Here is a 72,089-nt window from a genome sequence, read left to right as displayed (position 1 = left end):
AAGGCCTAGGAATGGGAACAAAGCGGCCGTGGCCTTAGGTACAGCCTCAGCATTTGCCTGGTGTGAAAATGGGAAACCACGGAAAACCATCTTCAGGGCTGCCGGCAGTGGGGTTCAAAACCCACTATCTCCCGGATGCCAGCTCACAGCTGCGCGCTCCTAACCGCACGGCCAACTCGCGCGGTATTTTTACCCTTCGGTTTATTGACTTGGCTTGTATAACCTAAAACTTAGGCTAAGTTGGATAATATTTTAAACACCTACATCACTATTTTCACCTGTGTGCAATTATGTTATTTATTTCATTAATATTATGATAATTATTATAATTGAGCATTGTTAACTTATAAGACCCCAACAGACAAGCATTGGTTTTGTGTAGAGTTACACATTTGTTAAATTCACGTTGTTTCCTTTCATGATGTACACGCCTATTCTTTGTTACATTATAGAGTATTTAGATATAGCCTAAATTTCTTTACCAATTAAGCTCTTCAATAAAGACATACATAACTGTCCCATGCCAAGATATATTGGTAGAATTAGAGCTGTCCAAATGGTTCATAACCCCTTTGATTTATTATCTTGACATGGATCACCCAAAACATAGGTTAGGTTTGGAGAATACTTTAATAATCAGCATTATTTAATGCACTGTTTATTACTTTCATATTCCAAGATGTAATTGAAGCATTTAAATAAAGCATCATACATTAAAATTTAAAGTTTTACCACTAGAACAGCTGACATGGAAAAGTGATTTGAAAATTCAAACAAATTCATCTTACGTTAAAATCTTCAAAAAAATAAACTGTAGACTTTTCCGATATATCACCAGCATTTCTCCAGCTCGCCAAAATCCATTTCTTCCTAGTTTTAGCGTCTTTGGAACGTTTATAAACAATTTGTTTGGTATGGTATGCGATGTGCTATTGCACATCGGAACTCTACACCATTTATAAGTTTTCTGCCTCACTGTCTGCGCAGGATTCATTTGAAGTCTAAAATATACCACTCAGATTATTATCCAATGTACAAACCTCGAATTTAACCATACTAGACACTAACGTAAAGTAGAAATACGCGAAGTGTATCCTGCTTCTCACAGCACACTATGTGTTATTTCGTCTGCTAATTCAGTCAACCTGTACGATGACGTCAGGCCAATGAGATCGCGTACTTGCGTGACGTGACATTTTCGTAGATTTTTATCATGTTTGGAGTTATTATTTGTACATTCTGATCACATTTTTGAATTCTGCATGCAATTTTGAATCAGATTAGCATATTTTTTAATTAAAACCCCGGATCATGCATGTTCCCTATTCCTTGAGAATTTGTTATGGCCCACATATGACGAGTGTGTAGGTTGATGATGCCATCTCTCGCAAAAGGTTGCTTCATCATTGAAGGGTACAGACGAGAGAAATGCCAGAATGGTGGTATCCTGTTGCAAGAAAACAGCGACAAAACCTTTCCGGTGGAGGAATATCCACTAGTGATAATCCCTGCACACGTTGCAAGTGATAGAGATAGTAACAATTGTCATGTACGATAGTCAGTGCTGTCGTTTGGCTTACAATATGCCGGTGGGCCACTGGCCTAGAGCTTGCAATGGAGTTGTGCTCAACGTCGTGTAGAACTTATTCATGGTGTACGAACATACGGCGGTCGCCCTTCGTGTTCGCCGCGTCCAGCGAGTGCGAATTGTGAAGCACATGTGGGTTTTAACCTTTCTACGACCGGATGCCCTTCTTGACGTGGAGGGATGTATTACTATTACGTGTATCTGTGGTCTTTGGTACTTTGGTGTGAATATGAAGTATTGGAACAAACACAAACACCCTGTCCCCAAGTGTGAATAATTAACCAGACGTGATTAAAATGCCGAACCCGGACGTGAATCGAACCCGGGACCCTCAGAGCCGGAGGCTCAAACACTGATGATTTAGCGAAAGAGTCAAAGATTTAGTTTGTAGTCATTTATATATTTTTATTGAAATAGTGGTTCGGAGATATCCGCACATATTTTCATGCTTTCACATCAAATATTTTATAGTGGATGAATAGAGAGGGAGTTGACCGTGTAATGCCGGTGTTAAGGTGCTCGGTAAAGGAGAGTATGTTTGAAAATACTTCCAGAGAAAGTTCTGGTACCTCAGTATCTCAATAAAGTAATAGTTGGACGAGTGTATTAACCGATTCTGCCACACCGGAGACAAACCCGCAGCCCTTTGATAAACTGACTGTTTTTGGAAGGATCTTTTGGTTAAGGACTGAAATACTATGAAACCACTTGACGATTCCCAGAGTTCTCCTTATAAGCCATGGTCAGAAACAGACTACATTTTGGAAACTTAGTAACTTAATGCTTTAGAGGTTAGCTTCTCTTATCATTGAAAGATGAAGGAATCGAAAATGTGACCGGCTTCGATACTCGGAACCGAGCCCTTGCTCTCTGAATGGATGCGTTAACCGATTCCACTAGGACGGTGAAAACAAGTGAGCGACACGTTCAGCTCTTTGATGTTACTTGGCGTATTATTATTATTATTATTATTATTATTATTATTATTATTATTATTATTATTATCGCCTCCGTAGCATAACGGTTAGTGTTATAAGCTGCCGTCCTCGGGGGCTCGTGTTCGATCCCAGTACTGCCAGAAATTTAAAACTGGCAGGAAAGCTGGTATGTGGTTGATATAGTACATGCAGCTCACCTCCATTGGGGGTGTGTCTGAAAGGAGCCGCACCACCTCGGGATAAGGACACGAGTTTACTTTTATTATTATTATTATTATTATTATTATTATTGTACCGGGCGGTACACCTCCGCTCCGCTAATTCAAACATTGCGCCAGTTGAAACTCCTCTACTGGAGGAAGCCTGAACTTTAACTACAGTGTTAATTCTCTAGTTTCTCAGAAGATGTCCCTACTTGTAAATTTTGAAGTGTTCTGAACGGTGTCGTTTTCGATGTATTTTTGTTTTGCCTGTAGTAAGAAGTGTGAACATTCTCTTCTAGATGGCACTACTGAAGGACTACAATTATGCACCCTAGTGCGAAGTGAAAGAACTGTGTTTTTGGAGAAATTTTGTGTTCATAAGTTTGTTCTTTGTTAAATTTCTTTCAGTCATTGTTTAGGTTGGCTGTATAACCCTTCACTTTCCGCCAGTTTTGAATTCGACCAATGAGTAATTTCTGTAATTGATTTTCCACCAATCCTGGTTTTCTTCTTCACTTCTGACATGTAATCTTTTGGTCGTCCAATAAAAGGCTTGTGGGCGGGTGTTCTCATTCCTGAAAGGTCTCGAATGTTCCGCGAGGGTATATAAACTGCTGATTTTCGGGTCTCTGCGCCACTTCAGTAACATCTATCAGTGTGTAAATTATGTAGCAGGGGGCGGGAAGCGCCTCTTTCGTCGGGCAGCAGTTCTTCAATAAGGTAATGGCCTTTTAATAACTTATTTTCTTGCTAGCTCAGCAGTCTAACTCTCGGGGCAGGTTCGAAGCCTTTACCATGTAACTTTCCTCTAAAATGCAAAAGACTCTTGATTTAAATTCTGCCTCTGTAACTACATATGGGGATAGAGAGTGCTTAATCCTCTCGAGCTCCCACTCATATTGCTTTGAGGTGAACTTATTTTCACTACCATTTCTTCCCTTCTAATGTAATGTAAATCGTTTTCTTATATAAGTCACCTCTTTAGTATGGGATTAGCCCTTGCATTAGCGGCCTAGTGCCAAGTAGGTTTTAATAAGGCGTATTTGGAGTGCGGTTTCGCCTCCTCTCAAGTTGGTATTTTGGAGGCCATGTAATTGTCCTGTTTCTTTACTTAATAGGCCTCAGTATAGGTTGGGTATTTTTACCCCTGTTTTCATGTGTTTGGAGGTCAGCTTGAAAGTTGAGTTTGGTGTGGCCTTTGATAGGCTGGAACTTTGAGAGCGGGTTGCTCTTTCGAAAAAGGTTTCTGTGTGCCTCGAGGAGGCTTTACTGTGTAATTGGGAGTAAGTGCCCCCGGGCATGATAGGGGTTTTCTCCCCCTTTTGTTGAATCTTGTATATTCGAGTGAAGTTGGGCTAATTGCTCAAGAATTGTGTGTCTGGGTCTCAGAGCCCAAATCCTGTAACTACCGTAATTGTACATTCTTGATTGGTTGCTAGGCTACTGTGTACCTGTTATATTTGTTATTTATTGATCTTGAAAAGAAAATATAACCTTGTTAAATTTTAAATTAACTTTAATTTCGTAGATTGAGACCTATTCATCCCAGCACCTTCTTTCACCTCTAACTACCACGGATAACTCCGTAACAATTATTATTATTATTATTATTATTATTATTATTATTATTATTATTATTATTATTTTACTGGTTTTATGCGCCACTAACTACTATTACGATTTCCGGAGAAGATGCTGCGGTACCGGAATTTTGTCCTATAGGATTTCTTTTACGTGCCGGTATCTCTACCGACGTGAGGCTGACGTATTTAGGCACCTTAAAATATCACCGAACTGAGGTGGGATCGAACCCCGCCAACTCGGGCTCGGAAGGCCTATAATCTCCCGTCTGAACCACTCAGATCGTTTTTTTTAAGAATGTGCTTTACGTCGCACATGGCGAAGACGGGATAGGAAAGCGGAAAACCATCTTCAGGGCTGCCGACAGTGGAGTTCGAACCCACTATCTCCCGGATGCAAGGTTACAGCTGCGCGCTCCTAACCGCACGGCCAACTCGCCCGGTTTATTATTATTATTATTATTATTATTATTATTATTATTATTATTATTATTATTATTATTATTATTATTATTATTATTATTATAGAGATTTATTTAGCCTGTTGTTAGAGAACGTTTGTTGTTATGCAGGCCGGTCTTAGTTGATTCTTGAGCAGTAAAATCCTTCTCAGTGGCAGACGATTTGGTGGCGTGTCTTATATTGATGTCTGAATACTTGGCCTCATGAATCTAAATAAGAGGCTTTGACGATATGGGATTATATATTCTGGAAATTTATAGCACTCACTACCCACAGTGTTATATAAATGTTAGTTGAATAATACATGTCGTTGTGACTGAATTTGGTGAGAACTGCCCCTGAAATTGATCAACTGATTAAGTTATGAGTAGCAGGATCACGAGGTTCTGGTAACACACTGTTTTCATCCAGGCACAGATTACACGGATACAAATCTCGGCCGTCACTGTGGCTTACTAACAATTACATCTCAAGGTGATGGTTTTTCGTGGTTTCCCATTTTCACACCAGGCAAATGCTCGGGCTGTACCTCAATTGAGGCCACGGCCGCTTCCTTCCAACTCCTAGGCCTTTCCTATCCCATCGTAGCCATAAGACCTATCTGTGTCGGTGCGACGTAAAACAACTAGCAAAGAAAAAACATCTCAAGGACGGGTGGCAGTGAAATCATGATACCTTAACTCAAATACATCAGATGCGAATCTTGGAAATTTTACATACATACATACATACATATCTTTATTACCCACCCTAGAATACACCATCGGCTTTACAGGTAATAAAGACAGACAGAGCGAAACCCAAAAACAAAATAACAAACAAACAAACACTAGGCACTACATCTCTCCTAAAACTACTTAGCTAAATTATTTACCTCTAAATCTACTCAGTGTCCTCCCACACGCACGCGGATAGCCGGCAAACGTGCAGAAAGCACCGCACTACAAATTACCCTATTTCCCTATTCCCCTATTCCTACCAACCACCTAGAAAAAAAATATATATAGTAGACCGGTCTCTGCGTCAGCCCTGGTATGGAATACATGCCCACCAACCCGTTGATCGCAGGGACCAGCCTCGCCACGTGAGAACTGATCTTATTTCTCACCTACACCTGCTGACAATGTATTCCTTACCTACCATGTGTGCCAAGCCAGCTTGGCGGAAACCCGACCCATCACATGGCTTGTCACACACTTCCGCTATATACGTCACACCTTCTCTATTCATTGTCAGCTCACTACCTTCCCTCTTCTTTTTCTTTTCTTGCCGTGCAGACATGCTAAGCCTAGCTTCTTTGGGTTGGGTCAAGCCCCCAACCCCTCCCTCTTCCCTTGATACGCCACCTTCTCCTCTCTCGCACTATTCCTGCCCACTACATCTCACCTTCTTGCACTTAAGACTTAAACATCAACAATTTTTTTTTCACTTACACACAAACAGACAGTTTCCATTCCAAGTCCATCAGTTCACTCAGTCTTCACAATCTACAACACCACACTTGCCTCAAACTGTTAAACTTAATTTTTATACTTCCAACATTTTCTCCTTAACTACAGTCCCCCTTAATCTATCTAAATTACTATTACACACACCATCTTTATCCTCCCTCCTCACACAAATACTTTTTTTTACACCTCATATACACACAAACAAATAGTACTCCATTCCAAGTTCATTAGTTCGCTCAGCCATCTCACTACTTTTTTTTTCATTTTTTTTTTTTTACCTAAGCTTCATTACTACCATCCACGGTAAACTTAAACTATAGAACAGCTTCTTAAATTTACACTACCCTCAAGCCAACTCAACCTCCCCTATTCTCAACTCTTACCTAATTTTCTCAGTCTTTCCCCTGTTACCAACTCTTCTCTTATACACCTCTGCTCTCATATTCCAGAAGTCATTAATCTATCACCTCCTCCCCTCCTACTACTTCCCTATCTACTTCCCAACACCCTGCCCCAGGCGGATCACCTTTTCCACAGGGCAAGGTGCTCACCCCCTTTCCCCTAACACTACAGCCCCCTTTTCTGATATCATCCCCTTCCCGCATCTGCTCAGGGCGGATATCCATTCCTCTGAGCAGAATGCCCTCCCCCTTCCTCCCTCGGCAAGAACCACATTATCTGCACATCCCCTGTTACTCCCTCAATTTCTTTATAAATATAGCTCTGGCCACATTTAAGAATTTCGCTATATTCGTTCCTTTCTCCCACTCTCTACATAACCAAGATGTCATCTTATAACTTTCCCCTATCAAATCCAGCTCCTTCTTACTCAGTAGTTTAATCTTTATCTCCTCCAAAGCTCGGCATTGATTAAAAATATGCAGATCCTCCCACATCCCTCCACATAACACACATCTATCACTATTCTCACTGCCTACCCATCCCCTGTTCCTCGGCACCCCCAAAACCCACCAATACAGACCTCTCTTATCCCTTCTACCCTCAAACTCCGTTTTCGGGTTTATTACTTCCACCAATTTATTTAATACTGATAAAGAGACTCTCTCTCTACATTCCCCTATTAAGCTCTGTCTTTCAATATCTAGTAGTCTTCCCTTTATCCTTTCCCATACCCATTTATTCCTACCACCCCCCCAGGCCTCTCCATATTCCCCCAAACCAACCTGTTGTAACCATTTTTTGCACTTATTCACCCAGTAACCTTCATTCGTCATACCTTTCTGAAACTTAAACGTTTCTTGTACTAATGCCCCGCCCTTCCCTTCCTCCAATCTAATCCAATACTTAAACACCCTCTTAGCTATTTCAACCTCTATCGATTCTTTACAGACTAATCTGGCACCGGCATTGGCTGTACAGTTCGGTAGGTCCATCATAATCTTGCTAAATTTCGCCACCACCTGGTTTAGTTCACCCCTGCCCTCCTCCATTCCCCATACTTCGACCCCAAATAGCATTTTGCCCATTACCAGTGATTTGAACACCGTTTTCTGAATTTTGTATTTAACATTTGGGAATTTCTTCTCTAAAACCCCCACTACCGCAAGAGCTCCTCTACCTTTGAATTTTGCGTTCCTACACTGATTTTTCCAAGAACCATTCTTACTAATTATTACACCTAGATATTCCATTTTTACTCCTGGTCTAATATTTTCCTGGTCTAGCCTCCAAACTTCCTTATTCTTTCTTCCACCCCTTTTCCTACATACCATTATCTGAGTCTTCCTTGCATTTACTTTGAGAGACCACTTCCTAGTATACTCAACTACCTTGTCCAACCCTTTTTGCAATCCCCTTTCCGTCAAAGCCAAAATCAATAGGTCATCCGCAAATAACAACCCCGGAACCTCCATTTTTCCTATCCAAGGGCACTGCCAAGCCTCTCCACCATGACCCTCTAAAATATTATTTATAAATAATATAAATAATATCGGGGATAGTTTACACCCCTGTCTCACCCCACTCTTAGATTCAAAACACTTACTCAACCTTCCATCCTGCAATTTAATCATCACAAACACTTCCTCATAAATTGTCTGTATTGCCACCCTCATTTTTTTTGACATTCCAACCTCCCTTAGTCTCAAAAATAGCGCCTCCCTACTGACCGTATCGAAGGCTTTTTCTAAATCAATCGCTGCTACATATAATTTACGCCCTGCAATCCTCACATACTTTGTAATCAAAGTGTCCAGAATCCAAACATTATCGACTGTGTACCTTCCTTTCCTAAATCCATTTTGGAACTCAGATATCCTACCGTACTGTTCCGCCCATCTTGTTATCCTATTCGCCAAAACCCCTGTGTACACCTTCGACAACGAGTCTAGGAGGGTAATTCCTCTATAGTTGTTAGGATCGCTCCTAGCTCCTTTATTTTTATAAATAGGGCATAATACCCCCTTCCTCCATTCTCTAGGAAATTTCCCCTTTTCCAGCAACCTATTAAAGAACTTCACGATCCCCCTCAACATCGATTCATTTGCCCCAACCTCCTTCCATACACTATTGGGAATATCGTTCACACCTCCTGCAGCCTTGGGTCTAGCATTTTTTAATACTCTAATTACCTCCTGACTTGTTATCTCCCCATCCAAAATTGTAATGCCTACCTCCAATTCACTTCCTATATATGACTTGTCTAATTCTCTACCCAATTTCCCCTCCCCTTCTAAAAGCCTTTTAAAATGCCTAAGCCATTCGTTTTCTCCTATTTTATCCCCCTTCCCCACCGGTTTCGTTCTTCTGATCTTGTTTATTACCTCCCATATCCTCTCAAATTTCTTCTCTCTACAATATCTATTTATTTTATTAGCTTCTGCCTCCTTCCATCCTCTTTTCTTCTCATTCAATATCTCCTTATATTCCCTTCTCAATTTACAATATTCCTTCCTCTTTTCTTGCTCACCTTCCTTCCTAAACTCCGCTAGGGCTCTCATTACAACCTCACGTTTCCTCCTGCATTCTTCATCAAACCATCCATTCATTTTATTCTTTTTTTTCTCTACCCTCCTCCTTACTTTCTTTCCTACCCTCCATACAGGGAGTTCTATTAATTTTACCACGCTATCCATGTCGTTCTCTTCTACCGCCCTTTCAATTCCTACCCTTAATATATCTCCCTCCTCTTTCAAATGTCGTCCCAATTTCTCTTTAGTATTGTCATCCCATAGATACTTCCATCCACCATTCCTATATCTCTCCCTACTTTCCTCCATCTTTCCCTTCTCATCCGCAACCAAAGTTCTCAATTTTATTTTGATAGGCATATGTTCCGTTAACCCACATTCTAACACCTCAAAACTTATTATTCTCCTTAACGCTATCTCTGAGCTTATTCCTATATCCACTGCACTTCCTCCATTTGTTGTAATATACGTCAACTCTCCCACACTATCCCCCTTCATCCATCCATTTAAAATAAATAAATGTTCTATAGCACACAGCTGTAATAACCTTTCTCCATAACTATTTACAACATTATCCTTACTCTTCCTTTGCAGTTCCCCTTCTACTTTTACTTCTTTCCCGTACACCGGTACCCTATTGCTCACTCTCGCATTCCAATCCCCCAATAAGATCATCCCATCTTCTACATATATCCCTTTAATTGTATTTATTTCTTCAATCAATTCGTCAAAAAAATATTTATTAGCATAAACTGAATCGCTCGGATGGTTATACAGCAGTGCCAGACAAATTGCTTCCGTTGCCCCCTTCCCCATTTTTACTCTCAGCCACACTACCCCTTCTACCCCAGTCTGTAATGTCTCCACCCATTCCGCTACCTCATTTCTTATTAAAACTACTATGCCCCCTGGATTTCGGCCTCTCTTCCCTATTTTTTTTCTTAACACGTTAACTACTCTATAACCGTCCCATGTAATTTCAACCCCTTTCCCTAACCACGTCTCTACTAGCGCAATTATCTCAAAATCTTTCACTAGATCCACAATTTCCCTATTTCCTAACTTCCCCATCAATCCCTCAATATTCAACACCCCTATCGCCATCTCTAGTTATTTATTTCCTCCCCCTCCCTCTCTATCCTGCGTTTCACCACTTCCCCCCTTACTTCTCGTAATTCTTCCTTTTGGCTCCACCACGTCACTCTCCCCTTCCTTCCCTTTCTTCTCCCCCCCAATCCTCCCCTTTTCCGTGCCAAAGCCTTTTTTCCCACCCCATAGATCTTTTAAACTTAACGATCTCGCCTTATTCAACGCCTGTTTTCTCTCCAGGTTTCTTTCTGCATTTCTCTTATTCGGGGAGGTTGAGTCACTACCCTGACTGCTTTCCCTTCCCGTCACCTCTTCAATACCTGTATCCACTTCACTTCGGACTAGTGTCCTACTTGTTGATTCACTCCTTCCTGGGTTGTTCTGACTCACCAAGGACTCTGCTGTCTCCGCCACCTGACCGCTGACACCGCAGTCCCGTCTTCTCTCTTCCTTCTCCCTACTGATGTCGCCCTGCTCTCGATTTCTGCAACTCATTTCCTCCTCACATTTCTCCATCCTCAGCAGTTCCTCCTGAGTCCACGATCGCGACCAATTTCTGCCTGAAGTTACCAGACACCTCCCCACAATCTTGGTTCGCAATCCCTGAGCTCTAGCCCGCCAAATATGCCGCTTATAGACATCCAACCGCAACCTGTCTTCTTTCTCTGTCTCAGCTTTCAAATAAATGTTCGATCCTTTTAGATTTCCAGCATTCCTAAGAAGTATATCTGCCATCAGGGTTGAAATTAGCCTTAACTTCACCGGCCTATGACCCTTGTTTCTTCCTACTCTATATATATCATCTATATCAACTTCAGAAAAGTTTATCTTCATTTTGTTCGAAACTATGTCCACCACTTTCAATACTAATTCCACTTTTGATTCTGTTCCTTCCTCAGGTACACCATACACAAACACATTTTTTCTTGCTGATTCGCTCCTCGCTAACCTCACTTCTCTCTTCATTGCTGTCAATTCCTCTTCCAGTACCACCACCTTCTTTTTCAAGCTTCCCAACTCATCTTCTATCTCCACTACCTTACCATTTAGCCCACCAATTTCTTCTTTTATAAAATTTTTTAAGTCCTTCATCTCCTGCTTTTGGTTTGCCTGGTGTTCCTGCATCATTTCCTTTATTTCATCTCCTTTACTCGCTTCCTTCACCACTCTCTTGATCTCTTCAAGTTCCTCCCATCCGAACGGTCCCTGGTTTGGCCCCGGGTTCATTTCTATACCTCCTACCACCAGCATTGTCGCAATCACCGCCGCACACAACATCATCTCCAACCGTCCTTTATAACCACTAATTTCTCTCCCTCTCTCAGGTCCACCTTCCTTCCAACTCCCTCTTGCACCATGCCATCTTCCAATTCTCATCCTGTATTGCTGTAGCGTTATTCCCATATTGCGCACCTCGTCTTACTCACACGTCTGCACTTCCCGATGTCTCGCTCGTGACTGGATCTTGGAAATTTTACATGTTATTTTTGAAGTGCTGTGAGCCTGCTTTCAGGAGATGGGTTCCAATCCCATGGGATCTGGAAATTTATAGCACTCTCTTCCCACAGAGTTATATAAACGTTAGTTGAATAAAACATGTTGTTGTAACTGGGTTTGGTGAGGGTTGCCCCTTGGAAACTTAGTGTGCGACGTTAAATCAAGAGGAGAAGAAGAAGAAGAAAAAGGAATGTTTTCTAAGTAGAATGTAACATCCTTGCAGTAGTTTCCGCGGGTTATTATTTCAAGATTTAAAGCCTCATATACATCAAGCTTTATTGTTTTACAGATGTGGGTGCAGATTCGGATTAGGATTACCTTAGCGATCTCATGATACACTTAAGAAAATGGAAATTGCAACACCATGAAGGCATTGGTCGTTTGTGTTGATTTTCAAGATATGGAACGATGTCATGTAGGTATATAAGCGATCAAAGTTTCAGACCCATTGGATTGTTGCTACAGGTCTCCCCACGTGATTGGTCGCGGAGGAATCAACTCCAGTATACGGAGTCTGGTGTAGCGTAGTTGACTTGCAGTCTGTGCAGTGAAGTGTTCCCCGTCAAACATGCCTCGACGACAGAGAAGAGCACGCTATCAACAACTGTGGCCGTTTGAGAGGGCTCGGATAACTGGGCTGTGTGAGGCTGGATTATCGCTAAGGACTGTCGCTGCACGTGTTGGCCGACAGGCATCTACGGTACAACGTGTATGGCAGCAGTGGTCAAATGAAGGTACGCACACTCGTAGACCTGGCACAGGCCCAGCGCGACAGACAACTGTGAGAGAGAATCGCCGCATCATTCGGATGGCCCGGATGGAACCCCATGCAACAGCAGCGCAAATTCGAGCAGCTGTGGCACCCCACGATACACAACAAACAGTAGGTAATCGCCTGCGTGCAGCTGGCTTACGAGCCCGTGTCCCTGCAGAAGGTGTTCCATTGACCCCACAATAGCGACGTGTAAGGCTGGCCTGGTGTCGAGAAAGATCGACGTGGGTCCACGAATGGCATAGGATCGTCTTTAGTGATGAATCGCGCTTCTGTCTTGCCCGCAGTGATCGCCGTAATCGTGTGCGCCGACGTTCCGGGGAGAGGGGGCGCCCAGATCTTATTGTCGAGAGGCACACAGGGCCAACACCAAGCATTATGGTCTGGGGAACTATTGGCTTTAATGTGAAATCACAATTAGTGCTTGTTGAGGGCACTGTGACTGCTCGACAGTACGTTGATAGGGTACTCAATCCAGTGGTTGTCCCTATAATGGCGAACATTGCTAATGGGATGAGTCAGCAGGACAATGCCCGGGTTCACACTGCACGCATCTCCAGAGATGCTCTCCACGACATCACAACCTTAGAATGGCCCGCCAGATCCCCGGACCTCATTCCTATTTAGCATGTGTGGGACATTATAGGTCGACAACTGGCCAACCGTCCTCAGCCACCCACAACTCTGGAACAACTGATCCGTGCAGTGCAGCAAGCATGGGCCACAATTCCTCAGGAAGCGATCCAGGGTCTTATTGACTCCATGCCTCGACAAATTCATCAATGTATTGCAGCTCGTGGTGGGCACATCCTGTATTGATTGTTGTCCAAACTTGCGGTCAGAGGGACCTGAAAGTGTAATCATCAAAGCAAAACCGAACACTCGTCCTGCATGTTCAATTGCAGCAGTGTAGCAGCACTCCTTTTGGGTGTTGCAGTTTCCATTTCCTTCAGTGTATATACATTTCACACGCTTTTACTTTAATTAGAAACTTCTTCTTCTACTACTCTTTTTCCACACCAATGTGAAGTTTCAAACGCGAACTGGGTAGGTCATGTGGACTTGGCCCTGTTTTACGACCGGATGCCCTTTCTGACGCCAACCCTGTATAGAGAGATATATTCCCTATTATGTGCTTCTGTGGTGGTTGGTGGTGTCTTGTGTTGTGTGGGTATGATGAGAAGCGTTGAAACAAACACAAGAATCCAGTACCTGAGTTGAGGGAATTAACCAGACTCAGTTAAAATCGCCGAAATGGCCTGGAATCGAACCTGGGACTCCCTGAATCGAAGGACTCGACGTTGACCAGAATGGACTGTGTGAGCATTGCTATGCAATGTTTGATTTTAGTTAATATATTTGTAGAAGAGCGTTCGAATGTGTTCAACACAGGGAAGCTACATTGTCCATAAGACTGAACTTTGCATCTCAAATTGATAGCGGCTATCCTGAGTGTGGTTTCCTCTCGGGAATTCGCTCCATAGAATTACTTTTGTTGTGCCTTATTTGAAGTTCTGACACATCTATCCAACTAATACACTAGTGTCCAAAAGTTAAGCATATGTTACGAGTAAGCAGGGCAACAGGAAATAGACCGCAAATCGCACGACATGTGCACCTACCAACCTTACGTGTTCCCTCTGTATAGGAAAGGAGTGTTTCCTGCTTTGACTAGCGGCGTAACCGCAAGGTAAACACAGCCAGTGCCTGCGCCCCATATTCCCTTAGTCGTCTTTGCCCTGTTATAATGTGCGGAGTGTAGCCTCGTGGTGAACGTGACAACGTAATGGCACAACGACGCCATTTGGACCCCGTTTTGCAGGCCAGACACAGACCGAAGTCGCCGTATCCTTGAATGTGCCACAAAGTGTCATTTCCAGGTTTTGGAGACGATTTCGGGACACAAGCGTTATTAGTCAAAGGCCAGTACCGGATGGACCAAGGGTAACCACCCCACAGCAGGATCGATATCTGGCCTTAACAACTTGCAGCCGCCTCAGGGGTTGCCGTTTCCCGGCAAACTGTATCGGAGGCTCAGGACAGCAGGGCTTTTTGCCCGACGTCCAGCGGTGTGCGTCCCGCTCACTCCAGCACAGAGACGGGGCCGTATACTGCGGAGCCGTCAACATCCAAACTGGACCATGAATGAATGGAGGCATGTGCTCTTCACAGAATAATCTCGCTTCAGTTTGCAGAACGATTCCCGTGTCACATTAATCTGGACCGGGCGAGTTAGCCGTGCGCTTAGGGGTGCGCAGCTGTGAGCTCGCATCCGGGAGATAGTGGGTTCGAATCCTACTGTTGCCAGCCCTGAAGATGGTTTTCCGTTGTTTCCCATTTTCACACCAGGCAAATGCTGGGGCTGTATCTTAATTAAGGCCACGGCCGCTTCCTTCCCATTCCTAGGCCTTTCCTGTCATATCATCGCCATAAGACCTATCTGTGTCGGTGCGACGTAAAGCAAATAGCAAAAAACATTAGTCTGGAGAAAACCGGGTAGCTGATACAACCACAGAAACATTGTGGAACTGGACCAGTATGGTGTTGGTGGCGTCATGGTGTGGAGCGGCATCATGCTGAATGGCCGTACGGACCTGCACATCTTCATGGGTGGTCCGAAGAACACTCTTAACGCTCGGAGATACAGGGATGAAGTACTGAAACCATATGTTCGACTCTTCAGAGGTGCGGTTGGTCCAGACTTCCTCTTAATGGACGACAATGCACGACCGCACCGCGCTGCTCTAGTGGATACATTTCTGGTTGGGAAAGACATTCATCGCATGGACTGGCCAGCAAGGTCTGCGGATCTGAATCCTATAGAACATGCCTGGGGTGCATTGGGGAGGCGAATTCCATCCCGTCAACTTCCACCAAGGACCCTCCAAGACCTTCGCATTGCCCTTTCGGAGGAATGGGACCGACTGCCACAAGAGCTCTTGGACCATCTGATAGAGTGCATGCCACGTCGCTGTGAAGCATGTGTGGCCGTTAGGGGTAACCATACACCCTACTAGCAGCATATTATTTTGTGGAAGACATTGCCAAGTGGTGTTAGTTTTTGTCAAAGGTGTACCTTAGCTATCAGATCCTTTCTGACACTGTTTCTTTAGGACAAGTTGTGTGACATATGGTGTGTGGTCAGTTTCCGTTTGTTCAGCAGTCCGTCTGACATTCCTGTCAGGCGGTATGGCCTCGTTTAGCGATTATGCTTAATTTTGGGACACTAGTGTATATAACATATTATTATTTACTAACCCCAATAAAACACAGAGTATCACATAGTCTCTTCAAACGTCCGCACGTTTCTGCCTTGAAGTACCTACACATACCTTCTATTTTTCAATAAAAGTTGTTTGACTGCCAATTATGCTTGTCATCATATTATCCTTGGCTGACTTCTTCGTTAGATGAAATTTCTAGTAAGTTCCTTCAATTTATCTTACTTCCACAACCATTTCTAAATCTATTTCTTTCCAGACTGCACCTCCTTCTCAGTCTGTTTATTTCTCTGTTATAATATAGCGGGTCTTTGTTATTGGTTACCACATTTGAACTTACATACCTGTTTTCACATTCTTCAACAATTGCTTTAAACCCATCCCACAGTCTGTTTACATTTTTATTTACCGTTTTCCACCGCTCATAATTACTTTGTAATAACTCCCTCATGCCTGTCTTATCAGCCATATGGTACTGCCTAATAGTCCTACTTTTAGAACTTTCCTTTCTGTCACATTTATTTTGAACTATGACAGAAAATTTCGTAATCACTAACACCATCGGTTACACTTCAGTTTCTCTATGGAGCTCATCTGGCATCACCAGCTCGACATCCAGAATACTCTTCCTTAAAGTTGGTTCCATCACTTTCTGATTCAGGTGTCCTTTCCATATTAACTTACTAGCAATTACCCGCGGCTTCGCTTCGCTCGCGTGGATTTCGTAATTTGATCAAAGTAATCGTTCCTCGGCATTGCACTAAGACATTAACTGAAAATTCCTAAAGTATAAATACTCATCCAAAAATTGAGTTTCATTTACCCCAGAAATTCTCTGTAAACCATGTTTGTAGTATTACCTTTTGGGGCTAAGACGACCATGTGACATAGAACTGTACATGCGAGAAACAGTCTTCTCTCAAGTCGAAAAAATAAATGCATGTTTCTTTATTTTTAAAGGAGATTCCAAATACCTATTCCCACATCTGTAACATCTTCAGTTTTTGAGATATACATAAGTATCCCCATATCAAGAATTCAACCCATTCAACCCCCACCCCCGTCTAAGTGTATTTTCCGAAAACAAAATACGTTTCTTTATTTTTAAAGGATATTAAAATACCAATTTACACGTCTGTTACATCTTCAGTTTTTAATATATAAGTATTCTAATAAATAATAATTCAACTAATTTTCACTTCTTTTTACCCATCGTTAAGTGCCTTCTCCGAAAACGAAAAAGTGCATATTCTTGTATTTTTAAAGGACTTTTCAAATACCATATTTCTTGTCTCTAGCATGTTAAGCTTTTGGCATATAACGCAGATATACTGGTACTCATTTCAAAAATTCACCCGCTTTTCCAATTCTTTTCAGCTTCTTAACTGGATTTTCCGATAACAAAAAAATACGTGTTTCATTATTTTTAAAGGAAATTCCAAATACCAGTTTTCATGTCTGTACGTCTGTAACACCTTCAGTGTTTTGTACACTCATAAGAATAATTCAACTTCTTCTTCTTCTTCTTGAGCCGGGCTGAGTGGCTCAGACGGTTAAGGCGCTGGCCTTCTAACCCCAACTTGGCAGGTTCGATCCTGGCTCAGTCCGGTGGTATTTGAAGGTGCTCAAATACGACAGCCCTGTGTCGGTAGATTTACTGGCACGTAAAAGAACTCCTGCGGGACTAAATTCCGGCACCTCGGCGTCTCCGAAGACCTTAAAAAGTAGTTAGTGGGACGTAAAACAAATAACATTATTATTATTATTATTATTATTATTATTATTATTATTATTATTTTTGACTTCCTTCCACTCCTGTCCCGCCTTAAGTGGACTTTCCGAAAAAAAATACTTGTTTCTTTATTTTGAAAGGAAATTCAAAATACCAACTTTCACGTCTGTAACAGCTTCAGTTTTTGAGATGAAATGAAATGTCGTATGGCTTGTAGTGCCGGGATATCCCAGGACGGGTTCGGCTCGCCAGGTGCAGGTCTTTCTATGTGACACCCGTAGGTGACCTGCGCGTCGTGATGAGGATGAAATGATGATGAAGACAACACATACACCCAGTCCCCGTGCCATTGGAATTAACCAATTAAGGTTAAAATTCCCGACCCGGCCGGGAATCGAACCCGGGACCCTCTGAACCGAAGGCCAGTACGCTGACCGCTCAGCCAACGAGTCGGACAGTTTTTGAGATAAAGTATCCTCATAAACATATATCAACTCCTTACTTACTTATTTTCAACCCCACATCCCTTACGTCGATTTTCCGAGAGAAACAAATGCGTGTTTCTTTATTTATAAAGGAGATTCCAAATACTAATTTTCACGTCTGTAACATCTTCAGTTTATGAGATATAAGTATCTTCATGAAAGTAATTCAACTTCATTTTCACCCCTCCTTTCCTACCTGTTAAGTTGATTCCCCCTCACAAAAAAGCATGTTTCTTTATTTTTAAAAGAGATTCCATATCCATATTCTACTAATTTTTCAATTCATTCACCCCCCTTAAATGGATTTTCCGAAGACAAAAGACCACGCGTTTCCTTACTTTGAAAAAGATTCCAAATACAAATGTTCATGCCTCTAACATCTTCAGTTTTTGAGATATAAGTATCCTCATAAAAATAATTCAACTCCTTCTTCACCCCCAGACCGTTAAGTTGATTTACCCCCCTCCAAAAATGCGTGTTTATTTATTCTTGAGGTAGATTCCAAGTACTAATTTTAACGTCTGTGACATCTTTAGTTTTTGAGATATAAGTATCCTCATACAAAGAATTGAAATAATTTTTCGATTAATTCACCCCCCTTAAGTGGATTTTCCAAACACAAAAGATTACGTGTTTCTTTACTTTGACGGAAAATTCCAAATAGAAATTTTCATGTCTGTAACATCTTCAGTATTTGAGATATAAAATATCTTCATGAAAAGAATTCAACTCCTTTTTCACTCCACCTCCGCTCGTTGAGTTGGTTTCCCCCCGCCTAAAGAATGCGTGTTTCTTTATTTTTAAAGGAGATTCAAAATATCAATTTACACGTCTGTAACCTTCAGTTTTGAGATATAAGTTTCTCCAGAAAAGGAATTCAATTTCTTTACTTCCTTTTACCCTCCCCACTGAAGTGAATTTTCTATAAACAAACAGTACCCACTTCTTTAAAAGAGCTTCCAAATACCAATTATCACGACTGTAACATCTTCAGTTTTTGAGATATATGTATCCTCGTAAAAGGAATTCATCTCCGTTTTCATTCCCCTCCCTACCAAGTTCCTTTATTTTTAAAGGAGATTCGAAATACCAGTTTTCACGTTCGTAAATTCTCTAGATTTTTTGGTATATGTATACATACATTTTCATACTAATAATTCAACTAATTTTTAAATTCCTTCACACACCCCTCCCCGTCAAGGAATTTTCCCGAAAATCAAAGAATACGTCTTTCCTTATTTTTAAAGGAAATTCCAAATACCAATTTTCACGTCTGCAACAAGTTTTTGAGATATACTCTAGATTCGCTACTTTTAAAAAATCACCCCTTTTTCAGTTCCCCTTAAGTGGATTTTCCGAAAAAAATTTGTTTCTTTAATTTTACAGGAAATTACAAATACCAGTTTCCGAATTTGTAATATGTTACGCGTCAGAGATAATTTGCAGATATAGTCTTTTTAAAATTTCACCCCGTTTGTCACTTCTGTTCACCCCCTATTCATTAATTTATCCAAAAGCACAAAAATACGTGTTTATTTATTTTCAAAGGAGATTCCAAATATCAGTTTTCATGTCTGTAACATCTTCCATTTTTGAGATATAAGTCTCCTCATAACACGTGTTCAACACTTTTCCCCCTTTTTTCATCCCCCCTAATGAGATTTTCCGAAAAAAGTGTTTCTATATTTTATTTCTTTATATTAAAAGAATATTCCAAATACCAATTTTTTACGTCTGTAAACTTTTAAGTTTTTGAGATATATCCTCATTTTAAAAATTCACCCCTCTTTTCACCCTCTTAGCGACGGAACAACCAAGAATCCTCCGTTTGTGAGCACCTACACCCCAGTATAAATGTGTCCCCAACATTTCATTTCCTTATGTCCAGTAGTTTTGGCTCGGCGATGATGAGTCAGTCAGTCAGTCAGTCAGTCAGGACATGTTATTTTATAGATTTGCCATTCGTTGGTCAAGCTTCCTGTCGTTTTCCAGTACCTTCCCCATTGACATTTGATATATTTGGTTATTTACTGGTTCACCGACCACAAGTGGTTCTTACTCTTTGCATAATGTACAAGAGATGGCACTGCGGGAGGTCATTCTTTTGACTCGTGAAATAATAAGTGAAATAATAGCAAATGTAAGCAACTCGCCCATCTAGTGGCGAGGATGGGAACTGTGCCGGCTGCCGAAGCCTATCGCACTCTTCTGGGGCAATGATTAATGACTGGCAGATGAAATGAAATGATACTGGGGTGTGCTGCAGGAAATAAAGATGACAGGGAAAACCGGAGTACCCGGAGAAAAACCTCTCCCACCTCCACTCTGTCCAGCACAAATCTCAAATGGGGCGACCGGGATTTGAGCCGCTAAATCCAGCGGTGAGAGGCCGCGGCGTTGCCGCCTAAGCCACGGAGGCTTCAAATCCTGGCACTTCCTTCCCAGTTCTAGCCTTTTCATATCCCAACGTCCTCAAGAAATCTGTCTGTTGCAAAGTTTGGGCTTTAGACTTGGGAGAAAAGAAGCGAGCTGCTCGACTAAGTAGTATGTTCCGTGTTGTCAGTGTAAAGATTACATTAGTAGACGAATAAGTTTGAGCGGTGTTTTTAAACGTAGGAAAGATCACAATATGAATATACAAAAGTTGAAAACTAGAAAATCAGCTGGAATTGATAAGGTTTCGGGGGATATACTAAGGACAATGGGTTGGGATATAGTACTATATCTGAAGTACTTATCTGATTATTATTTGCATGAAGGAGCAAAACCAAATGAATGGAGAGTTGCAAATGTAATTTTGTTTAATGTAGTCTAAAGGGTGTAATGATTCTTGAACTGAGGGAATAAAGGCTAAGTTAGGAATAAACTCAATGGGTGAAGCTGTTCGAATAAACCGGCTCTCGCGATAGGGCCATGTGAGCGAACGGAGGTGAATAGGCTGTCTAGGAGAAAAATGGACTCGGCCGTGGAGGGTAAAAGAAGTAGAGGGAGATCAAGATGACGATTGTTGGTCTGGATCTAATGAGGACACAGAGCTAGTTACAAATTGAAGGTTGTGGAGGTGTTTATTTAATTCACAGAGGCTTGCATACTGAACGCTGAAAGACATAACAGTCTATAATGAACATGTATATATATTCATGTAGTGAAAAGTATATATAAAATGCAATCACATTCAGTATTTGCGTAAGAATAATTAGAAACCGTTTGTGCCTACCGATTCAATCCGAACTACGTGGTGTTTGCTGGTTTGCCAGTTGTTTATCAAGTGGTTCGGTGTTTGCTCATACGTGCTGTAAGCATTCATATATTCGGTAATATTAATATAAAAAATTCACACCTCCAGTTTTTTTCAGGTCTGAAAGGGATATGTACGTTAATTTATCATCACACCTTGTTCGTGGCCAACAGAAGGACGAAAATATATATGCGAATTTGATCATCTTATGTTCAAAACGTGTGATCTTATCTAAACGTGGCTCAGACAGTTTCACGCACTGTGGTTACCTCAATATATATACCTCAGGCTTACGGAACTGTCATCATCTCATCAATTAAACACCTCTTTACAAGGCATGCACACTCAACCAGCCGTTAAATCACCTCACTTCACCGCAAGTTCAGCTCGCCTATGGAACTTTAAATTAGGTCCTAAACTAAGCTTGTCATTGGTTAACAAGCCAATGAGAACGGACGTGGCTAGTGGGGGTTCAACATAGAAGTGCAACCTTGATCTATTGCATCGAAGGAATGGTCGACTAAATGGTGGATGATCGACTTCATGGGCTAACTAAACCTCATTGTTATATTCTCATTTATTGAGTTGTGAACACGATTCACTGTTTCTGGTAAAAATTTCTGCACTGTATCCACTGATTGGTCATGGCGTAGACAATAGCACACGGCCTTCTACCCAAGTCCACACCGTATATGTGGCTTTAATTTAGGCACTTCCAATTTCAGGGTGACACCAGTAGCCTACATAAATATAAAGCACAGCTTTTCTGTTGCTTGTGATTTGTCACACCAACACAGACATATTTCATGACGACGTTGGGATATGGAAAGGCTAGAACTGGGAAGGAAGTGCCAGGATTTGAAGCCTCCGTGGCTTAGGCGGCAGCGCCACGGCTTCTCACCGCTGGATTTCGCGGTTCAAATCCCGGTCACTCCATTTGAGATTTGTGCTGGACAAAGTGGTAGTGGGAGAGGTTTTTCTCCGGGTACTGCGGGTTTTCCTGTCATCTTTCATTCCAGCAACACACCCCAGTATCGTTTCATTTCATTTGCCAGTCATTAATCATTACCCCAGAGGAGTGCGATAGGCTTCGGCAGCCGGCACAGTTCCTATCCTCGCCACTAGATGGGGCTTCATTCATTCCATTTCTGACCCAGTTGAAACTGGAAACAGGCTGCGGATTTTCATGTTCCATTTCTCCAGGATGTGAGTAGTGTGAAAATAGGAAACCATGGAAACCATCTTCAAGTCTGCCGATACTGCGGGTCGAACCCACTACCTTCCCCCAGCTCTGTAAGCAAAGTTTTATGTCCGGATGTCCTTCCCGATGACAACTCTTTCTGGAGGGTTGCATTTATTTATTATGTGTTTCTGTGGTGGTTGGTAGTGTGGTGTGTTGTGTGCAAACGAAGATGTGTGTGTTAAGACGAAAGTAAACACCCAGTCTCCGAGCCAGAGGAATTAAACAGACGCGGCTAAAAATCCTCAGGGAGACTTGGAATCGAACCCGGGATCTTCTGAACCGAATTCTTCTACGCTGACCATTCACGCAAGGAAGTGTACAGGTGCTTGTCGTACCAATTGTTGCTTAATTCTGGAGATCAGATGGGGTTTAGCATTACCGATCCCACAAAAATATAGGTCATCAATAACTACACGCCTAAGTTTTGCACGCTGATGAAAAACAATATTCCCAGCCTCTAATATCAACGTCATGAGTCGATGATTGTGTTTCATGGCCCAGGAATTGAACCTCTGGACCACTCAGGCTGGCGCAAATATTCTATTTCATAATTTGCCTAAGGAGCGTGATTCTGTAAATCTGGACGGGGATACAGAGGATTAAACCACATATGATAGCTACCGTGCCTGCGCATATAGCCCTTCCTAGATTATGTAGCTGTGGGCTGTGACATAATATACTTCTCACGCTGCTGAAGATGGTTTACCGTGATTTCCTATTTGCACACCAGACATGGGGCTGTACCATAATTAAGGCCACGGTAGCTTTCTCCCCAGTCCTACCCCTTTCTTTCTGGCTCCATGGCCAAATGGTTAGCGTGCTAGCCTTTGGTCACAGGGGTCCCGGGTTCTATTCCCGGCAGGGTCGGGAATTTTAACCAACACTGGTTAATTTCGCTGACCAGGGGGCTGGGTGTTTGTGTCGTCTTCATCATCATTTCATCCTCATCACGACGCGCAGGTCGCCTACGGACGTCGATTCAAAAGACCTGCACCTGGCGAGCCGAACATGTCCTCGGACACTCCCGGCACTAAAAGCCAAACGCCATTTCATTTCATTACCGTCCGACTCGTTGGCTGAACGGACAGCGTATTGGCCTTCTGTTCAGAGGGTCCCGGGTTCGATTCCCGGCCGGGTCGGGGATTTTAACCTTAATTGGTTAATTCCTACGGCACCGAGGCTGGGTGTATGTATTGTATTCGTCATCATTTCATCCTCATCACGACGCGCAGGTCGCCTATGGGAGTCAAATAGAAAGACCTGCACCTGGCGAGCCAAACCCGTCCTGGGATATCCCGGCACTAAAATCCATACGATATTTCATTTCATTTCATTACCCCTTTCTTATTCCATTGTCAACATAAAATCTGTCTGCGTTGGTGACTTAAAGCAAATAGTAAAAACATGTCTTTCAGTATGTTACTTGTTTTAAGACGGCGGTCAAATGAATTGGTGTAGGCTTATTTTTATGGCGGAGTGAATGGGTGGGGAAACGACGAAGAGAAAGGAGGTTAAAATATTGGTCTATTAAAACACATTCCCTGCGTACAGTTACGAGTAGAGCCTCCATAAACAAGCCATACATTATTTCAGCGCCAATGAAGAAGTCTACTAAATAGTTCCGGTGGAGGTGATATGCTTTCTGTATTCTCTGTGCTATGATTTAACTTTCAGTAGAGCAGTCCAGAGGCCACTCGAGTTCCTTGATACCTTGAATGCATGGAATAAAACCCTGTGAATTCAACCTGACTTCCATTATTGTGGTGTCTGTACCAGTGTGCTCATCTTTAATTAACTGTGGCTAAAAATTCTGCAGATGTCCAACCACAATCTCACAAGGGAAATGGTTGGGTTAGAGCAGGCAGACTTTAATTAAACTTGGGTGAATGGTAAATCAACATATCCTAAATTTATTGGTAAGGAGAATTTTGCTATAAAATCCACGGTTGTGTTAAAATTAACATACATCATACATACATTATCATTAAAGACTGTTATGCTTTTCAGCGTTCAGTCTGTAAGCCTCTGTGAACTTACTAAACGTTGCCACAATCCTCTATTTCCAACTAGTGCTGTGGCCTCATTTAGTTCTATACCTCTTATCTTTAAATCGTTACAAACCAAGTCTAACCATCGTCGTCTTGGTCTCCCTCTACTTCTCTTACCCTCCATAACAGAGTCCATTACTCTCCAACCTACCCTTCTCCATTCGCCTCCCATGATCCCACCACCGAAGGCTGTTTATGCGTACAGCTTCATCCATTGAGTTCATTCCTAAATTAGCCTTTATCTCCTCATTCCGAGTACCCTCCTGCCATTGTTCTCACCTGTTTGTACCAGCAATCATTCTCGCTACTTTCATGTCTGTTACTTCTAACTTATGAATAAGATATACTGAGTCCACCCAGCTTTCACTCCCGTAAAGCCAAGTTGGTCTGAAAACAGACCGATATAAAGATAGTTTCGTCTGGGAGCTGACATCCTTCTTACAGAATACTGTTGATCGCAACTACGAGCTCACTGCATAAGCTTTACTACACCTTGATTCAATCTCACTATGTTACCATCCTGGGAGAACACACAACCTAAATACTTGAAATCATCGACCTGTTCTAGCTTTGTATCACCAATCTGACATTCAGTTCTGTTGAATTTCTTACCTACTGACATCAATTTAGTTTTCGAAAGGCTAATTTTCATACCATACTCATTGCACCTATTTTAATGTTCCAAGATATTAGACTGCATTCTTTCGGCACAATCTGCCATTAAGACCAAGTCGTCAGCGTAGGCCAGAGTGTTTACTACATTTCCACCTAACTGAATCACTCCCTGCCATTTTATACCTTTCAGCAGATGATCCATGTAAACTACGAACAGCAAAGGTGAAAGATTACAGCCTTGTCTAACCCCTGTAAATACCCTGAACCAAGAACTCATTCTACCATCAATTCTCACTGAAGCCCAGTTGTCAACATAAATGCCTTTGATTGGTTTTAATAATCTACACTTAATTCCATAGTCCCCCAGAATGGTGAACATCTTTTCCCTCGGTACCCTGTCATATGCTTTCTCTAGATCTACGAAACAAACACAGCTGCCTATTCCTCTCGTAGCATTTTTCAATTACCTGGCGCATACTGAAAATCTGATCCTGACAGCCTCTCTGTGGTCTGAAACCACACTTGTTTTCATTCAACTTCCTCTCAACTACTGATTTCACCCTCCATTCCAAGATTCCAGTGAATACTTTGCCTGGAGATACCTCGATAGTTGTCCCAATCCTTCCTGTTCCCTTGCTTATAGATAGGTGCAATTACTGCTTTAGTCCAATCTGAAGGTACCTTACCAACACTCCATGCTAATCTTACTACTCTATGAAGCCATTTCATCCCTGCCTTCCCTCTATACTGCACAATTTCAAGTCTAACTTCATCTATTCTTGCTGCTTTATGACAATGGAGTTTATTTACCATCCTTTCCACTTCCTCAAGCGTAATTTCATCATTTTCCTCCTCCTCATGAGCTTGACTGTTCGCAACACCACCAGGAGGATTTCTTTTTGCGTTGAGAAGATGTTCAAAATATTCCCTCCACCTTTCCAGTGATTCCCTGGGATCTATTATGAGTTCACCTGAATTACTCAAAACACTGTTCATTTCCTTTTTCCCTCCCTTCCTAAGATTCTTTATTACTTTCCAGGAGGGTTTCTCTGCTGCTTGTCATCCCTGTCTGCTTCGGCTCTTGTTTGGAGTCATTTCTGATAAGCCTCCGTTTTACGTTTACAAGCTGCTCTCAAAATTGCTGAAAAATAGCTGGACAGCTCGGAGCTGTTAGCTGATGATGACTTAGAATTATCTTGCGTATGCGCTGTAGAAATATACCGGTAGTTCCACTTTAAACTTAAGTAAAACACTTTAAACTGAAAATGAGATTTTGACAACACGAACAGAATTACACGCTCTACAAACCTACTTTACTGACTCATACAATGTATAAATATACCAAAAGGTTACGGTTTTAATACTTCTGTATCATGTACGATGACAGATAAACTATTATGTCGGCTGTGAGCTTGCATCCGGGAGATAGTAGGTTCGAATCCCACTATCGGCAGCCCCGAAAATGGTTTTCCGTGGTTTCCCATTTTCACACCAGGCAAATGCTGGGGCTGTACCTTAATTAAGGCCACGGCCGCTTCCTTCCAACTCCTAGACCTTTCCTATCCCATCATCGCCAAAACCTATCTGTGTCGGTGCGACGTAAAGTCCATAAAAAACTATTATGTAGTATGAAATATCAAGATACTATACATAAAGATACATGCTACCGGATTGCTGTTCAGAATCATTTCATTGTTAAGCTACAGACGGCAGACGTGTAGCGGTGTTCTAATGTCTTATTTGATATTCCTTCCAAATTTCATTACAGTCGGTTTGGTCCAATCCAAACAATTCCGCTGTCAAAGATCGCGAGGAAATATCAAAGTCGGGATGGGCGCCGAACCAGTGAGCTTCGTCATTTCGTCAAACTGCATAACTGTGGAAGTAGATTATCAAAAGTTGCCCTAATTGAAAGGTGTTCTCGAATATGTTACCTTATCAGCATTTTCCTTGAGTAAATGAGAGATGTAAATTCTGTATTGCTTCAGCCCCACAAGCTCATTTATCTTCAGCTTGGCATTTTGCCGATGGCGAGTGTGTGAGATGGGAACTACATTTTATTTGCCGTTTTCTCCCTGGAAATTGCTCACACGCTGCGTTGGAAGCATGCAGTAGTCAAGCTGTATACGTAACATGCTAGGTCACAGTGTTCTTTAACATGAACTTTTTATTTCGAACTAGGTTTATGTACCAAGTTCACCACACGTAAGCGTTGGGTACTTTTCCAATGTACAGGTGGTTATGACGCGCCTGTATTATTTACGTATTTACAACCAATAAATGGCACAAAATGTTGCTATTTTTCTATTAAATGATACAAATCACGAGACATGTTCTTTCTCTTTGGTTGTTTAGTGTTTTGATAGCAAATATATCCATGTACATGTGTTGTCTTTGGAACAGGTAAGCAAGAAAGCAAAGCCATCGCCGTAAATGTTATGAAGACCCTTGGAGGGGTGGAAGGTAAAAGCTTCCACTATCCGTAAGCTCGGCACTTCGTAGGGTAGAGTGTTTAACTCTACGCCCGGCCGCCTTTGCCCTTCTAGGAATTAACTTGGTACTCTTTTTTGGTGTAGGCTGAGTACACCTCAGAACCATGCCTACCTCCGGAAATGGAAAGTTCGTTTCTAATTTTTTCCACTTCCTGTCGGGGAAATGAACCCACGTCGTTATCTTTGAAACATGAGTAGTGTAGCAAGGGGGATTCTAAAACAATGGGTACTGAATCAGCATTTTCCCACGAGGTCATTGACCCCTAGTAGTGTACCTATTTGAGTAGTAGCGCAATGTCGATTCGCGTGTTTTGCATAAGAGAGCAAGCCTAACCTCACAGTCGCCATCATGGAGGGGCCTAACCTCACTTTTAGGCCAGATGTCCTTCCCAACGCGGATTTTGCATCAGAGAGCAAGCCTAACCTAACAATCGCAATCGCAATCGCCCTTTCCGACGGCAACAGTCGCCATCTTGGAGGGGTCTAACCTTACTTCTACGGCTATATGCCCTTCCCCACGCCATCATGGGCAATGGGGCTTCGAATAGGAGAGCACACCTAACCTCATGGAGGGGCATAACTACACATAGCCTAGTTTTACGGTTAGATACCCTTCCCGATGCCATCTTGGAAGGGCCTAACTACACAGGGCTCAGATTTACGGACATATGACCTTCCCGTCCTCATTTTGATCTCCCACCAGAGGGGGAACATATGGCCTAACCTAGTTTTATGGCCAGAAGCCCTCCTAGGCGCCATCATGAAGGGGCCTAACTACACAGGGCCCAGTTTTATGGCCAGATACCCTTCCCGACGTTATCTTTGAGGGACTTAACTCCACATGGCTCAGTTTTACGGTCAAATGCAATTTTCGTCACCATGTTAGAGGGGCCTAACTACACCGTCGTCATCTTGGCCTAATTTTACGGTCAGATGCCCTTCTCGTCGCCATTTTGTAGGTGTATAACTACACAGTCGCCATCTTGGGCTCAGTTTAACGGTCAGATGCCATTCTCTCCTCACAGACGACATTTTGGAGGGGCCTAACTACACAGTCACCATCTTGGGCAAAGTTTTAAGGATAGATGCCCTTCCCTCCTTATAAACGCTATTTTTGGAGGGGCCTTATTACACCGTCGCCATCTTGGACCCAGTTTTACGGACATATGCCTTCCGTCCTTACAGACGCCATTTTGGAGAAACTGAACTACACAGTCGCCATCTAGGGTCCAGTTTTACGGTCAGATGTCCTTCCCTCCTCCTCATCTGGCCTAGTTACCTCTAGGAGTAGTGACAGAGCTGTGACGTAATAAGCGCGGGCGATTTAAAAATGCACACAACCGAACGTGCAGGCCTTCTCCTGACAGAGCTGTAACGTCACAGCGTGAGTGATCTGAAATGCCGACTGATGGCTAAAAGTGCTTTACGTGTGTCCATACCTTGTCTCGTTTCTCTACGGTGTCGGTTTTTTGTAATGAGATGAATCTGTTAAGATCGATTACCGGATGCTCTTCCTAACGTCAGGGAAGATAAATTGAATGTCATGATATATGGAGAGAGGGTAAAACCCGGTAGTGACACATAGTCTTCTCCTGTCGAATAGCAACAAGAGGTCTGCTCAAGGCTTTACGTCTCTATCCGACGGACAAATAACCAACAACAACAGCGTTATATACCTTACTCCGGAGAGGATTAGACGGCTTTTTTTGGACACACAATCTAGTAATTGGAAATTGTATACTACGACCTAGCTTACCCTGCTGGGCTGTATGGCACAGGTGGTTGAGACGCTGGCCTTTCCGTCGCAAACTTTTGCCTTACCTCATACACGACTCTCCCCCACCTCCTAAGACGCATTTGTACAGTACTTAGTTGTCTACCTGTGACAGAGTTGTTTCCGACGGGACTGAACACGTGCGATACTAAGGTTATTCCATTTTAACATGCAGGGATTACGTCGACATGGTTATGCGTGTTTAAACTTGTTCGTTATCAAGGTTACTCTGTAGTAAACTCAAGCCTTTCTAGATGGTATAAGTGTGAATATTTTCGATAGGTGTAAGGAGGCAAAGGGAATGCAATAAGTAGAACCTTTTGAATTTAATGAAATATTTATTGTGTAATTATTTACAAAATTAAACAAAATACTACCGGTTGTACAACAGTCTTGGTTATGCTGTCGACAAGATTGCTGTACTTCTTAATAGATTACTGCGAAGAGGTAGCATGTTTCCAAAAGTGTAATCCCCCCCCCCCGCAACATTCAAATTAAACAAAACATTTATTGTTTATTAAATTAAAAATTAAAAATATATAATACTATATATGTTATGCTTTACAAAGAAGTTAATGCAGTTATTACCTTGTTGTTATTCATGTGTTTTTCCTTTCTGAATTATTATCAGGTACTGTAATGAAGGGAAAAGTTCATCTGTACACTGTGTACAGTTTACAATCTTCGGATTAGGTCCATCGCAATCGCATTCGATGCGGTTTTCACTTCGATGCTTGTAATGTTGTCGACAGGGTCTGCATAAAGCTACATCGATTGACATCTTACTATGGAGAGGAAGGATGTCCCAAAAACCATCTAGGAAAGGAGCAGCGTACGTAGATAAATGTCCTGGTGGTAAGCATTGAATCAAATATTTTGGCATCTGATATTAGGTTCTACGTTTATAGAACGTCTTAATAGCCTCACTTACGTGTGTGAGATAAATAAGATGTTGCGTATTAGTTACACTGGTCGGCGAACAGGATGCATATTCACAGATTTGTTTGTTATCAAGACGATTGTGTGTAACCATGTAGTCTTTTTATTCTTTCTGTACCATAGTGTAGGATGTAGAAGCACACATTAAAGTTCATGATAAAGGACTATCTATATCTATAGTCTCGCAACAGTATTCGTTAGCGGGTGGTAAGTGACATCACTCATATGAATAATAAGGCAATGTTGTGTTAGCGGGAATATTTTCAGATGTTTCAAATTCTAAACGAATGTCTACAAGAGATTCTCTTATAGATTCTTCATGATAAGAGCAGTCTATAATTACAATCGATGCTTTATTTTTAAATTCTTCAGGAGAAAATACCAGACGATCTTCTTCCTGATAATACGATGAATGGAATTTAAAAAACATGCCATAGATCAACCCAAATTTATTTTTCTCAAAATTAATGCCCATGTTTTCGTAGGGATACGTAATTCCGTTGAGATATAGTCTAATATTTCTTAGTTTACAGTGATCAAACTGTGACCTATCTTTTTCATTGTTGAATTTACGATCGGTTTGAAATCCAAAAATAATATACAAAGGCTTTTCAGTAAAACGTGACGTTTTAACTGCCTAGCTATGCATGTTTGTAGGTGGTAACTCAGGATATTCAGGCAGCTCCCAACTTCAAAAACATATTGGTTATGGTGTATCATTTTATACAATCTTGAGCAATCGAAGTTTTCTCGATCAGATAATGTTACATGTGGAATCCTCCACAATATACGATGAAGTGTAATTTTCGAGTATACTGGTGTTTCTGCTGCTTTAAGAAAATTGTAATCACTTCGATCACGGATCAGAATTAGCTCTTGTTTTGCGTTGATTATAATAGGTCTAAAATCATCTGCAAAGCCGAGAATATGTTTTAATGGTATCCTACCAGAAAGAGTACCGTCCTGATTAATCATCCAGTTGTTATTAGCTTCCGGAAGCCATCCTGCCATCCATAAAATATTACTTTCTTCATCACTATAAGAAGGGTAGAGTATCATTGCACTCGTAATACCAACATTCTTCGATCTATCTATTTACACATTATTTACTTCATAACGCGCTTCAGTAAAGAGAAAAGCTAGACCATGGTTGTTTATTTGAGATGTGCTTAGTCCTCTTCCATCTGCCTTATCTAGGCGACCTTCAATATAGAGGTAGCTTTCGTGTGGTAGGTTGTATGCATCTTGTTGATTAATGATGAAGCGAATTTTATCATTGTTATTGAGTCCAAACTTAAAAGGTTGATAAGAATGAAGCTCACTTCATACTACACCTTCATGAGTTTCTACTGTGTTAATAATGTCTAGCATTTATTCCATTTTGTCGTAGTAGCATATAACCTAAATCTTGGAGAATCTGCTCATGATCATCTGTTAACTCGTTGAGCCTTCGCAAACATGTTGTATGTCCCCTGAATGTACACCGTGTTTTATAGAGTTTTTCATACTGGTTTAAGGTGAAGTTTGTAAGCTACGTACGTGTGTCGATCTAAATTAATAAGATGATTATGTTTATTCACAAGCCTAAGAGTGATTTTACTAATGTGTTTTATAGATACATGATGATAAAGAGCTACTGACGGTTTGTCCTCTGTAATAGTAAAGTCGTGCAGGACGTGTGAAATTTTTTGATTACTATTTAAGTCTGTCATAATATTACAAGTGATGTTTACATGATGATCATCTAAGAGTGTTATAGGTTGATCAGACTCGTAACATACGTTCGGTATGAGATCTGTTGGTGAAAATCCAAGCAATGGTACAATCGAATCAGATTGTAATTTGAAGTCAATCTTGAACGATGATCAATAACAAATTTATGTGTGATGTTGCTCACAGTAATTGAGAACTTGTAATTATTATTACTCTCAACAGCATACTGTTCAATTAACGTACTTTCAATGTAGTCATGAATATCGTCTACTGAATAACTGTCTGATGGTAGCGTTAGCACATACTCATCGTAATAGAACACGCCATCACGCACATTATAGATTTTATTGTAGCTTTCAAACGACGCAAGTCCAAGACTATGTGGCTGATTACCGAGTTTGATCGGTGGATTAAAGCAGACGTTTTTTCAGGTCCTTGAAGACAAACCTTTTACTCGCACTGATTATCTCCTTGAATGGAATGCGCTTCGAGAATATTTACGTTTTCGCAAAGTCACTCTATCAATCTATATACTATTCTACAAACTGTAATGCAGGATCTGGTTAAAGATGGATTGAACTATTCTCAGTTTAATTCACATCAGCAAGTACCATCACTAGATGATGTGCTTCCCAATTCTCTTATGATCTTTGACGATGTCGCAAGAGAACAGCAAAACTTTATTCGTGCATACTTTAGTATGGGACGACATAAATATGTAGATTGCATTTATTTATGTCAAACCTATTCTCGTATGCCTAAGCAGATGATACGCGGCAACGCAAATATTATTGTGCTTTTTCGGCAAGAAGAGCGCAACATGAGGCATGTGTATGATGATCATGTTAACACTGATATGCCATTCAATGACTTTAAACGTATGTGTGATACATGCTGGTTATCACATCGTTACGGCTTTTTAGATATTGAGAAAGAAAAATATGTTCATTATGGATGGTATCGCATGGGTTTTGATCATTTTATATGCATCAACACATAGTTACGGTCACCACTTGATCAAAAACCACCATCATGTCAACATGCAAAAAAGAGATTACAAGACATAATCCGTGCTCGAAACAATATTCGACGAAAATTTAAAGAGCTTAAACGTATTAGAGCAGACACTGATTTATTTTTGAAAACGCAACTGAAAGAAATTTTAAATTCTACTGCATTGTCCCAGTCTACTACAAGTTTTGTTTCTATGCAATCATCTTATAATAAAGAGAAACATGAAGAAGGAGAAGAAAAAGAAGAATAAGAGAAGCGGTATGAGGAAAAGGAGACGCAGGATAGGGGTGAAGAAGAGGATGAGGAAGAAGAACTTAACGATACTTCACCATCTAAGCGTGTTAATTTTTTAACTACAGATGTTATTACTGAAGCACCTACTACATCAACACGAGATCTACCTTCTTTGTCTGAGGTTATGATCACGCCAGAGTATCGTAATCAGTTTAAGACTTTTATTCGAAATACCTGTGTATCTCTTTGCTTCTTATATAGAAAAACTCTTTATAGGACAAACTGACACAACCTACGGTATTCGCTATGAAGACGACTGTTTCTGGATAGGTACGGTATTGCAAATGTTAAGATTAATAGCAACAGACTCATCGCAAAAGATGTTACCAATAAACCTACTAAAGGATTCTTAGAACTTCTTTTCTCAGGAATACCTGACAAGGATATAATTTTACAAGATGATCTTAAAAAATATAAAGCAATACGTTTTTCTACTGACGCAAAACTACGTAATTACAAGAGAACAGAAGCTGTAAATGCAAATATGAGTTACAAGTATCGAGAGTTTATTTCTAAGCTGTTCCCGTCACATCAACCAACTGCACGTGGTCTTGATGTTATCTACACGCCTTTGTTGCAGTATGTAGACGTAAGATACTGGAATGACCCTAACTTACTCATTGAACGATTACAAGATCCAAGAGCTTCCCAAGATGCTGGTCACACTGGTCACGAATCAGATTTTCTAGAAATAGGGAGAGAATTACGTCATGTGGGTATTATTCCGTAATGGCTCGTCAAGATAAGACCTCGCCTGTAAAGATAAGCATCGCACACGAGTTACATAAACCAGCACGTCGCACCTACCTTACACGCGGAAAAGATTATCTCTGGCAAGCAGACTTACTAAAAATAATTCCATATGCCTCTAGAAATAAGTGTATAAGTATCTACTTACTGTCATCGATGTGTACCCTAAGTTTGCTTTTGCACAACCTGTGCGTTCTAAGACAGCAGCTCAAGTCAAAGATGCACTTAAACATATTGTTGAACAATTGAAATGCTGCCCAAGACTTCTTCAAACTGATCAAGGTAAAGAGTTTTACAACAAGGAATTTTCTTTATACCTCAAGTTACTTGGCATTCATCACTACTCTACGCACAGCAATCTCAAGGCAAGTTTTTGTAGAACGGTTTAATAGTACACTCAAAACAATGATGTGGCGAGAAATTACAGCTCAAGGTTCTTATCGTTGGATTGAACTGCTACCTAGACTCGTGTCTACCTACAACGATACACTTCATCGCACTATAGGCACAAAACCACGTCCTGTTACTAAGAATACACCACGCTTAGATGCTATTCATCTTGTAATCAGAACGGCTGATCCACGCCGCCATCGCTTAAAAACTGTGATTTCGTTCGCATCAGCAAACAGGAGTCTATCTTTGCAAAAGCTTACACTCCTAACTGGAGCACATAAATTTTTCAAAGCAGGAGTGTTAAGCTTACTAATCCAGTTACGTATTTACTTCGCGATTTCACAGCATAGCCTATTGAAGGAGAATTCTACATCGAAGAACTGCACTAAATGAAATATCCTGATAACTATTTAATCGAACGTGTTATTCGACGTTGTGGAAATAAACTGTACGTCAAATGGCTGGGTTTTATAACAACTTCAATTCGTGGATTAATATAGGGGATGTGCTTTAAAATTTGAGATTTTTTAATCTCGAACCTCTACCTCATTTTTCTTCCACGTCATAAGACAAGATTAAACTTGAAAGTTAACATTATTACTACTAGTGGATTTAGGACATGCTCTAGGGTAGGATTAATATTACAAAACTAAACAAAACCTACAATATGTCTCACAATTCGTATTTAGATTAGAATATATATACGTTTTTTTCTTTCTTCAAAGTAAATCTGTTCTGCCCTTTCTTACATAGATTATTTTTAATTTCTTCGCTGTTTTATGCTACCACTGAGTAACAGATTTCCTTTCACTGCACCGGCAACGACAAGTGCTACTATCTTCTCAGCAACTGAAGCATTAGCTGACGACACACGCTGCATAGCTTTACGAAGCAGATTTTCATCAGCTACACGTCTTAGTTCAGGATTGTTTTTGACGATAAGCAATGTCATGATCTTTGCAGGCAGCATCTAACATATTAGTACCAGGATCACCACGTGCCAAGCTGACGTCAAATCGTATTCCAGGGCAGCAGTACTGGTAACTAGGAAGATGAAGCTCAAAAGGAAGAAGATCAATCACCTTATTGATGAGTCCATGCTCAGCATGCTTACTCACCTTTCTCCCAGCACGTTTCTTCACCTTTTCTGCGACAACTTGCTTACTCTTTTCACAGCCATGATACGTGTTTATAGGGGAAGACAACTCGTTAGTTTTAGGTCCGTGATACAGTTTTATGAGTTGACATGTACGGCACTGTCTCACTGAAGGTCTCCTAGCTTAAGTCACTTGTTCATGATGTAAACTACACGTTTGAAGCTCTAACAAAACAGGATCTTGAGTCCACTCAAGAGGCACCTTATCCCAGATCATCTTTGCACCATTCGCAGCTACATTGACCAGAAATGCCTTTGGTAATGCATTCAATTCTTCTTCAGTAAAAGTGTTTAGTTCCTTTGCGAGCATAAAACTTTACGATTGCCTTTTCAACTGCGTTTCACTTAGTATCAGATAGAAATGAGGTGATGTCTTTACTCTACAAATGTTTCTTTCACACTGTCGTCATTTCGACACTGCAATTTACATATGCTGTTAACCTCCCGGCATGCACTGCAACACAACCAATCAAAGAGCATGCACACATATCGTAAAGACTGTTTAATTGTTTCTCCACTATGCTCCTTGTGAAGAGTTTAAAATGATGGACATCCAAATTCATGCATGTCGATAATTTCAAACGTTGATGGTAGATACTCACGCAAACATGCCTTCTTTTCAAAACCCTCTATAAAAACGGGATATGCTCTTGACAAATGAGCGTTCATGATCATAGATAGAAAGCGATAAGGTTTCCCCTTTCTTACCACTGCAGACCTAAATTTTTTATATCCATTGTGTCTGCTTTTTGTCTTCATCTGTTTGCAAAGAGTAAGGGAAACGTGGGCAAAATGCTAAACTGTCATGATGGAATAAAGCGCTCTACTTTCTATCACTGTATCTCAGAGACTAAAGAAAACTCACATTTATACCATATATAAAAGCATCAGTTTACTAGAGGGTGACCTTGATAACGAACAGGCCTAAACATGCATAGCCATGTCGACGTAGTCGCTGTATGTTAAAACAGAATTTTTAAATGGCTTGCGCTCATTACGTCACAGCTCTGTCACTACTCCAAGGGGGGAGACTAGGCCAGATGACGAGGAGGGGGAAGGACATCTGACCGTAAAACTGGCCCAATATGGCGACTGTTTACTTAGGTCCCTCCAAAATGGCGTCTGTAATGCGGAAAACCACCTTCAGGGCAACCGACAGTGGGGTTCGAGCCCACTATATTACTTCTGCCAATTTCATACACCTCCTCTGTGAACCATGTGACCTTGTCGCGGTGGAGAGGTTTGTGCGTCCCAATGAATCAGATAGGTGAGCCGTAGGTGCAACCATATCGGATGGGTATCCGTCGAGAGACCAGACTATCGAATGGTTCATCGAAAGAGGTGGGGGGCGGGGGCAGCCATTATATGGTTGCAAGGGCGGCAGTTTGGATGATTGCCTGATATGGCTTTGTAATAATATTTAACATAGCTTAGCTATGTTGACACTGCTACACGCTGAAATCAAAGGGAAACTAAAACCGTAATTAACTCCCGAGGAAATGCAGCTCTCTGAATGATAATGCACAACTTTCCTACTTGTCACAGGACTTGACAGATGTACGAGTTCAACGTTTCAGTGTGTTCAGAGTGGAATCGTAAACATGTGAAAAATGGTGTTATGGGGATGTTTCTAATATGCAGTTCAATGTATCGTTTGCAAAGCCAAAAATTGATAGCTGTTCATCCTGTGATAAACCGAAGGTCAGTCTTACGAGTGATGACACTGACGAGAAAGGAAGACTGAACTCAGTGATGAGTGGGGAATTACACACAAGACGGACAGAAACGGTACCTACATGTTCAGTTAAGGAGTGACACCAAGCTAACAAAGGAGGGAAGCGTTCACACAGTAACATTTGACGTGTAGTAGACTCCTCCTTCCCCTAATAACAAGTAGTGTTTATTTGGGTGTACGACTTCCCTCTCGGCTTTAAATGAACCATTTAAACTTGGGCGCTCCAAAATTTAATAATAGAGGAGTGTCTGTCCAACAAGTGCTATTTCCACTTCAAAAAATGTTTTAGTATTTCGTCCACATGCATTGCAGTAGTTGAATAATATCGAATACCATGAGCAATTCAGACCAGAGAAAAATTAAATGGCGTATGCCTTTTAGTGCCGGGAGTGTCTGAGGATAAGTTCGGCTCGCCAGGTGCAGGTCTTTTGCATTGACTCCCGTGGGCGACCTGCGCGTTGTGATGAGGATGAAATGGTGATGAAGACGACACATATACCCAGCCCCCTTGCCAGCGGAATTAACCAATTATCGTTAAAATTCCCGACCTTGCCGGGAATCGAACCCGGGACCCCTGTGACCAAAGGTCAGCACGTGAACCATTTAGCCATGGAGCCGGACCAGACCAGAGAGATGTAATTCCTTAAAAGTAGTACCATACCCGATCATGGATACGTTCCATGTGCCTTTAATTGTACGTTTCTTTGCGTTTTTCCACAACTTTCGCGTTATGGAAATATTTTCTTTTGAACAGACACTGCTAAATACTACTACTACTACTACTACTACTAATAATAATAATAATAATAATAATAATTCTGGCATCTGGCTGAGTAGTCATCGTAACGGCTTTCATTTCAGAGGGCTAGAAATGCATACAGTAACAATGGAAATTTGAAACAATAATAAATATACAATCCAATCTTCCACATGCCGTGGCATTCCTAATATAAATTAAATGTGTTACAGTACAAGACATTACATGACGGCTGTCATTGGTGACATCACCGGGCGAGTTGGCTGTGTGGTTAGGGGCGCGCAGCTGTGAGCTTGCATCCAGGAGATAGTGGGTTCGAACCCCCACTGACGGCATCCCTGAAGATGGTTTACCGTGGTTTCCCATTTTCACACCAGGCAAATGCTGAGGCTGTACGGACCTTAATTAAAGCCACGGCCGATTCCTTCCCACTCCCAGGCCTTTCCTCTCCCATAATCGCGATAAGACCTATCTGTGTCGGTTCGACGTAAAGCAAATTGTAATTGGTAACATCGTCGACGGCGATTTGAAATTGCATGGCACCACCTCGTCTGCCCTGCCGGCCAACATTCTTATAAAAACCAAAACCAAACCCCATGGCACTACAGCCCCCAAGGGCCTTGGCCTGCCAAGCGACCATTGCTCAGCTCGAAAGCCTGCAGGGTACGAGGTGTCGTGTGGTCAGCACGACGAATCCTCTCGGCCGTTATTCTTGGCTTTCTAGACCGGGGTCTCTATCTCACCGTCAGATAGCTCCTAAATTCTAATCACGTAGGCTGAGTGGACCTCGAACCAGCTCTCAGGTCCAGGTAAAAATCACTGACCTGGCCGGGAATCGACCCGGGGCCTCCGCTCCGGGTAAGAGGCAGGCACGTTACCCCAACACCACGGGGCCGGCTGACATTCTGATGGTGATTTGACTCCCGTAGGCGACCTGCGCGTCGTGATGAGGATGAAATGATGATGAAGACAACACCTACACCCAGCCCCCGTGCCAGGGAAATTAACCAATGATGGTTAAATTCCCGAGCCTGCCTGGAATCGAACCCGGAACCCCTGTGACCAAAGGCCAGGACGCTAACCATTTAGGCATGGAGCCGAACACAAGGTTAATGTATTTGAGCACCTTCAAATGCCGCCGGACTGAGCCAAGGTCGAACCCGCCAACTGGAGCTCAGAAGGCCAGTGCTCTACTCTATGAGCTACTCAGCTCGGCCAAAGTTGTAAATCATTACATGTGTCAGTGGCACGTTAATGAACTCCTGCGGGAAAAAATTCCGGCACCTCGGCCTCTCGGAAAACCATAAAAGTATATGGTGGGACGTAAAAACACTAACACCATTATTATTACTTATTCAATTTCTATGTCCAATCAGCTGCACGTACTGTTCACGAAGTGTGCTATAGCAACTCTCATTATCCCACTGAAAGAGACATATCTTCTTAACGATGAAGCGATGTCAGAGTTTCCCACTGCCTACTCACCACTCGCCTCTCCATAGGGACTTATTGGGCCCGGCGGCCGTCCTCTATCGATCCATGTTCCAGTTCAAAACGATGGCTCCCTGCGCCCATCGTCGGCACATTCGACGGAGGAGAGGATTAGACCTGTGGTTGAGCAGTCGTCTTCACGTCACGACACAGCATTACACTTACTGTCATCCTTTACATCGCCGAAAATCATAACAGGGAAAATGGAAATGGGTCCTTTGCAATAGACAGACGCTCTGGGAGGAAACAATCGAAGACAAAGCTGCGAAAGGAATTCCGCCCTATTTTGATAAATTTTAGGAGAAAATTTTTAAAAATTCGAGTTTGCACATATTTTAAATTATTTTTTATGTGACAGGAACGTATCCAGGCATTTTTTACTTACACTCCTAAATAGTATTTACCGCAGTCCCTACTCCTGGAGGAAGAAAACTAGCTGGATATTTTCCGCAACGACTGTTCCATTATTCCATGTTCACTAATCATTGATCTGCATTTAGGGCAAATTTCGTTTTGTTTTTTTAGCACATTAATAGAAAGTCGTACTGCAATTAAACAGCATTTCAACACAAAAACATCGGGTGAGTTGGCCGTGCGGTTAGGGGCGCGCAGCTGTGAGCTTGCATCCGGGAGATAGTGGGTTCGATCCCCAATTTCGGCAGCCCTGTAGAAGGTTTTCCGTCGTTTCCCACTTTCACACCATGAAAATGCTGGGACTGTACCTTAATTAAGGCCACGGACGATTCCTTCCCACTACTAGGCCATTGCTTTCCTATCGTCGTCATAAGACCTATGTGCATCGGTGCGACGTAAAGCAAATTTTAAAAACAACATAAAACAATAACAAATTATGCAGACTCTCTTAATACTACAATTACAATGTTTTGTGTTATATTCATTACAAAAGTTAAAGACGATGTGTTTGATAATATCGCACTTAATACTTATCCGTCATCTTCTTCTTGGTCATCTGTAGTGTCATATCCATTGCCATCCGTTTTTGATACAGGAACTTCTGCTCCGAGGCTCCTACTTAACCAGATATGATTTTGAGGATTTTATTTTTTGTCAAGTTCATGACATCATTCAGCTTTTCAGATGCAAGTTTACGCTTACATCCATACTTTTTGTCGCTGATAAAATATGAGGTATGTTTACAGGTCTAAACAATGTTAAATATCAGATTCGTACTCACTGTGCGGGACACCCATACCTCAATGCTATGAGTTTTGTTCCGTTTGCAATTTCCTTAAAACTGAAAGTATGGGATGTAAATCCTGGGGTTAAATTCCTATTGCCACAATTGGCCGCAAGCTTCGCTACTACTGGGTTGATTTTTAATTGAATTTAAATCCTTTTTGCACCAAGCAATGAGACAAGCTTTAAACGCAAGACCAGTTATTTAGCTTAAATTACTTAAAGAGTGGAGCTTATTATCTGCGCACCTTTTCTGGATAGATTTACATCCTAGTGCTGAATTGGTCGACCTAGACAATCTTCGAGATTCGTACTGGCAACTTTTGAAACACAAACTATGAATCGCTTATGCATCGCTGTGCGACATCTGGCGTACACTTTACGTACTAGTACTGTTGTTATTTACGCAGCAAAGCCAAACTATAGAATTCACTCTAGGAATAAGATTCGCATCGAGAAATGTTATATAATGTGTGTGTGACACAGTTGTTGGCTTATATAACAAAGGTTTAGCAAAGTTCATATCGATCGATCATATTATCGATTCAATTCAGATTTCATTTCCATTCAGTTGGCAGTACTAACGGAACTGGGAAAGCTCCCTCCTTACTCCTCAAACCCGTACACAAATCTATCGATAAAAAGTGCTCAGATAATAGTTCCCTTTACATCAGTGTCTCCAAATACTGAGGACTCACTTTTTGCCTACATTCTTCAATGTTCCCACTGAAGTTCTTTCATATGAACTCATGGCTGTCTAAATACATGTCTTGTTAATGAGTGTTAACCACTTCAGCAACTAATACACAACTAAACCAGAGGCACAATGGCCATAGTTACAAAAATAACCCCATTTCTACTAGAGCGGAGAGGCAATGATCATACAGATATGCAAAGACTAATAGAAAGTGCAAGGATTCGGGAATGTGGACATAATCTGGGATTTCACAGCAGCATGGAGATATCAACTGTTATTTCACCACTCTACAAATCTTCAAATATTTTATATGGACTACGTTGATTATTAGTGCATGGTGGTTTTTCAGGCTTGTAGTACTTCTCAAAGCCAATAGAACGCCCTATTAAAATTAAAACCGTAGGAATGTGGAAATCGAGGTTTCCTTGCCCTGGCCCTTCATATGTTTAATTTCACAGTCGAATGGAGGGTAGAGGCAATGAAAACACCGAATTTTGCACTACACGGTAGAAAATGAAATATTCACTTTCAACTTATTTTCTAGCAAACCACTGAGCATATAATTAAACGAAGGTATGCGCTTTATTCTGAATATTGTTTAAGATTTTCAGCCTCTCAGTTTGTTATAACTCGACCTTTAGCTTTATTGACCTCTTTAGACTGCAACATATATCCACCAAACACGAACGAAAGGTAAGGGTAGGTCACCAATCAGCAAACATTAATTACTAGAATCAGAGAAGGCGTTGGCACTGGGCGGAGAAGAGGCTAGCTTTATCTTAACAATTCTGTCGTGCCTGAAGATGATCACTCTTAACTTTGGACTCGTTCTGTCGGCAGACTTCATATTTCCTTGCGATCAAGTTTTGTGTTCAAAAGTTTACACGTGCTGAACACAAAGTATTTATAGTCTTCACTGTGGTAGAAAAAACACAAACAAAAACCAAAATAAAATAAAAACCTGCTACAAGTTATTACAGAATTAAAATCAGTCAGTTGTGATTAACACGAGAATCATTACAAAAGAACTGAGGGAAGTGTTGTAGATTCTACAAAGGAAACAGGATGTCTCAGTTCTTTAAGCGACTAACTTTAGAAGGCATGAGATAATCTTTGACTGAAACAGTTTATGATTCTTCACGGCGGAATGTGGTCTGCTGCATTTGACATTACATTACAGCATTTGAAGCACAGATAGAGGAATTCCATTTTACACCTCGCACACCTTATTCTGGTCTCTAACATCTCCAAGGCAGTCACCGTTAGAATCCCAGCTAAATAATAATAATAATAATAATAATAATAATAATAATAATAATAATAATAATAATAATAATGCCAATGGTTTAACGTCAACTACCCTTGACTGCTTACGAATTCGCCGAAGTGCCGAAATGTTGTCACGCAGGTGTTTTTTACGTGCCGGTAGATTTACTGGCACGAGTCTGACGTATTTGAGAATCTTTAAATACAACTGGTCTGAGCCAGGATCGAACCTGCCTCGTTGGGGTCAGACGGCCAGCTCCTCAACTGTCTGAGCCACTCAGCCCGGCATTTCCAGCTGGTGCATGTGCGATTATACAAATGAAAAGTCATGTCTCGTGGTTCGAATTCCACGTAAAATAGGAAATTATGATCAGGATGTCAACAGTCAAGTAAAAGTGCAAGATATGTTATTTCTTTAACATGAAACTGCAATAGCTCCCGAGTTGTATAAAGCATAAGCATATTCTCTGCTGGAAGAGTCTTTGTAGTTTACCTTATATGACGTCGTCTTCTTTTCTTTCTTCTTGAAAACTTTCCTTATGTATTGAAATTGGCACGTGATGTGACTTTGACTTAGTTTTAAGGCCGGATGGCATTCCCTTTTAAAATTTGTTTTACATCGCACCGAGACATATAGCTTATGGCGATGGGATAGGAAAGATATAATAGTGGAAAGGAAGCGACCGCGGACTTAATTAAGGTACAGCTCCAGCACTTGCCTGGTGTGAACATTCGAAACCACGGGACATCATCTTCAGTGCTGCCAACAGTGGGGTTCGAACCCACTATCTCCCGAACGCAAGCTACGTGACCAGAACCGCGAAGCCACTGACGCCAATCTTATGGGGTGGGATGTATTCACTATTACGGGTTTCTTTGGGTGGTTGGTAGTGTGTTGTTTGTATATACAGTAGATGAAGGGAAGTGTATTCAGATGAACCGATTAATCCAGTCCTCGAGCTAGAGAAGTTAACCGTACGCATTTAAAATCCGCCGCCCGGCCGGTGATCGAACCCAAGGCCCTCTGAACCGAAGGCCAGGGCACTGGCCATTCAACCAAGGAGCCGTACAACTAAGATATAATCTTTGTTGTGTTAAAACACAACAAATTTTGTACAAGTTTGTACAACAAGTTTGTACAATTGTAACATTAGCAACTCATCTCCGCCGCATTCGTCATTTTCCGCTGCTTTCTTCCGATGTTTGACATCCGCACACTGCCACAGCTACGGGACTACTGTCAGCCGATTATAGTTCCGTTTCTATGAATTTCGACTTGACAGTTAACCGGAAGTCAGACATCGGTGCCAAATTGTTACGAGTACAAACAACTTATTCCCAACACACAACACGAACGGAAATGTATATACACGAATATAAGTCCGGAATCAATTATTCTTTGTAGCAAAATGCATAACTCACATAAGATGAACAATAACACGTAACATATTTAGGATAAGTCTATAAGATAAAGAAAGATCAATGCTCGAACAGATAAAACGCGAGAAAATGAAATGAAATTTCTACTCACCACCTAGGAGAGTTCGCGTTGCTGATAGATTCAATTTCTCCTAAGGGAGGAAACAAAATCTCTCAAGGGGAATACACCACTAATTTCTGAGTCACTTTCGGCATTGCCATCGTCTGTTGAGGTTTCATTCTCCTGGCTATTTCATCCACCACGATAACTGGGTACTAGGGCTTTTTGTTTCGAAAGATGCACGAGTTTCCCCCCTTCTTTATGTTACCGCAAACCGAAATATTGTGCTCCTTCAACCGCTCAATTAACTCATTATTTCTAGCTGCTAGTGTTGGTGCTTTGCGCTTGGTGACAATGATCGCGGAAAAGTTGATAGTTGATAGTTGATAGCACGTGGTTACAGAAAACAACAGACCGACAACACTGGTAACCGGAACTAGAGTCTAACGCGCTCTATCGGAGCGATCGGCTGCCTATGATTGGCTGTTTATTCATTCACTTAGCCTCCGCCAAAAGGCAGCGCTCAAATGCCAAGTCGAAACTCATAAGAACTGAACTATATGTGCGTCATACCTGGATGACGTCATCGACTCTACACTCTTCATGGACTTTCTCGGCGTTTCTAGTGCCGTGTGTCATGATTTCCTCTGTACGTCTCCTCTCCAACTGGCCCTATATATGCAGCACTCTTTGCTCGCTACCTCGAGGCATTCATCGACTGTTGGAGAGAGGGACACATCTTTGTGCTATGCTGATGTAAACGTTTTCACCTCAATATGGGATTATAATTCGACCATGAGGTATTGTAAACTTCTCATCTGTAAACTTCCTATGATTTTTGTTTTCGAGTAGTTAGACTCTTATCATAATCGATAAGCTATTTGCTTTACGTCGCACCGACACAGATATGTCTTACGGCGACGATGGGATAGGAAAGGCCTAGGAATTGGAAGGAAGTGGCCGTGGCCTTAATTAAGGTACAGCCCCGGCATTTGCCTGGTGTGAAAATGGGAAACCACGGAAAACCATCTTCTGGGCTGCCGACAGTGGGGCTCGAACCCACTATCTCCCGATTATATAATCGATAAGAAAGAAGTGGATCTCTAATTCCTGTTAACGTATACGTTGTTGGAATTAATGTGAAGATGAACATTATATTGTCAATACGCTCGGAGGCTTTTCGTACTTCTGTGCTTTAAATATTTTTCTACTTTGAAGATCTCTTATACTCAACCTCTGGGCTGGTAACTTCATTTTATGGGGCTTAAATGTATCTCTGCTGTATCGAGTGTTTTCTAGAACTTGTCATTTGCCATCACGCATTATTCTCTATTCAGATTCAAGTCTTATCCTGTGCCTGGACTTTAGTAATTAAAAATGTTGTTGTTTAGTTTACCCTCCCATTCAACTGTTCCCCATTTTCCCTAATGTTTCTTATTATTCATTGTACAGTTGGTTGGGAAACATCAGTGTTGCTTCATGTTCCGGATAAAATCCGTGGTTTCCCATCTTCACACCAGCCAAATGCTGGGGCTGTACCTTAAGTAAGGCCACGGCCACTTCCTTTCCACTCCTAGCCCTTTCCTGTCCCATCGTCGCCATAAGGCCTATCTGTGTCGGTGCGACGTAAAGCAACTAGCAAAAAAAAGACAAAATCCATATCATATTATGTAACAGACATCTGTAAAATCTATTGTGAAATGTGTTCTGCTTGTCGCATATTTTCTTGTTGTAATATTTTTAGCTTGTGGTTTGTTTGAATACATATTCTGTTTTGTTCATCCGAAGTTGGCAATTCTTTCTTGTCTGCTAGTTGTCTTGTATTTTCCTAATTACTCGTGCTTATTGCTATTTTAAATCTTCCCCCTTCGTACCATCCACGGTTATCATCTTGTTGCGCAGCAAACTGTGAACATATCGTTTCCACAGTCACATTTATCTTGAATGATAATAACAATCATTATATAACCATTAAACCTTTACGTCACAATCCAGTTGGGCTGACTCGCTCAGATGGTAGAGTGCTGGAAAGCTCAAGGTGGAGGGTTCGATCCCGGCTCAGCCCAGTGGTTTGTGAAAGTGTTATAATACGCTAGCCTCATGTCGGCAGATTTACAGGCGCGTAGAAGAACTCCTGCGGGACAAAATTCTGGTACCTCGGCCACTCTGGAAAGCATAAAAAGTTGTTAGAGTGACGTAAAATTATTATTATTATTATTATTATTATTATTATTATTATTATTATTTTGGGCTCACGATTACATATCCATGTCTTTGATTAGATCTGTAATGGGCCAAGTCTGCCGAGAAATCACCTTTTAACAGTATATCAGACTTTACAGGAATGTGATAGGTGCATAGGGTCCGATTACGGATGCCATCTGTGAATAACTACCTCGACATCGAGGACGTCACTAATTGTGATTGGCCGAAATGTTCCTCTGAAATATACTCTTTCGCAAGAAAATGGGATACACTCAATTTTCATGCACCAGGACATCATGTAGCTCATTGATCCACCCACCCAGGGATTTCAGACGACTCTGACGCTCGTGTTATGTGATCTGTCGTTATCAGGCAGTTTTTTGGGTGACGTTCTCTTAATAGGGTATGCTGCTAAATTAAAATGACTCGGTTCATCGCTTTTCATATTTGTGGAAGTGCTCTAACGGGAGTTACCCTTCGCTTTTCCACGTTTCTCTACAATGAAGACGAACTGACTGCATCTTGTATGTCTTGTGTTTGGTATTGCTCGGACGAATACAGAATTTAATTACAATTTGCTTTACATCGCATCGACGCAGATAGGTCTCACTGCGACGATGGGATAGGAGCGGGAAGGAAGTGGCATTGGCCCCAGCATTTTCCTGGTGTGAACACGGGAAACCATGGAGAATTTCTTCAGGACTGCCAGCAGTGGGTTTCGGACCCACTATCTTTCGAATACAAGACGGATACAGAGATATTCTGCTTGTGTATATGTTGAATCCTCAGACCCAGGGCTGGTTGGATTTCCAATAATTCCATTATCAGCTGTCAATGAAAGCCCAGGAATTGCTGAAGATTTGTACTTAAGAAATGAGGAGGGGTGGAGTTTCCCATTGTTTCATTTACTAAGCCAGAAGGTGCTATTACATATCAGTTTGCCAAGCCCACTACAGTGTATACACTAACCTGCTCTACAAGCCATTCACACCGTTCATCACTGGAACTGGCTGCAAAAACGAATGATACTCATTGCTCATACCTCAACTAGTTTTATGTCTTGAACTTCAACGGTCAGACTGAGACAGGTCGATGAAAATAACAAACTTCCTCTGGTCTATAATAGAAGACATTGTAAAATAAGTACTTTGCCACACCAGGGATAGATTTGGGTTTGTATTATACGGAAAATTAATTACGTGTGAAATGTACATGGAGCTATCCAAGAAATTCTGAGCGTTTTAGACAAGTGTTAAATGTAGAGCTGTGTACCGATCAGAAGAAACTGTACGTTTTTATTAGGTTTGAAGAATAGGCGATCAATAGTTGTACTTTACGTATGTGCTACTCCTCCTCCTCTGTAAAATGGATGGAATAGAGGGAGTGAGGTGGACACTGTATGGACGTACAAAACATTTATATAGTGTATGGAGAACTGGTGTAGTGTAATCAATGGTTCGGAGATGGTTTGCGGATTATTTATGCAAAGGATATACAATGTGTCTCGTGGGATATCAAAGCCATTGTTTACTACTACACAATCAGGTGATCAGTTCGGTAGTGTAATGCAACAGACTGAAGATGTTTTGTCAAAATATTCTAGAAAATGAAGCCAAGACTAGCAAATGGAAATACTGTTTTGTTCTAATACTAGACTCCACCTGTCTTTAAACACTCGCAGCGAGTGATGTGAAGTGGATTGCGTTAATTTACACTACACAAACCAAGCCAAGCCAAACCAAACCAAACCAAAGCTCAATGACGCTTCAGTTCTTCAAGTGAATGCTGCTCAGCCCAAAGGCCTGCAGATTACGAGACGACGCGTTGTCGGCGATACGAATCCTCTCGGCCCTTATTATTTGCATTTTAGACCGAGACCGCTATCTCACCGTCAAATAGTTCCTCTGTTGTTCTAGGCTGAGTGGACCTCTTACCAGCTCTCACATCTAGATAAAAATCCATGACCTACACGGGAATCGAACCCGATGCCTTCGGGTAAGAGGCAAGCTCGCTACCACTAGATTGTGGGGTCAGACTATAACACTGATGAGCAATTGAGTAAGAGATAGCTGCCGTTTCGGTAAAATAGCATTGTGGTTGGACCGGTAAATGTATTAGTACGCCGTAGTTCGTGACTGCGATGCCGTCAAACCTTGTACCGGCCGTGCGAGTAACAGTTCGCCATAGGATGGGCAAGCCACGGCATCTCTGGGCATTTTATTTCGGACAGATTATGGGTGCCAGACGTATAGGTCATTCCATCTCCGAAGTCGTGTAAGTACTGGGCGCTGTTCCATAAAACTAACTAATAATATTACCCAATAATATTAGTTCATAATATTAGTTCATTAGTCAGCTGATACAAATGAAGGTAATAATCGATCTGTTGCATATGTTCTTGGCATGTGTTTGTTCCTAGCAGTAGGCTAGTGCTTTCCTATAACCGGCTATTAATCCATATGTTCGATAGGCTCACTTGATATTTTCGTTATTGTGACTTTGATACATATGGGAATGGTTAAAAGAAGTAAAATAATGTGAGAGAAGAAAGTTTCTTTGCGGAAAGTGATTGAGTTAAAGTGTCAACTATTGGCAGCCTTTTGCGCACTATAACCCTCCTTGTTCTTTTCACTTATGTGCTCATAAAAATTTCTTTTGAGATGGACTAAGAAATCCTGGTTTACTACCCCCGTGGGTGAGGGCGGTAGAAGTAAATAACACCCACGATATCCCTGCCTGTCGTAAGAGGCAACTGAAAGGGGCCCCAAGGGCTCTCAACTTGGGAGCGTGGGTTGACGACCACGGGGCCTTGACCTGAGTCCTGTAATTGCTTCCACTTACTTGTGCTAGGCTCCTCACTTTCATTTCTCCTATTCGACCTCCCTTGTTCAACTCTTGTTCTTTTCCTACCCAACCGAGCTCGATAGCTGCAGTCGCTTAAGTGCGGCCAGTATCCAGTAATCGGGAGATAGTGGGTTCGAGCCCCACTGTCGGCAGCCCTGAAGATGGTTTTCCGTGGTTTCCCATTTTCACACCAGGCAAATGCCGGGGCTGTACCTTCATTAGGGCCACGGCCGCTTCCTTCCAATTCCTAGGCCTTTCCTATCCCATTGTCGCCATAAGACCTTTCTGTGTCGGCGCGACGTAAAGCAAATAGCAAAAAAAAAAAAAAAAAAAAAATACCTACCCTGATGGTATTAGGTTTGCGAGGCGTAGAGAGTCTTTCATTTTCACGCCCTTCGTGGCCTTTTCCTTTCTTTGACCGATACCTTCATTTTTCGAAGTGTCGGATCTCTTCCATTTTTTTATGTGATTAGTGTTATAGAGAAGGATGGTTGCCTAGTTGTACTTTCTCTTGAAATAATAATCATCTCCATCACCATTTTGGTTTACTGGTGGAATAAGTCAGAATTTTAAAGGATAGCTGGAGTCTCCGAGCAGAACTGCACTAGGGAAACACAATGATACTGTGTATCACTACCAATCCGTGGAGTGCAATGTGAAGCTACTGTTTTGAGGTCATACTTCATTCCTTGCAGTGGAACATTCTATTACCAAACCTATCAAGCAAATACTCAAAAGTTCTGTAATCTAACCTAAATCTCTCATTGTATTCATATGCTTGTTACATACCACTACATGCTGTTTTTGGCCCAACATTTATTGAACAGTGAATACCTACACTCGTTCCGCATCACTATTTGAAAGAGAGTCGAACATTTCACTGATCTTCACGATTGTATGCCAAAATATTAAAATACCACTCACCTTGGTTTCACGAATAATATGGAATATGAGTTAAAATACACTCATGAAAATAATCCCAATAATATGAGTAATTTTTATTAGTCATGTTGTCTATGAAACAACTTACTAACATTATTAGAAATATCTACTAATAATTTTGACTCATAAACTAATTCCTAATATTATTAGCTAATAACTCTATGAAACATAATACTAATATTATTGGTTTCTTACTAATAATATTAGTGAAAGATGTTTAATGAAACACAGGCCTGGACTTTCCACGGGCCACCGAGTCAAGGGTGTTTCTTGAGCATGTGGATTCGGGTAATACCACCATCACCAGGGTGAACTGCCGTGGAGTACAGCGTGTTGATGACGGTCACCGTCGGCTAACTCGGATGGTAAGAGGTGATAGACGAACTAAGAGTACAAGCAGATCACTAGCGAATTCAATGCTGGAAATCATCGAAGCATGAGCAGTTATGCAATCCGGAACCATCTCCCCGCTGTAGAGTACAGGAGTCACTATCCCACAAGGGAACCTCTGCTCACCACATGTCACAAGACACAAAGGAACACCACCTATGGAAGTTGGGAGTATGGAAAAGCTTTGCTTGGTCAGAAGAGTCGAGGTACCAGTTGGTACAAGACGATGACAGAGTAAACGTTCGTCAGCCAGCACATGAGACAATGCGTCCCTCTTGCCAGTAGGTTACAGCTCAGTGTGTGGTGGCGGTATCCTCGTATGAGGACTGAAAATGAAATGGTGTATGGGCTTTTAGTGCCGTGAGTGTCCGAGGACAAGTTCGGCTCGCCAGTTGCAGGTCTTTCGATTGGACTCCCGTAGGCAACCTGCGCGTCGTGATGAGGATGAAATGATGATGAAGACGACACATACACACAGCCCCCGTGCCAGCGGAATTAACCAGTGATGGTTAACATTTCCGATCCTGCCGAGAATCGAACCCGGGCCTCTGTGACCAAAGGCCAGTACGCGAACAACTTAGCCACGGAGCTGGACGTTTCAGGACTGTTTGCGTGGGATGAAATGGGAACCCTAGTATACGCTGCGTGCGCGACATTCTAGCGGCCACCGGATGAATTAAATGTGGACTTGCTGCTTCATTATTAGTTAAATAGAATCATAAATGTAGGGCGTAAGATAATGCAGAAAGAAAGGGGAAGTTCCGTACTGTCCGCCTCTTTGGTGTAGTTGTTAGCATGATTAGCTGCCACCCCCGAAGGCCCGTGTTCGATTCCCGGCTCTGCCACAAAATTTAAAGAGTTGTACGAGGGCTGGAAAGGGGTCCACTCAGCCTCGGGAGGTCAACTGAGTAGAGGGGGTTCGATTACCACCTCAGTCATCCTCGAAGTGGTTTTCCGTGGTTTCCCACTTCTCCTCCAGGCAAATGCCGGGATGGTACCTAACTTAAGGCTACGGCCGCTTCCTTCTCTCTTCCTTGTCTACCCCTTCCAGTCTTCCTATCCCCCAAACAAGGCCCCTATTCAGCATAACAGGTGAGGCCACCTGGGCGAGGTACTGGTCCTCCTCCCCAGCTGTAACCCCCCCGACCCAAAGTATCACGCTCTAAGACACTGACTGCCCTTGTGACGGTAGAGGTGCGATCCCTCTGTGAGTCCGAGGGAAAAACCATTCCTGGAAGGTAAACAGATTAAGAAAGACTTTTTTTTAACTATTTGCTTTACTTCGCACCGACACAGATAGGTATTATGGCGACGATGTGATAGGAAAGGCCTAGGAATGGGAAGGAATGGCCGTGGCCTTAATTAAGATACAGCCCCAGCATTTTTCTGGTGTGAAAATGGGAATTCACGGAAAACCTTCTTCAGGGCTGCCGACAGTGGGGTTCGAACCCACTATCTCCTGGATGCAAGCTCACAGCTGCGCGCCCCTAACCGCACGGCCAACTCGCCCGGTGATTAAGAAAGGAAGAAGGAAAGAAAGAAAGAAAGAAAGAAAGAAAGAAAGAAAGAAAGAAAGAAAGGAAGGAAGGAAAGAAGGAAGGAAGGAAAGAAGGAAGGAAGAAAAGTTCCGTACTCTATTAGGGTGTTCTAGAAAAAACCACGAAAAACAATTTTCAGGGCTGCCGACAGTGGGGTTCGAACCCACTATCTCCCGAATACTGGATACTGGCCGCACTTCGCGACTGCAGCTATCGAGCTCGGTAGGTGATGTTCTCATCTTACACGTTGCGGAGAATGAGTTTCTGCTTTAGAGGACCGTCAATTAACTAATTAATACAACTGCGTCGGCCATTCATCCAGTAAGATATTAACGGCTATCCTAGTCAGGGGCGTAACGTATATAAGCCTGCCAAAATAAAAAAAAATTGGGCCACCTCATATAAAATGTAAAACTTATAAATAAGTAATATGCATTCAATTACAGCAGATAGAAGTAATGCAATATATTGTCAAGTTGTAAATCTCAGCCTCCCAATGTCGTCACGCTCACGGCCCACAACCGTGGATCCTGGACTTACACTACTTTAATTTCTTTCATTTTACAGTAACTACTGAACGATACTCTGTATCCGATACGGAAGTCTCAGTAATAACAATTTATTCGATTACAGCACCGAAAAATATACGAACAAAATTATATAAAAAACTGTTCAAATAAAGTTTGAAAAATAGCAAATCGCTCAACAGATAAGCCTAGTCTATCATTAACTTCGTGCAGAGAGATCTCACTTGTTACTACACCAACTTATTATTGGAATTATACATTGTCGTCGAACAAATGTGTGCCAAAGTTAAATGTTCAGCAAAATTTGTGCATAATACGATCTCTGGTGCACTGCACATGGAGAAAGTATCATTTTAGAACTAAAATGTGGTATTTTGGTATCAATTTTAATTGCTATAATGATTTTTGAATAATTTGTGCAGGTAATTTGTGAAGGGCGTGTCACGGTGCTGCGAGCTGTGCTGTGTTACACTCTCCACAGTTACGACTGCTGCTAGGTGCAACCAAATGGCAATTCCTCTATGTACAAATTGTAAAAACGAATTGTTTCGATTGATTTTACAAAACCGCCGTGACCATTTATGTTCAGAATGACATTAACTGGTCCTAGTAACACTTGCATTACAAGATGCTTTATATAGATCATATTTACGTTGGTATCGACTTTCATCACTTTTTATTTAATCGGGATTACTTCAGCTCCACCGAGCTCGACAGCTGCAGTCGCTTAAGTGCGGCCAGTATTCAGTACTCGGGAGATAGTGGGCTCGAACCCCACTGTCGGCACCCATGAAGATGGTTTTCCGTGGTTTCCCATTTTCATACCAGGCGAATGCTGGGGCTGTACCTTAATTAAGGCCACGGCTGCTTCCTTCCCATTCCTAGCCCCATCCTGCCCCATCGTCGCCGTAAGACCTATCTGTGTCGGTGCGACGTAAAGCAACTTGTGAAAAAACCTTTAAGCTCCGCGCTTTCATTCGTTTATTTGCTTTATGGAACTAATTTTCAGTGTAAGTATTGTGAGTACTTTCCCCGATAAAACTCTCCCTAAGTGACCCTGTCCTCTTAAAATCTCGTACTAGGGCAGGCTTAACCACATAACATTTGCAGTTTCCCGTCATTCGCTTTCCTTTAAATTATCTCTTCAGATGCCTATCAAGCAGCAAGCTCATGTTGGTAATTTCCTACTAGAATTCAAACGGCGATCTTGATAACACTTAACTCCGTAGCCAAGCAGGAATGAATATAACGTTCTGCTCTCTTCGTACTTCATCTCTCTCATGTCCAAGTCGTTGGCTGAATGGCCAGTTTACTGGCCTTCGGTTCAGAGAGTCCGGGTTCGATTCCTGGCCGGGTCGGAGATTTTTAACCTTCATTGGTTAATTCCAGTGGCCCGGGGCTGGGTGTTTGTGCTGTCCCTAACATCCCTGCAACTCACACACCACTTACAAGGGCTGCACTCGCCTAGAAATAGCCTCACATTCCACATACGGAACAGGATAGCTCAGTGACTTTGCGGCACAGCCAATCACGGCTGCTAGCTCTATACTCGGGAAACAGCTAGGTTCGAATGCCCCATCGAACATCTTCGAAAGTTTCCCGTGGTTTATAATTTCGACTCCATTTCTCATACCACGGCCGTTTCCTTCCTATTCTTACCCCGTACAATTGCTTGCACACACACACACACACACACACACACACACACACACACACACACACACACACAGACCGGTAGATGTAGCTCAGAACTAGCGAGCCGAACATGTCCTTCGACACTTCCAGGACTAAAAGGCATACGCAAAACTTAATTTCTATCAAATATTATCGAATTTCATCCTTAACGCAGAGAGCAACTTACACTTCAAGAACGAATTTTGCAGATCTTACCGTTATAATATATCTAGCCGGGCCCGCGGTGTAGGGGTAGCGTGCCTGCCTCTTAGCCGGAAGCCCTGGGTTCGATTCCCGGCCAGGTCACGGATTTTTATCTGGATATGTGGGCTGGTTCGAGGTCCACTCAGCCAGGAGTTATCTGACGGTGAGAGAGCGGCCTCGGTCTAGAAAGCCAAGAATAGCGGCCGAGAGGATTCGTCGTGCTGACCACACGGCACCTCATAATCTGCAGGGCTTCGGAATGAGCGGAGGTCACTTGGTAAGCCATAGCCCTTCGAGGCTTTTGCGCCATGGGGTTTGGTTTTTAGAAAGTAATATATCTACCAGCGAAGATAACCGGCGATGCCCGAGGTAATTTATCAGCATAACACCAGCGATGTGAACTACAACCCCAGCAGCAACATGTGCTCATAGGTGCCAAAAATCTGCGACGAGTCGCCTCAATACGTGACAAGAAATCCCAGGGATCCAACGAAAAATCTCAATAAGCTAATGCGTAACCACTTTGATAGGACACAATATTCGTGTGAGAAGCTGTGCAGTCTTCGTAATGAAGCCGTGCCGCGAATGGGAGGCGTCTGGCGAGAAGTCGAGCTTGGCCAACATGCTGACGAGTGTGGCAGGAAATGGTGCCCGAAACTATCGTGCGACACTGGCCATCTCTGTTGTGGTGGCTGTAATTTGCTTGGCACTGGGCATGACAGGCTCCAAAAAAAAAAAAAAAAAAAAAAAAAGCAAAACAAAACAACATACTTATGAACTGGTGTACGGCTTGTCAGCCACAGATGGCTGATTGTGTAGAGAAGGATCAAGATTCTCCACTGGAGTGCAGCTCCCTCGAAGTTGGTCCAGATGGCCGTTGATGATCCTATCTGAGGTCAAAATTTCATATAGTCCAGCTCCCACTGTGTGGCTGACGACCTCGGGAATCAATGCAGGATGCGGGCGAAATGTCCGGGCGTAGATCTTGTCTCTTTGGTTAAATTTTCCTTTGCTGACTGCTTGTTTCCTGGCTGTAGGCTGTACGACGTTGACGGCCATGAAGTTTCTGGGAGGGGCTGAGTCCATCCTTCACAGGTAATGTGCAATAATTGCCTAAAGATTGTAGCAAGGCCTGCTACTTATTTAGACCGGTTTGAGCTACCTTTTTTATAGACGTCTTTAATGTCTGAATAAGTATTTCCAGTTTTCCGTTGAACTGCGGGTGGAACGGCGGTGCCAATATGTGTTGTATGCCGTTGGTGGTACAACATTCCTGGAAGTCGCAGGCAATGACTTGTGTGCCATTGGCCGAAATCAGGGTCTTAGGTAAGCCTTCCATTGTAAAAGTCTTCTGTAAGACCCTGATCATGGCTGCTGCAGTAGCGGAGTGCATTTCGACAACAAATAGGAAATTTGATATCAGTTCTATTACAATGAGGCACATTGTATTTAAAAAATGGGCCATCTTAGTCGACATAGGCCTATACTCTTTCCCAAAGGCTGTCTTCCGGCGGCCAAGGTGAAAGACCGGTAGGTGGGTCATTTTCATCAATTTATTTGATATGATTCAAAATACTTGATAGTGGTTTCATTGTCCTTGTCAGTACCGGGCCAGTAACAGTGCTGACGGGCAAGTTGCTTCGTCCTAAACGTAGGCCTACCTCCAATGTCCTTCGTGCAGTAAGGCTAGCATGTGTTTTCCAGAGTTCTAGGGATGCCAACTATGAACGTGTCACCTGTCTCCTGCTCCTATGGTAAGTCTGTTTGCAATTTTCGGTACATTTCACTGTCGTGTGATATCCTTCCATGTTCAGGGCAGCCATTCCTGATTCACGAGTGCACCTGGGCGAGAGTAGGATCTTTATCCGTAGCTTTGGCTACGTGACGAGCATCATTGGAGAAATAACTGACTCTGACTTCCAATTATACATCCAGTTGGAGGCAGTAATTATCCTGAGTCAAATGCGCTTTCTGGTCTCGATGGCATCCTGGCTAGAATGTCCGCGTTAGTATGTTGTGTTGTGCTGCGATACTTAATCTGATACTTGTATTCAGACAGGGAAAGTGACCACCACTGCAGTTTACGCAGAGTATTTTCGTGAACCCACTTCCCTGGATGATGAAACTGCACGAGAGGTTTGTGATCGGTTATAATAAATAATCCGTTACTGTACAGACAGTCGTTAAAAGGGCGAACGCCGTAAATAATTGCCGATCTCTCTTTTGTCATTAGAAAATAATGCCGCTGATGATCATTCAGTATTTTGGGAGTGACTGTGATACTCCATATCCGTCTTTCTATGAGAGTACGCCTCCAATCCCGTAGTCAGATGCGTCCGTAGCTAACGGGACGTGATTTACGGGTTGAAGATGTGATAACTTGGCAACTTTAATTAATGCCTGTTTAATCTTTATCCAGGTCTATTGGCAATGTTGAAAGCACATTAATTTGTCACAATTTTAACGCAATGCGTTTAGTGGAGCAGCTAGAGAGGTAAACTGAGGAATAAACTTGTTATATATACCGAGCTCGATAGCTACAGTCGCTTAAGTGCGGCCAGTATCCAATATTCAGGAGATAGTAGGTTCGAACCCCACTGTCGGTAGCCCTGAAGATGGTTTTCCGTGGTTTCCCATTTTCACACCAGGCAAATGCTGGGGCTGTACCTTAATTAAGGCCACGGCCGCTTCCTTCCCAGTCCAAGCCCTTTCCTGTCCCATCGTCGCCATAAGACATATCTGTGTCGGTGCGACGTAAAGCCAATAGAAAAAAACTTGTTATAGTAGATTGCTTTTCCTATAAACTATTGTAATGCTTAAGATCTTGATGGACTGGCATATTTACTGTTGCAGTGACATTTTAATCAGTAAGCTTGATGACATATTCGTCAACTATATGTCCTAGGTACTGTGTCTTGAGTTGAAAAACAGACACTTGTACAGTTTAGCTCACAAACCATTTCCGCGTGACTTGGTGAGTAAGAGCTCTAAAATGTGCATATGTTCCTTGTTGTCCTTTCCTGTAATGATGTCATCCAGATAGATTGCATAACCTGGGATTTATGCTGTGGTTTGTTCTAAATATCTCTGAAAGATGGCTTCAGATGAGGCTACACCAAAGGGTAAACGTTGAAACTGAAGAAGTTCTAATGGCATATTTAGTGTCACATACTGTTTGGATTCTTCATCTAGTGGTAACTGCAGGTATGTGTCTTTGAGATCGATTTTGGGGAAATACTGGCCTCCTGCCAACTTGTGATAGAGTTCCTCCGGGGGCGGAATGGGAGAAATGTCCACTTCTAGCTGGCTGTTGATAATCGGGCGGAAATCACCACATAAACGAATACTTCCATCCTGCTTCTTGGCTACGACTAGAAGAGTTGACCATCTGCTTGAATTAACTGGTTTGACAGTTACTTCTTTTTCCCATCTCAATAAATCTTCTCTGCCGTCTTACTTACAGTAAGTGCCAGATATACGGGGCGTTCCTTGAGAAACTCGTGGGGCAGCTCCTGATTTAAACTGAATATGGGCTTTACATTCCTCTGCATTACCTAAACCGGTTTGAAATACATCAGCGTATTTATTAGTTAACCATGTAGTGGCACTGCCTTGTATTAATTCTGAGACAATATTGATCCCATCATGTAACTGAAATCCAAAGAGTTTGAATAAGTCCATCCCAAGAATGTTAAATGTATTATACTTATTCACGACGAGCAATTCGACTTAAAAGAGCATATAGTTCTACAAGATTTAAAGGCGCAGAAGGTGGAAGAAAGGCCGAAATTATTCTGTGATGGTAGTCCTGATGTCGGATTTCAATCACGAGGGATTCTAGCACGGAGTGGGGGAAGGGATCTAGTACGTGATGGTTAATGCTAGGCTTAACCAGCATGGCCACGCTCCGACCCTGCTTTCCGACCCTGCCTTTTCAGTAGATCACCATACTTTTTATTATGAAAAGCGTATGCTCTTTTAGAAATGCCTCACCCAAATAGCATGATGTCCAGATTATGGTCAGAAATAAAATCCTCAAGCTGGTATTTCTCCCGATAAAACTTTGACAATTCCAAGCACCACTCGTCCGTGACGTCAGTCGCCTCGTTTAAGGGGCTGAGAAATACCGCAGAGCGGCATCAATCAGCACCATGATCTTGACGAAGGTGCCAGTGCACAAGTTCAATTTAGTCACAGTTTGCCAAAACAAATGGTTGAGTCTAGGTCAGCCATAGCAAATCAATGATGCCAGAAGAGTTCCCAGTGCCAGTGGTCGGGGTGATATTAGTGGCTAGGAATTTACCACCTACCTCCTACACACCTACATATGCAAATACTGTACAAATTGTAATATACCTTACTTATAAGTCACCAACTAAACTGTAGTATCCTGCATATAATGTACAATTCAGCAGAAATACCAATCACTCTACATTTCTGTACAAGCTAACCTGTGCGTATACTTTTACCATTATGTCCTCCCTTAAGCATATTTATTTCAGTGTGTAAAGTTTAATAACACGTTATACCTTTTTAGCAAACAAATGAGTCGCCTACAGACACAAAAATAACCTGCACGCCGTAAATTAAAAATTATAAAGTTGCAGGCGCATGGATAATACTGACCCGCACTATACCCAACCGAGTGGGTTGCTGCTTTCAAGGAGCAACACTTCTCGTATAACTCGTAATGGGAAACCAAACGAAGGAATATGACAGGCGCTAATAGGCAAACTGCAAAGCAATCTTGTCCAGTGGATAGCCTATACAGCCCAAACCAAATCAAATGTGTATTGCACACACTGTCTCCACACTGTATGTCCCAATATCGTCTATCTTACCACTACTTTTACTTCTCGTTGACATGGGACAAAGGACCTTAATAGTGGTCGGAGGTCCCAACTTTCATTGCCACTTGTGTGCCCCTGAGCTTGGACTAGACCCTGAGGTCACCGGCCGGGAGGGTGGTAGAGCACTCTTTTGCTGGGCTTTAACTTGTTCTGCTGTTATCTTTTTAGAAATGACCTCTCTGAAGAGGTCACCCTCCACTACGAAGCTGGGTATTCCCCTCCACAGTTAACGAACTTGCGGGCGTCGCCGTACGGAGCGGCCAGGCAGCGGACAATTTTCTAGTCCTAACCTCAATATCGCGTAGCAGAATACCCTCACGTTTCCAGCTAGAAAATTTAACAAAATCCACGTGTTCTACCGATTATAAAGGTGGACGTTAAAATACATACGCTGCAATCGATTAGAGATAGAATGTTTTCCATCCTGCGCAACTCGACGAAGAGCCGACTTTGGCAGTGGAGGATGTGTGATGTGTCATACGGCCAGATTATTACGAGTTCTATAAACCCGCAGGGAGTCCAGTGTTTGTTTGATCATCACATTAGTGCTAGGCTTACCAGACCGAATCTCATACTACTGCCAGTCTGAACGAGGATGGCACCATGGTTACACAAGTATCTGTGGATATAGTAACTCGTAACAGTGAAACGCAAACACGAGTTACTAATTTCACTTAACCACATCCAGACGCCGAACGTTAACGTAACACTGTTTTCGTCCCACTTCGTCGGGAGTGGGTGGGGTGGATAATCTACAATCGTTCAACCCCACACATTTGCATACGGATCTTCTCATCCCGTGATTTATGAGGGAGACTAGGAACCGGTGAAGTCGTATGTAATTTACATGATGTAGATTAGATAGTCTGTATGTGTGATAATCGTTAAACAGTCTCTATATGTGATGTACGTTAAACGATCTTCATGTACCGAGCGCGTTGGACATTCTATTAGGGTCACGCAGCTGTGAGTTCGTATTCGGGAGATAGTGGGTTCGAACCCCACTGTCGGCAGCCGTGAAGATGGTTTTCCGTGGTTCCCCATTTTCATATCAGGCAAATGTACCTTAATTAAGGCCACGGCCGCCTCCTTCCCTCTCCTAGTCCTTTCCTATCCCATCGTCGCCATAAGACCTATCTGTGTCGATGCGATGTAAAGCAGATTCTTGAGATTTTCATGTGTCAATACGTTAAACAATCTTTATGCGCGGTGAACGTTAAGCAGTTTGTATGTGTGATGTATATTAAACAGATATCATGTGTGATATATGTTGAACATTTTCTTTATATGATGCACGTTAGCCAATTTATGTGAGAGATGTCTCGAAACTGGCTGTTGAAATGTATTGCAAATTTTGAGGGGAGGTAGTATGCACCAAAACAGGGAAAAACAAGGAAAACACGTAACAAACATGGGTCCTAAAACTTATAATTGAAGAAGTATGAGTTTTTTCATCATCGCTCTAGAAGGTGCTCAGTGTGATGTCCATTCATAATAATGCATCCTCTTGCCCTACATATTAGGGAATCGCGCACTCTTTGAAGCACTCCTGGTTGGTTGCGGAGGTGCTGGCAAGCATTGAGTACGCACTCCAGTAGTGCTTGTACATCTTTGATGGGGTTGTATGAACTAACGTCTTCAAATGTCCCCGCAACCAAAATTCCTTGGGTTTAAGTTCATAAGAACGAGCAGCCAATCGTACCGGACCTCTCCGACCAATCCATTGCCCAAATACCTGTATTAGGTGTTCTTGGGCATTTTAGAGAAGATGTGCCGGTGCTTTACCGTGCATGACCCACTACCCTTTTTATGTACGGCACTTCCTGCAGCAAGACAGGTAATTCGTTTGCTGTGAAATCATGTTACATTGCTCCATTCAATCTGTTTGGTATTATTTGGTAGTCTATGGTCAATAATGTTTGCCTATGCATTAATTGAAAATACCTTGCATGAGGATTTTCATCAAACCAAACCAAACCAAACCAAACCAAACCAAACCAAACCAAACCAAACCAAACCAAACCAAACCAAACCAAACCAAACCAAACCAAACCAAACCCCATGGCACTACAGCCCTTGAAGGGCCTTGGCCTACCAAGTGACCGCTGCTCGGCCCGAAGACCTGCAGATTACTAGGCGTCGTGTGGTCAGAACGACGAATCCTTTCATCAGCCCACGCATATTTATTATGGAAATTAACAATCCCATCTCTCGTGAAAGTAGCGTCATCTGGAAACATTATCGTTCCTCTGAAAAGTGGATTTTACCTCACCATTGTAAGAGCCATTGGCAATACTCAAGTCTGGCGGGCGGGTCTTATGACCGAAGGGCTTAAGACTCGCTGAACATGGTAGGGGTATAGGGTTGCCCAGTCAGGAGCATGACTTACGCCTACAGCTGCTGAAATTCTCCGCACACTAGTTCCAGGATTTCTTCCACTCGTTTCAAATACTCACTTCTCCATATCGGGTGTACGAATGGTGAGAGGTCTGCCACGATCTGTCGTTCGTGCTACGGATCCAGTGTCCGCTAGTTACTGCTAAGGTGGCTGAATAACTGTGCAGATGGTACCTTTCGTGCTAGATATTTTTCAGCATATAATACACGGACTCGATGGTTCTTCAATTTACCAGACCATAAGAAAATATCATATATGCCAATTTCCCATCTTGAATAACAGGCTCCCATTATGCTGTAAGTGTAGAGATAAGAAAACTACAATTAAAATTACTTCACAAATTTACCACCAAAACACAAATGGATTAATTTAAAACTTTTAAATGTTATTTGCTTTACGTCCCACTAACTACTTTTTCGGTTTCCGGAGAATTTAAAACTAATAAGAACATGACCCAGAGCTATGAATTACTTCACTGTAGAAATACACTGTTGTCTGTTTCATGTGGACAATAACAGAATACTGTAATGTGTATTAACGTTTTTGCCGTATTCTATGTTATTTGTAAGCAAAGAGCTCACATTAAGAAGATATGCTGTTTCGCAGTAGTGATGTGAAAATGCGCTCAAAGTTCTTTTCTTTTTTTGCTACTTGCTTTACGTCGCACCGACACAGACAGGTCTTATGGCGGCGATGGGACGGGGAAGGGCTAAGAGTGGGAAGGAAGCGGCCATGGCCTTAATTAAGGTACAGCCCTAGCATTTGCCTGGTGTGAAAATGGGAAACCACGCAAAACCATCTTCAGGGCTGCCGACAGTGGGGTGCGAACCTACTATCTCCCGCATACTGGATACTGGCCGCACTTAAGTGACTGCAGAAGTTCTTAAGGTATGCGTTTTAGGACTCATGTTTCTTAGACTTTTATTTCTTGTTTTGGTGCATACCACTTCCTCTCAAAATATGGAATAAATTTTAACACCGTGTATTTAATGTACGTTAAATAGTCTCTATGCGCGATGTATATTCAGCACTCTGCATGTGTGATGTACGTTAAGCACTCTTTATGTACAGTCGCTAAAAGAATGAGCCCATGGTATGGTACACTCCTCGCAATTAATATTTTATATAACATGATTTTAATTATTGAAATGGCGTATGGCTTTTAGTGCCGGGAGTGTCCGAGGACATGTTCGGCTCGCCAGGTGCAGGTCTTTCTATTTGACACCCGTAGGTGAACTGCGCGTCGTGATTAGGATGAAATGATGATGAAGACGACACATACACCCAGCCCCAGTGCCAGTGAAATTAACCAATGATGATTAAAATTCCCGACCCTGCCGGGAATCGAACCCGGGACCCCTGTGACCAAAGGCCAGCACGCTAACCATTTAGCCATGGAGCCGGACATTTTAATTATTATCAAAATATGATTCATCTTTCGCGTAGTCACCAACACTGTGGATACCTAAAAGAAACATTATATGTTCTACTGTTTTAGAGAAATCTGAACCAGCGAGGAACTATCTCTGAGCCCTGTCCTGTCTATGTCCGACTAGTTGTGACCACTTTATTGCTCTCGTGGTGGAAAAGCATTTGGCAGCCTCTAATGCGCGAATATGGTATGGCGTTCCCGAGCGTTCTGCTCGACGATGGTATAAGAGGTATCGTGAAACTGAAGAATCCAGTAGGAAGCATTCCATGTGAAATCGGACAGAAAAAGCAAGTCGTTTTTAAATTTAGAAGTAATATCTTAGAAAAATAATGCGGTTGGAGATAATCGTTCCTGCTCAGTATTAGCCTCCTCTGTCCAGCGGTCCTCATTGTATTAAACACTAGCAGTTACCCGCGGATTCGCTCGCGAGGATTTCGTAATTTGGTAAAAGTTATCATTCCTCGGTACTGTACTTAGACATTATCTAAAAATCCTTAAAGTATAAAAACTCAGCGAAAAATTGAGTTTAATTTACCCCAGAAACTCTTTGTAAACTACGTTTGTGGTATTGCCTTTTGGGGCTAAGATTACCATGCGACATTGAACTCTACATGTCAGGAACAGTCATCTGTCAAGTCGGACCAAAAAACAACATGTTTCTTTATTTTTAAAGGAGATTCCAAATACCAATTTTCACGTCTGTAACATCTTCTTCAGTTTTTGAGGTATGGGTATGCACATAAAATAAATTCGCCCAATTTTTCAATTTTTTCAAGCCTCTTAAGTGGATTATCCGAAAAATACGCGTTTCTTTATTTTAAAAAGAGATTCCAATTACCAACTTTCACGTCTGTAACATATTCAGTTTTTGAGATATCAGTATCCTAATAAAAATAATTCAACCCCATGTTCAGTCCCTTTTACCCTTCCCCCGTAAGCGTTTTTCCCGAAAACAAAAAATACATATCTTTTTATTTTTAAAAGATTAAAAATACCAATGTTCACGTCTGTAACATGTTAAGTTTTTGAGATATACAGCATATATGCTCGCATTTAAAAATTCACCCCCCTTCTCAATTCCCCCTATGTGGATTTTCCATAAAAAAATGATCTATGTTTCTTTACCTTCACAAGAGATTCCAAATACCAATTTTCACGTCTGTAAGGTGTTACGTTTCTAAGATATACCATAGATATAATTTTTTAAATTCACCCCTTTTGTCACTCCTGTTCACCCCCATTAATTGGATTGCCCAAAATCAAAAAATACGCGTTTCTTTATTTTTAAAAAGATTCCAAATACCAATTTTTACATCTGTACTCTTTAATGTTTTTAAAATATAGATATATTCATTTAAAAAATTCACCCCCTTTTCACCCCAAAATTCTAATATAAATGTATGCGCAAAGTTTCATTTCTTTATGACCAGTAGTGTTGGCTCCGCGATGATGAATTAGTCAGTCAGTCAGTCAGTCAGTTACCCGCGGCTTTGCTCGCGTGGATTTCATAATTTGACAAAAGTAATCGTTCCTCGGTACTGTACTAAGACATTATATGACAATCCCTAAAGTGTAAAAACTCACCGAAAAACTGAGTTTCATTTACCCCAGAAACTATTTGTAAACCATATTTGTGGTATTGCCTTTTGGGGTTAAGGTGACCATGCGACATAGAACTGTATTCAAGTCGGAATTTTTAAAAAAGGAGATTCCAAATACCTTTTTCTACGTCTGTAACATCTTCAGGTTTTGAGATACAGGCATCCTCATAAAAAATTTCGACTCTTTTTCATTTCTCTTTACCCCGTTAACTGCCTTTACCGAAAAACAAAAACGTACGTGTTCCTGTTTTTTTTTTGCTATTCGCTTTACGTCGCACTGACACAGATAGGTCTTACGGCGACGATGGGATAGGAAAGGCCTAGGAAGTGGAAGGAAGCGGCCGTGGCCTTAATTAAGGTACAGCGCCGGCATTTGTCTGGTGTGAAAATGAGTAACCAAGGAAAACCCACTATCTCCCGATTACTGGATACTGGCAGCACTTAATCGACTGCAGCTATCGAGCTCGGGGCCTGGAATTTTAAAGGACTTTCCAAATACCAAGTTTCGTGTCTGTAACATGTTAAGTTTTTGACATATACTGTAGATATACCGGTACTCATTTTAAAAGTTCACCCGCTTCTTCAATTATTTTCAGCCCCTTAAGTGGATTTTCCGAAAACGAAAACAAATGTGTGTTTCTTTATGTTTAAAAGAGATTCAAAATACCAAATTTCACGTCTGTAACATCTTCAGGTTTTGTAGATATAAGCTTTCTCATAAAATAATTAAACTAATTCTTTAACTCATTCAAACACCCCCCCCCCCTGAATGTTTTCCCGAAAATAAAATCACATGTTGTTTAAAAGACATTAAAAATACAAATTTTCACTTCTGTAACATGTCAAATTTTTGAGATATACTGTAGATATGCCCATTTTAAAAATTCATCCCCTTTCTTTGTTCCCCTTAAGTGGATTTTCTGGAATCAACTTATCTGTTGTCTTTACTTTTACATAAGATTCCAAATATCAATTTTTATGGCTGTAACATGTTACGTTTCTAAGATATACTGTAGATATATTATTTCTAAAAATTCACCCCGTTTTTTCACTCCCGTTCACCCACGATTAATTGGATTTTCCAGAAACAAACAAATACGTGTATTTTTAAAGGAGATTCCAAATACCAATTTTCTCGTCCGTAACATCTTTCGTTTTCCAGATGTAAGTATCCTCAAAGAAAGAATTCAACTCATATTTCAATTCATTTATCCTCCCTCCTTAATTGGATATTCTGAAACAAAAAATCGTGTTACTTTATTTTTAAAAGAGATATTTAACGTATGTAATATGTTATTTTTGAGATGTACTGTAGAAATGCACACTTTATAAATTCAGCCCCCTTGTCACTCCTGTTTACTCCCTCTCAAGTAGATTTTCTAAATACAAAAAAATACGTGTCTCTTTATTTTCAAAGGAGATTCCCAATATCAAATTTCATGACTGTAAATCTTCAGTTTTTTATATATATATATAAATATTCTCATAAAAGGCATTTAACCCCTTTTTTCACCTTTTTCACCCCCATAAGAGGATTTTGCAAAAACAAAAAGTATTTGGTACGTTATTTTTAAAGGAGATTTCAGATACCAATTTTCACGTCTTTAAACTGTTAAGTTAATGAGATATAGATACACTAATTTTAAAAATTAACCCCCTTTTCGCCCCCTTAGCGACGGAATATCAAAAAATCGTCCCTTGGTGAGCACCTACATTGTAATATACATGTATCCTCAAAATTTAATTTCTTTGTGTCCAGTAGTTTTGGCTCGGCGATGATGACTCAGTCAGTCAGTCAGTCAGTCAGGACATGTTATTTTATATATATTAAGTACAGCATATCTTTCTGACATTCAAATTTTACAGAAATATTACGAACGAAAACTTAAGGATAGGACCTTCATTTCTTTACAGCCGTGAAGGTAATACTCAGTTCTTGAAGCTAGCTTCTTACCTTTATGCCGTCCTACACGAACAGCAGCTGACGAAGATTAAAATCTCTGTGCACTTCAATGGAACGTGGTACGCTGCTGCCCGCTTGTGGAGTAGCTGCGTGTTTCTTGTGAGAACTCAGTCTCACTATAGTAATCACTGAAATACAGGATGGTCGGAAACAACGTGAACCGGGTATATGAGCGTTATAGGGTCGGTCATACTGATAAATAATTTGAAAAAAAAGATTTGATTTCTCGCGCCACTGTCATTTTATCAGCTGCTGAAATTAACCAATGAGATCGCTTCGCGGGTGAATTCAAATGGGCTCTGCGAGGTGGTGTTACTACATTTGTACCTAGCTAAACACCGGCTTGAGATCACCAAACGAAGAAAAAAGAAATGTTTTTTTTTTGCTAGTTGTTTTACGTCGCACCGACACAGATAGGTCTTACGGCGACGATGGGGCAGGAAAGGGCTAGGTGTGGGAAGGAAGCGGCCGTGGCCTTAATTAAGGTACAGCCCCAGCATTTTCCTGGTGTGAAAATGGGAAACCACGGAAAACCATTTTCAGAGCTGCCGACAGTGGGGTTCGAACCTACTATCTCCCGAATACTGAAAGAAATGTTTAGGGGAGGGATTTGACGACAGATCTCCAAGCTGACAGGGTCGCGCCATAGCGAGTACACTACGCTGAAGCTCCCGGTATGTTTATGTTTAATGATTATTTCTCGGCATCGGTAGCTGCTAGGCGGTCAGCTATTTAGCAGCCGTATTACTTGGACTCACATTGTAACGCAAAACTTCTTTGATCGGTGCTTTCAAGCCGGTCTTAAGCCACGCGCAGATATAGCAACACCACCTCGCATAGCCCATTTGAATTCGTCGCGAAGCGATCTGATATGGCTAAATTCAGCAGCTGATAACATTACAACGGTGCCATATATCGCATTCATTTTTCAAATTATTTATCAGCATGACTAACCCTATAAAGCTCTCCCACCATCCTATATAATGAATACTGTTGCTTTCGAGAGAACTCAAACTTTTCAAGACCACCCAGAATTGCAGCTAGAGCAATTTCTCCCAGTCACAAATATGTATTAATTTGTTTCTCGTGTATCATTCACGGCCCCATAAACTTGACAACGCAGATTCATTTCACCGCCGAAACCAAAGGGATTGAAACATTCAGATATTTATCAGTTTCGGAATAAAATAAAATTAATATTTAGTGATTATTTCAATAATATTGTGAACAGCTCATATGATTCACATAGCATTAATAGCCTGTAATATATGCGTGAAGAAAATAAACATTATTCAATTTTATATCTAAAATACGACCCTCGGAAGTTATGAAGACTAATACTCTTACAGTTAGGATTTTCTTTTGCCATATTGATTTCGAGGCTTTTGTACATCTATTTAACAAATTTAAACATTTAAAAAAGACGAAGTTTTTATTCGATTTGGCCTGGAAAATCCCATATTTCGACAGAAGCCCATTCCCAAACGTCATGCCTTTTTAGAAAAATACTGCGTTTAGTATAGGTACTTCGTCCGCGCCTTCATGATACCGGGCAATGGGAAGTGATATAAAAGTACAGCCATAAAAGTGAGGCTCTCTGGTGTTCGTCAATTTTACTGATTAGCATTTGTTGTGGATAGTATCGATCGCAACGGTTGACATGTTATATTCTCCGACAAATCGATGCTTTCCTGGTAAGAGTTTATAGGCCAATGGGTGTCCGCTGAAATGCTCTACAGGAGACGTGAATAAACATTTGCGGACCAGTATACTCAAATATATTTTGGTACCCTGTTTAGATAATATTTTGTGGATCAACTGAACGCAGATCGTGCGCTGTGCTATATAGCGCTACATTTTCTTGAGATATTATATCGAGCGTTAAGATATGCTATTTGCTTTACGTCGCACCGACATCGATAGGTCGTATGGCGAGGATGGGATAGGAAAGGCCTAGGATTGGGAAGGAAGCGGCCGTGGCCTTAATTAAAGTACAGCCTGGTGTGAAAATAGAAAACCACGGAAAACCATCTTCAGGGTTGCCGACAGTGGGGTTCGAACCCACTATCTCCCGGATGCAAGCTCACAGCTGCGCGTCCCTAACCGCACGACAAACTCGCCCGTCGTTAAGATATGAGCATGCGTACACCACATACTATAAAATGGCACTTTTCTGTGATAATTTCCCAAGAGAATAGATTTAGGAGCATTTTTATTACTTATATTCACTCTAAAATGTCGGAAGAAGTGGAGTCATGAAGTTAACAACACTAGGGAAGAATCTGGAGAAATCTGCCATTTATTTTAGGATCTATAAAATTATGTGGATACATTCAGGCAATAATTTAGCGTAACACCAACGTAGTTTGATAATATTTTGCACCTCATCTAATAAAATAAAATGCAAATCCCTTTTATCCAAATTTTCGGCGATTGTTGTTCAAGCCAAGTTCTTTTTATTAGTTCGTTAGGAAGGAAGTCATACGTTTCAGTTTCGACTCGGTTAATGCAACTTTAAAGATTTTCAATCTGTTGAAAATACTAGACCTAATTATAACTCATACGGTATAACAGAACAAATACGCACTATGAAATGAAGAATTACATATTTCGTTCTACGAGAACATCCTCAGATACTATCAAAATCACTTTTAGTAACTTTTAATGAGTTATTTGTACCTAAGGTGACAGTGGAGGACTACTACAATCATAATTTTTTATGACATGTTCATAACATTACCAATTCACAAACACTGATAAGTTTACCGAATATAAAAAAGTATTGTACATACAGAGTGTCCCAGGAGGAATGATCAATACTCGGGGATATGATAGGAACGATCATTTGAAGCAATAAACTTCATAGGGACATATGTCCTATTCCGAATTGTTTCTGAGACAGAACACGTTTAATATGTTTTTTGGGCTAGTGGCACTCTTGGTTATGTCCGACCCATCCAACCTCCTTGACGTTTTGAAATGGGTACAATTTTTAGCATGTCATATTCGCCATATACGTGTTCATGGGACATTGTTACGTGTGTTTGTAGCAGGACTACGCTGCGCCATTTCAACAATGTGTTGCCGCTCCTGCACAGGTTGTTGAACTACTTATTCAGAAGAAAAATGGGAACTTGGAAGAATACCTGTTCAACGCAATGTGCTGAAAACTCTGGTAAACACTCTACAATCAGGAATTTGACGTGTCGGAAAGCGCCGACAACAGCAGGAACACTGCCATCGCAGAAGCCGTAAACATACACCATATCTGCATATTCTTGATTAGTGAAGATGGGCGGCATTTTAGCGAGCGCGTGTACAAACACAGTGAACCCCTTGATACACTCTCAGTCCCTCGCACTACTTCACCATGGAGAACTGCGCGTTCAACGGGCTAGTTTAATGGCAGGGAGACATCCCGAGCAAAGAGGTTGAAAGCACCGGGTATGTCGGGCTAGAATAAAACGTCAAAGAGGTTGGGTGGGTAAGAAGCATATGTGCGGGCGCTAGTCCATAAACAAATGCACATCAAATGTACAGTATTATATTTCGCAAACCATTCTTTTACGTATGAAGCATCACTAAGCTAGATATAACATAATACACAGGTTACTTCCAGAGTACCGCGTTGACTACAGGAGTCGGAACGACTGTCGTGAATGCTCCATGATGACTGACTCGAAGTGAGTGGGAAAGGTTGGTCTTTGGTTCTCCTCCAGGCAAATGTCGGGATGGTACCTAACTTAAGGCCACGGCCGCTACCTTCCCTCCTCCTTGTCTATCCATTCCAATATTCCCATCCCCCACCAAGGCCCCTGTTCAGCATAGCAGGTGAGGCCGTCTGGGCGAGGTACTGGTCATTCTCGTCAGTTGTATCCCCCAACCCAATGTCTCACCCTCCAGGACACTGCCCTTGAGGTGGTAGAGGTGGGATCCCTCGCTGAGTCCGAGGGAAAAACCAACCCTGGAGGGTAAACAGATTAAGAAGCAGAAGAAGAAGAAGACATATTCGAAATAGGGGATGTGTGCATATGAAGTTTTTGCTTCAAATGATCGTTACTATCATTTCCCTGAATACTGATCATTCCTCATGGGACATTCTGTATATACGCGTGATTTAAAGTCATTTGATAGAATCTGAGAATGTTCTTACAGAGCGAAGCATGTCATTTTTTATTCAATAATGTGTATTTTTTACAGGTATGATACAGTGTTATAATTAGTGTTTTCGACACACTGAATATCTTTAAGTTACATTTTTTCTTAACACCCTTGTAGTCATTGATGATAATTTGTCGGAGACATGTGTGGCACTTCACATCCTCCATTCAACATTACAAGATTAAATCACGAAAGAAAATGAAAATAAATAAATAAATGAAATGGCGTATGGCTTTCAGTGCCGGAAGTGTCCAAGGACAAGTTCGGCTCGCTAGATGCAGGTCTTTTGATTTGACACCCGTAGGCGACCTGCCGTCGTGAAGAGGATGAAGTGGTGATGAAGACGACACATACACCCAGCCCCAGTGCCAGCGAAATTAACCAATTATGGTTAAAATTCCCAACCCTGCCGGGAATCGAACCCGGGACCCCTGTGACGAAAGGCCAGCACGCTAACCATTTAGCCATGGAGCCGGACAATAAAACTGGAAGCAGTGATACATGAAACGTTGCGCTCGGTTTCATTCGCATTCTATGCATGAGCTAATACTGCTGTATTTTGAAAACGTAGCCAGCAGTAAAATGCACGCTGTATAGCTCAGTTTTATGTTTTATAGCTCAATATATAATTTTTCCAATGTTCAGTCTTACAAATATTCAGTCTGAACAAAATATAGCCCTATATATCTTTATATAGTATGGCTACACAGTAGCCTATAGCGCCCGGTGTGCGACGGCCTTTACTTGCCGGAGCAAATAGGGGAAGTGACTGACCCGCAACACACCTACTTTATGTGGTATAGGTACTTCCTCTGCGTTGCAGGACGATGATTCTGTGAGACTGTTATTTCTTATCGTGAAGGCTATTGAGCGTGCTGCAAGTGGTGTGTTACAGCAGGTGGTCATTCGAACCGTCACCCGGCTCCATGGCTGAATGGTTATCATGTTGGGCTTTGGTCCATAGAGTCCCGGGTTCGATTCCCGGCCGGGTCGGGAATTTTAACCTTCATAGGTTAATTCCAGTGGCTCGAGGGCTGGGTGTGTGAGCCGTATTCAGCATTATAATTCATTATAAGTAGGGCCCCATTCTCACAGACGCGCAGGTCGCTTATACGGCGTC

The sequence above is a fragment of the Anabrus simplex genome, chromosome 2 (genome assembly GCF_040414725.1).
Source record: "Anabrus simplex isolate iqAnaSimp1 chromosome 2, ASM4041472v1, whole genome shotgun sequence".
Classification (NCBI taxonomy): domain Eukaryota; kingdom Metazoa; phylum Arthropoda; class Insecta; order Orthoptera; family Tettigoniidae; genus Anabrus; species Anabrus simplex.
Note: the sequence above shows the minus strand (reverse complement) of the source record.